The 60,948-nt window shown below is 39.3% G+C and overlaps 1 long non-coding RNA gene across 1 annotated transcript; it reads left to right on the forward strand.

Annotated features, from left to right (window-relative positions):
• The first annotated feature begins 20,163 nt into the window (after nucleotides 1-20,163).
• LOC136153256 (uncharacterized) lies at nucleotides 20,164-55,462 on the forward strand. Its single transcript, XR_010660378.1, has 6 exons — nucleotides 20,164-20,284; nucleotides 20,858-21,043; nucleotides 41,633-41,758; nucleotides 42,130-42,240; nucleotides 51,672-51,774; nucleotides 54,679-55,462. It is a non-coding gene; the product is annotated as an uncharacterized lncRNA (long non-coding RNA).
• The last annotated feature ends 5,486 nt before the right edge of the window (nucleotides 55,463-60,948 follow it).

Genomic DNA, 60,948 nt, shown 5'->3' on the forward strand with positions numbered 1-60,948 from the left:
ACACTTATTTGCATACAGTGTATAACCTTGCTCTTTCATTGCAAGATACTGTAAAGCTTTGTCCTTTGTAACTGAGCATTCCTCTAAGTCTATCTTTGCCGGGAAGGGTGGCAAAGAGGACCCTTCTGAAAGAGAGAAGGGAAAGATGGATAGAGATAGCCTAGATTGCAGTCACATATGAAGCCTGGGACTTCTTAACAGAGTTTCCGGTATTGCATTTAATCCACTCAGATGTTGCCTGTATGCATGACCTTATTTGAATACAGCATATATGCATAGACAGCAGTGATCACCCCACCTTATTCTTTTATTCCAAGGTACTGTAATGGTCTGTCCTTCGTGGCTGAGCATTCCTCTATGTCTATCTTTGCCCAGAAGGTTGGCACGAAAGCCACTTCCAAAGCAGAAAAGGATAGAGTGATAGAGATAGACCAGTTATTATTGCAAGGATATATAACTCTCTTGTGTCTTGTGACAGGGTTTCTTGTATTGCATTTCATCCAATCAGAAGTTACCTACATGCAAGTACTTATTTGCATATGTATATAAATGGAAAGCACTCACGCCACTGCCTTTATATTTTATTCCAAGATACTGCAAATGTGTGTCTTTTGTGGCTGAGCATTCTTCAAAATCTATCTTTGGCAATAAGGGCATCATGAAACCCACTCCCAAAACAGAGAAGGAAAGAATGAATTGAGATACCCTACTAACTATTACTCCATGTGTATCTACAAGGGTTCCTTGGTAGCTCAGATGGTAAAGAATCTGCCTGCAATGCAGGAGACCCAGGTTTGATCCCTGGGTCAGGAAGATCCCCTGGAGAAGGGAATGGCAACCCACTCCAGTATTCTTGCCTGGAGAATCCCATGGACAGAGGAGCCTGGCAGGCTACAAGTCCATGGGGTCACAGAGTTGGACACGAGTGAGCAACGTTCACTTCACTTCACTTCACTTCATATCTATAAGGATCTGAAGTTGGTTCATTTTAATATTTGTATTTATTTAAATGTCTTGCACAGCATCAATTATTTTCTTAACGATATCATTTCAAATGTGTCTGGCTATGCCTCCCTCATTGCCTGCTCAACCTAGTGTTCCTTCCTCACCTCCAGTGAGATCCTCACCTCCATGCACTTGCTGCTGAGCATGGTGGTTGAAAAGCTGGCCATTTCCAAGGCCAGCAAGGCAGTCATCAGGTACACATCTTATAAATGAGCTGCCTCAGGACCACCTGAGCATTGCAGGCTGAAGGCTCTTTTCAGAGCCAAGGCAGTTTTCTTTATAAGAACTGTATTCTGGCAAACTTTGACCTACTTTATTTTTACAGCATGGTATCCTGCTAATTTTACAACTTTTTTTTTTTTTTTTTTTTTTTTTTACAGAGAACTGAATATTGGACTTCCCATTTGGCCCACTGATAAGGAATCTGCCTGCAATGCGGGAAATGTGTGTTCAATCACTGGGTAGAGAAGATCCCCTGGAGAAGGAAATGGCTACCCACTCCAGTATTCTTGCCTAGGAAATCCCCTGGACAGTGAAGCCTGGAGGGCTACCGTCCATGGGGCTCCAAAACAGTTGGACACTTTTTGTTTAGAGACTAAACAACAACAAAATATTATCGATTTTATTTTAGCATATCTATGATTTAATTTGGTCAAAATGAAATAGTATGTTTTATTCAATAATGTTTCATTATACCACTTTCCTGAAGACTGAGTTCTTTTATTTTTATAGGTCAACCTTTCACAAGGTTTGTAAGATAATGTCATTTACCTTTTCCACTCTTATTTTCTCATGAATGTATGGCAAAATTTTCTAGAGATGCACTGTGTGTCTGTGTTAGTCACTCAGTCGTGTCCAACTCTTTGTGACCCCATGGACTGTAGCACACCAGGCATCCTTGTCCTTCACTATCTCCTGGGGCTTGCTCAAACTCATGTCCATTGAGTCCTTGATACCGTCCAGCCCACTCATCCTCTATCACCTTCTTCTCCTGCCCTCAGTCTTTCCCAGCATCAGGGTCTTTTCCAATGAGTTGGCTCTTCGCATCACGTGGTCAAAATATTGGAGCTTCAGCTTCAGCATCAGTCCTTCCAATGAATATTCAGAGTTGAAATGAACTATAATTCTGAAGGAACATAGATCACATTTATTTAAATTTTTAGCTGTAGTCACTGAACTTGACTTTATTTTTTGCCTTTTTAGATTATAAACCATATGGAGCTAATTATCATTCCCACATTAATTTCAATGTATCAAAGAGTTAGGCAAATGTGTTTTAAATATATATTGAATATTATTTTTATGCTCCTCAGTACTCTCACTGTTTATCATAATATCTTCCATATATACTGCTTCATGATGGATTATCAATATAAATAATTTATGTGTGGTTTAATATGCCTCACAGCTGGACAAAGTGAAATCCTTTGCATTCCACTCCCCAAAGGTAACCACTGCTACTGTTTGATTGGTACTTGGCATACAATTTTCTATGTATATTGAAATACACATACATAAATAGATACATTGGTCTGCTCATCAACTGATTTACTAATCTGTTAGATATGAAATTGGAATCACAGAATAACACTGATCTGCTACTCACATTCTTCACTTAACAAGATGTGTGCTTTTAAATTGTTTTCATTAAGGTATAATTTAGACAAAATAAAATTCACTTCTTTTAGTGTCCAGTTCTGTAAGCCTTGAAAGGTACATACAATTGTATAACCACTACACAATTAGGATATGCAAGAGTTCCATTATACCAAAAATATCTCCTGTGCCTTTTTGTAGTCAACCTGAAAATGACCTATGTGTTTTCTGACTCCCCAATTTTGATAGCTCTAGATTTTTACTTTTATTTTTGCTTTAATACTGTTCTATGTATTTTTCATTTCCCTTTAGACTTCCTCTTTGACCCATGAATTAAATATGTATTGTTCAGTTTCCCAGTTCTTGGACATTTTCATGTAATCTTTCTATTATTGATTTCTAGAGTTTTATTCCATTATTGTCAGATAACACAATCTGTTTGGTTTCAGTTTTTTTAATTTATTAAGGTTTGGTTCTTGACTCAGGATATAGTCTTATCTTGCTGAGTGTTCTGTGTGCATTTGAAAAGAATGTGCATTCTGCTATTTTTGGGTGGACCACTCTATAAATGTCAATTAAGTCTAGTTGGTTGATGGTGGTGTTCAGTTCATCTATAACTTTGCTGATTTTTTGCTTGCTAATTCTATCTATTAGTGAGAGAGGAATATTGAAGATCCCAATTATAATCATGGATTTGTCTATTTCCTTTTCAGTTTCTTCAGTTTTGCTTCATGTATTTTAAGACTGTTGTTAGGTATAATACATATTTATAACTATTGTATCTTCCTGGTGAATTGACTGCCCCTCTTTATCCCTGGTAACTATGTTTGCTTTCAAGTTGACATTGTCTGATATTCTCCTATAGATTCTGATCAGTGTTTCCATGGTGTGTTTTTATTCATCATTTTACTCTTAAGCTACCTATGTCATTATATTTGAAGTGAGTTTCTTGTAGACAACATATAGTTGGAGCATTATTTGTGCTTCACGTTGTTGTTTTATAAATCCATTCTGACAATCTAGTTCATTTAGTTATGTATTTAGGCCATTGACAATTAATTATTGGTGGTATGTTTTGATTTAGATCTACCACTTTATTTTTCATGTTTTGTTGGTCTTCTCTGTTTTTCATTACCCTGTTTCCCCTTTCTTGCTTTCCTCTGGGTTATCTGAATGCTTTTGAGTATCTCATTTTAATTTTTTTTACTCTGATTTTAAATATCTCTCTTCACATAACATTTTTGTGGTTTCTCTGTGGATTATAAATTACCTACTTAACTTTTCACAGTCTATTCAGAATCAGTATGTTACCACTTCAATTGATATGTAGAAACCTCACCTTAATATGTCCTGTTACCACTCCCTTTATGCTATATTTGCCTTATGTATTATATCTATATTGAAATGTACATAGATATCTACTATAGCTACTTTATTGAAGTACTGACTCCATCAGTCAATGTTATATTTCGCTGTGGTTTTCCACTTCATGGTCCAACTCTCACACATCCGTACATGACTAGTGAAAAAAGTATAGCTTCGACAATATGGACCTTTGCCGACAAAGTGATGTCTCTGCTCTTTAATATACTGTCTAGGTTTATCATAGCTTTTCTTCCAAGGAGCAAGCATCTCTAATATCATGGCTGCAGTCACCATCTGTAGTGATTTTGATAGCTTGTCACTGTTTCCATTGTTTCCCCGTCTATTTGCCATGAAGTAATGAGACTGGATGCCATGATCTTCGTTTTTTGAATGTTGAGTTTTAAACCAGCTTTTTCACTCTCCTCTTTCACCTTCATCAAGAGGCTCTTTAGTTCCTTATCACTTTCTGCCATTAGAGTGGTATCATCTGCATATCTGAGGCTGTTGATATTTCTCACAGCAATCTTCATCCCAGCTTGACCTTCATCCAGCCCTGGCATTTCACATAATGTATTCTGCATAGAAGTAAAATAAACAGGGTGACAACATAAAGTCTTTTTGTACTCCTTTCCCAATTTGGAAACAATCTGTTATTCCATGTCTGGTTCTATTGCTTCTTGTCCTGCACACAGGTTTCTCAGGAGATGGATAAGGGGTTCTGGTACTCCATCTCTAAGAATTTCCCACATTTTTTTGTGATCCACATAGTCAAAGGCTTTAGCATAGTCACTGAAGCAGATGTGGTTTTTTTTTGGGGGGGGTGTGTGAAATTCCCTCACTATTTTGATGATCCAATGGATATTGCCAATTTGATCTCTGGTTCATCTGCTTTTTCTAAATCCAGCTTGCACATCTGGAAGTTCTTGGTTCACATACTGTTGAAGCCTAGCTTGAGGTATTTTGAACATTACCTTGCTAGTATGTGAAATGAGTGAAATTGTACTGTAATTTGAACATTCTTTGGCATTGCCTTTCTTTGGAATTGGAATTAAAGTTGACATTTTCCAGTCCTGTGGCCACTGCTGAGTTTTCCAAATTTGCTGACATATTGGAATCTCTTTAAAAAACTAATAGAGTTGCCATATTATTCAGCAATTCCTCTCCTGGGCATATATCTGAAAAAAAAAACCCTCTAATTTGAAAAGATACATGCACCCCAATATTCATAGCACACTTTTTAAGTAGCCAAGACTTGGAAGCAACCTAAATGTCCATCAGCAGATGAATGGATAAAGAGGATGTATATAATGTTCCTATATATAGATAGGAATTTTACTTGGCCATAAAAAAGAATAAAATTAATGCCATTTGCAGCAGCATAGATGGACCTAGAGATTATCATACTAAGCACAGTAAGTCAGAAAAAGAAAGGTGAAGGAGTCTTTTGGGCCTAGAAAAGAGAACAACAGTCTCAAAGGCCCCTTGCTGAATCATCTAACTTCGGAGAAAACAAAACAGAATTTTAGTTCCACCCTGATGCTGCAGGCCGGTTGCATCTCTCTGGGACTTATTAACCCCTGTCCAGAAACCTTCCACCCCCTACACCTGCCCAGAAGACTTATCACCTCCTGCCCAACTACAAATGTCATCTCAACAAAAGAATACTCAAAATATCCTGCCTGATTAACGTGTCCCTTATCGCTTCCACAAACCTCCCTATAAGTATGAAGCCTGCCTGACCCCTCTCGGCACTCAGCCTGGTCGTTTGGCCTACTGTCTCTCCTCCTTGCCTGAATAAAGGTAACCTACTTCTGTTGAGGTTATCTTTCCTTTTCTGCCTCGCCCGAACTATACCCTACAAAAGAAAAATATCATATGATATCACTTATATGTGGAATCTAAAATATACAAGTGAACTTATTTATAAAACAGATACAGATTCACAGACATAGAAAACACTCTTACAGTTACCAATGGGGGAAAGGGGAGCAGGGAGGGATAAATTAGGAGTTGGGAATTAGCAGATACACACTAACATCTATACAACAAGGTCCTACTGTATAACACAGGGAACTATATTCAATATCTTATAGTAGATCATAATGAAAAAGAATATTTAAAAGGAAATATGTATATGTGTGTATAATGAATCACTTTGCTCTATACTAGAAACACATTGTAAATCAACTATACTTCAATTAAAAAGCAATATAGAAAACTATTAATAAATCAAGCAATAATTTGGGCAGCACTGAATGCCAGTGTTCGGCGAGATTAGAGCATTTAGAGACCTGGTAGCTTCAGGATATGATGGGAAAAGTTTTAGGGTTATTTCAAGTTTAAGTACTGTGCAGGCATTCAAAGCAGTTTCCCTGGTTTACTTCACCTCTCCTAACTTCTTACCCTTATCTGAAGTATAGGATTAAACAGGTAACTGAATAAGTGTTAAGTTTAAAGGAAATGCAATTTAGAGTACCACTTGTCTACATTAATTTTGTAAATATTAATTTTCTTTACCCTCCATATCATCTTTCATAGGCGAAACATCTGTTGCTAATTCACATAATCCCCATACTCAATTCTCTTGACCCTAGGGGTAGGATTTCATTGCTTTCATCATCATCAGTCATCATTACCATCATCATCACTGTCACCAACAAGAGCAGTTGTCCTATGGGGAATTTTAAATGACCTGTCCTTAACTCCTGGGGGCCTATCACCTACATAAGAGGTCGCTGTGTATATACAGTGTTTGTCAATCTCCTTTCATTGTCAGGAGCCTTTTCAGAATTTTTTTTTTTTTTTTTTTTTTTTTTGCCTAATCGCCTCTAACCCCACTCCCTAGCAGAATGTGAAATTTTTAATACTCCAGATATAGTTGATCTGTTTGTGTACTGTGGCTCTGGTCCTTCGGAGGTTCACAGACCATTGTGGGTTTTGTTTTGTTTTTTGGTCTGCAACACACAGTTTGTGGAATTTTAGTTCCCTCACCAGGGATGGAACCCAGGCACTCAGCAGTAAGAGGGCAGAGTCCTAACCACTGGACTTTCAAGGAATTCCTTCACAAACCATTGCAATATCTAGGAAATCTGACCCTCAAGAACCCATCTTTGATCCCTTGGGCATGGTGTCATCTGTTGAGAATGCATGGTATACTGTGATTAGGGCAAAAGCTGGAATCCCATTCCTCCTATATCCATCCCACAATCCACATTCAAAAAATGTCATGATCAGATGCCAGGCCTTGATGGACCATCCATGGAACCACTCCAAGCATAGATATGGGGCCATGCTCAAGTCCCTACACTTGGAGGGACCTGTAGACCTCCAACCTCATACCTCTCTGGGAGAAATCTCACTTCCTTCTCTATTACCTGAGATGTCGTTTCTCCCAACCAGGTAGCCTGCCAGGCTCCTCTATCGATGGGATTATCCCAGCAAGAATACTGGAGTGGGTTGCCATGGCCTCCTCCAGGGGATTTTCCTGACCCAGGGATCAAACCTGAATCTCCTGTGTCTCTTGCATTGCAGGTGGATTCATTACTGACTGAGCCACCAGGGAAGTCATTTCCAGTCATTTCCAAATGTGTTCACAAAGGACAAAAGAAACCTGGCTTCAGACAACTTCTGCTTCCAGCTGTTATAAATCTCCCATGCAGCAGGGGGCAGGAGCCCAAGGCCTGGCTTCCTGGTGCAGTGAGGGTAAGCACAGGGAGAACAAAGATTAACCACCTCGGAAGTACATGTCCTGATACCTTTGCTAAAGTTCTGCCACCAGCAACCAAAGGTGCCCAGGCTGCCAGGTCCCACTCCTGGCTCTGGCAATTGGCATGGGGAGCAACTTCTTGTCCATTTTTCTCTGTGCTCAGGAGCACATTCTTTGGAGTCACACACATCCACAAAGAGATGATAATGACACCTTATTAGTGGGGATGTTGTGATATGAAATCCAGCCACTAACATGAAGAACCTAGATCTGGGCCCCTCTAAACAATCTGCCTCATAAATAGTAGTAGCTCATTCCTTTGTTGATTAGAGAACTTATGTGGTCATGACCTGTCCCTTCAGTCAGGGCCCCTTACCCAGATTACAGGTCAGAATCACCTTGGGGATCTTTTTCTAAACCCGCATATTAATTTCTCTTGTTGGTGAAAATAGATCTTCTGTATCAAAAGCCATTCAACTTATTCAGGCATAATGACATGGGCCTTAAGAAATACATATGCCCATTTGGCACCAATAGTGTATGGCATTGTCCATTTCCCCTTCATTCTACCAGCATCAGTCATTAACAGCTTTTTTCTTTACTCCCATATAGGATCTCTTCATTCTCCCCAGACAAGTCCCAATGGAAGAGTCACCTCAGAAGGTGTGTCCGTAAACTTATAGATTCACAAGCTCCTTTGCTAGGGTTGCCAGATTTAGCAAATAAACACACAGGATGCCCAGTTGTACTTGAACTTCGGATGAACAAAGAAATATTTTGTGCAAAAAGCTACACTAAAAATATTTATTTTATTTTTTTTGTTGTTGTTTATTTTAAATTCAAATTTAAATGGTTTAAGTATAATCCAGTAACCCTACAAATGGAGTGATCAGGAAGAGAACCAAGATGCTCTTGTCAACAGCACCAGCTGAGTCCCCAAGCAGAAACCAGCACCAATGCTCATCCATGTGAATGAGCTTTCTTGGATGTACTAGTGAAAGGTTGCTGCTGAACGATAAGACGCCAGGGTTCTTGGCCTCTGGAGGAGACGAATTCAATCCGGGGCCAGAGATGAGGCTGGATTGCTCAGAGCTTTTGTGTAATAAAGTTTTATTAAAGTATAAAGGAGATAGACAAAGCTTCTGACACAGGCATCAGAAGGGGGCAGAAAGAGTAACCCCCTGCTAGTCTTTAGCTGTATGTTATATAGTCACTTGCAGTCTGTTAATGAAAAGAAAGGAATGTCTTAAAATTTAGAATGGCACCAGAGAATTCATCCCAGGCCATAAAACAATTGACTTGCATCTTGTAGAAGGGCAGATTACCACGCAAATAGTTTCATTTACATAGATTAGGGGAACAATATCTGAGTATAACATACTGGTTTGTCAAGTAGGTTGAGCCATTTGGGGGAACCAACTTGAAGACAGAGTCTGGAGTACATTAACATAGCTTAAGACAAACATTTCCATAAGAAAAAAATGTATTGGTTAACTCAAGGTTTTGAGAATGGTTAGCTTCAGGTGAAACCAGGTGTCATGGCAATGCAGCATTTTAAGTGAAACCTCCTTTTAAATTTTTATAGAGAAGGTAAAAAAAATATCTCTAATTTGTTTCTTCCTGCCGCTTAAGAGAGATAAAAATGTCTGGCACTTGTAGCGTATTTCTTCTGTTTGGAGACCCCTGGCCTTCCTGCCTGTTACCCTCTCATTCCCCCCTTTTCTTTCAGGAGAATTATGTTGCCTAGGGAAAAGGGGTGTCATTCTCGTTCCATAACTGCTTCAGAGCTGACAAGGGGCGTTGTCCCTAAATTGGTGAGGCAACATGTTCTCCTAATCCTCATACTGAGGATGTCTGATCCAGGGGCCCCAAATAATAGTTGGAAGAAACTGCAGCCATAGCAGGAGTTTGAGCAACCATTTGTAACTTTAAAGCTTTCTTGCGTCTAGGAACAAATCCAGTTACACAGTTACAGATGCAGGGCGCAAACATAAAAAACAAAACAATCAGAATTATTGTAATTAAGATAGTTTTCCACCATGGGGAACTAGTTAACATCTCCCAAAGTGAGGCAATTGAGGCTTCAGGAGTATCCATGGCCCCAATCATTTGGTTCATGTGTTTAGTAAAATGAGTAACATTAGTGCTCATATCAGGTATATATGTACAGTATTGAGTATGAATGATGGCACAAGTTCCTCCTTGTGCAGCTGTCAGAATATCTAAAGTCAATCTGTTTTGTAAAACCACCTTTCTAATTTGTGCTTGTTCAGCATTAAGAGCTGAAATAGCTTTTTGAGAATCTTGTAATGCCTGTTGAGTAAAATTAGTCAAAGCATCTGTTGCAGGAAGGGGGACCCCTTCCAGGGCCTGAAACTGGGCTCTTGTCTAACACTCGGAAATGAATTGTCCAAGGAGACACATGCTGACAAAGCAAGAGATTTTATTGGGAAAGGGCACCCGGGTGGAGAGCAGGAGGGTAAGGGAACCCAGGAGAACTGCTCTGCCGCGTGGCTCGCAGTCTTGGGTTTTATGGTGATGGGATTAGTTTCTGGGTGGTCTTTGGCCAATCATTCTAATTCAGAGTCTTTCCTGGTGGCGCACGCAGCGCTCAGCCAAGGTGGATGCTAGCAAGAGGGATTCTGGGAAGTGGACGGACAGGCAGAGTCTCCCCTCGACCTTTCCCGAACTCTTCTGGCTGGTGGTGGCTTATTAGTTCCGTATTCCTTATCAGGATCTCCTGTCATAAAACAACTCATGCAAATGGTTACAATGGGGCCTGGCCAGGGTGGGCAGTTTCAATCAGTGTGCTTCCCCTAACACATCCACTCATAGCATAACATCTGTAGTTCCCAAAGAGGGGACAAACACCAGTGAAATACAGACTTTGCCCACCGAGTTTTAAGGTGGGGTAAATTAGCAAGCTTCTCTGGAAGCTCTGAAAATATAAAGCCATGTGTAAAGGCTAGACCCAGGGTGCATCTCCCTATTCAGCCAGGGGGAAGCCAAGCCCATAGGTAAGAGCCACATATCCAATAAGTCCCGTTTGGAGCAAGCCAGCATGACTGAGATATCCAGTCCCAGTTAGTGCCTGGTCAGACAAAGGGAGGTCCTGAACTGGGGTTGGAAAACACGGGAATGATTACATTCTATATTTCCTGAGGCAAAAATCCCAATTGTTTCCAATCATAGTAATTAAGTTGTTGGCTAACTTTTGGGGATGGCTCTGTTTGTTCCCAGCATATAGGGGCAGTAGATATTAGACGTCCTTTTTCAGGAGTTAGCCATATAACCTCATCCCATATTTGATAAACGTCAGGTAAAAAACCATCAGATCTAGACCTATTTGTTTTATGTGCAGCAAAATAGTCATTAAACCGAAACAATGTATAATCAAAATTAAAAGTCACATTATGTCCAAAGTTAAAGTACAAAGTGTTGCACCAGTCCATTTTAGGGTTGTTAGATGTCATTAGATGAAGAAGAGGTATCACATATGATTGTTGTCAAAGGTATTTGCAGACTTGGAGAAAGTCTTTTCCTTGAAGTGGAGATGTCCACCACGGAAAGCCTTCCACTGATGAAGAGAGGAGTGCTCCACAGACCCAGCAGTTAGACCGATTGTGGAATGCAGTGAAGGAGTGAGCCCAGGACAGGAAGGCATTGTCTTGAGGATCAAATGGCAGACTCAGGATCTTTGGAGTCAGCAGAAGTAGACTCACATAGATTATCAGGCCCATCTGAAACATACAAAGTCACAGCATAGAAAATAAAGACGTAAAATGACATCACTTAGTTCTGGTCAGGGTGCCACCTCTTAACTCGAGTGTGATGTGCCCATGAATCAATTCCTGGGACTTTGACAGCTGTGGGAGAAGAAAGAATAACCTGGTAAGGGCCTTCCCAGAGGGGCTCGAGGGATGGGCCCCCAGATCCCAATGTTTTTATTAGGACCTTGGTTCCTGGCTCAAATAGAGGCTTGCTGGGTCAGGGGTCATCTCCCGGAGTTCTGTTAATGCCTGTTGAAAAGCTGAGAGCTGAGTTACATAATTAGTTAACTCCAAGGCTTCAGGGTCTATAACAATGTCTGTGCATAAGAAAGGCCTTCCATAAATACATTCAAAGGGGGACAGTCCCTACTTTTTTGGGGCAGTTCGAGCCCTCATTAAAGCCACAGGTAGGACTTTAATCCAGTTGTCCTGTGTTTCTTGAGTTAATTTGCAAAGATGTCTTTTGATGATATCATTAGCTTTTTCAACCTTTCCTGAGGATTGGGGTCTCCAGGAACAGTGTAAGTGATACTCTATTCCTAGAGCTTTGGACACCCCCTGAGTTACAGCAGCTTTAAAGGCGGAGCCACTGTCACTCTGAAGGCTCCCTGGCAGCTCAAACCTGGGGATAATTTCATGGATTACAATCTTTATAACCTCCTTAGCTTGTTCACTACAACAGGGGAAACTCTCAATCCATCCAGTAAAAGTATCCACCCAAACTTGTAAGCAAGAATATCCATTAGCTTTTGGCATATGAATAAAGTCAATTTCCCAGTCCTCTACAGGATACTTTCCACTTCGTTGTAATCCAGATATTGCTAGCTTTTCAGTCTTTGGGTTATTTTTCTGACAAGCCTCACACATTTTGATAATGTTCTTTAACGTTTTCATTACATTTTAACCTTCAAACAAATGAGATGCCATCTGGTAAGTACTTTCTGCACCCAAATGAAAACTCTGGTGTAAATCCTTAAGAATTTTCCACTGGGCATTTTCAAGAATTATTAATTGTCCATCCTCGGACTGTAACCATCCTTTATCGGTAATCTTTGCTCCTCTTTTCTCATATCTTTCTAATTCTTCCTCAGTATATTGTGGTTTTTCCTGTTCCACAGGACCTGTCCAGATCAAAGGCGTCTGTAGTGAGCGGGTTTTATAAAGTGCCGCTCTTTTGGCTTAAGAGTCAGCTAACAGGTTACCGGCGGCTACTTTACTCCCATTCCTGCTGTGCCATTTGCAATGCATAACCGCCACTTCTTTAGGACAATAGATAGCAGTTAAAAGTCTCTCGATCTCTCTGAAATGCTTAATAGGTTCTCCTGTTGCTGTTTTAAACTGTCTTTCTTTCCATATTGCAGCATAAACATGTAAAGTCAAATAAGCATACTTAGAATCAGTGTAAATATTCACCCGTTGCCCTTTGCTTAACTCTAGAGCTCGGGTCAGAGCCACAAGCTCCGCTAACTGGGCATTGGTTCCCTGGGGGAGAGATTTTGCTTCTAAAACCTGTTCAGCAGTCACCACTGCGTAACCTGCTTTATGTTTTCCATCCCGAACAAAAGAACTGCCATCTGTAAATATTTCCATGTCAGGATTGTCTAATGGGGTATCCATTAGATCCTCCCGAGCTGCATAGTTTAAAGTTAGGAATTGGGAACAATCGTGATCAGGTGTTTTATTTTCCTTCCCAGGAAGGAAAGTGGCAGGATTTAAATTGCCACAAACTTTAAGCTTAGTTACTGGTCCTTCTAACAACAGTGACTGATATTTGAGAAGCCTACTGTCTGTCATCCAAATATTAACCTTAGAATTTAAGATTCCACTCACATCATGAGAAGTCAGTACAGTAAGGTTTCATCCATTAATTATTTTTAAAGCTTCAGGTGCTAATAAAGCCATGGCTCCAATTACTCTTAGGCAGTGGGGCCACCCATGTGCAATTACATCGAATTGTTTGCTTAGATAAGCAATAGGTGGCTGGTGAGGCCCTTGGGGTTGTGTCAAAACTCCCAAGGCCATACCTTTTCTTTCAGTGACAAACAAGTTAAATTATGACCCTGTGGGCAAACTCACAGCGGGGGCTTGCAGGAGAGCAGTCTGTAGAACCTTAAAAGCTTTTTGAGTATCTGGAGACCAAACCAGTTTGTCGGTTTGGGCCTGCTGAGTTTCAGCTATAAGTTTATATAAAGACCAGGCAAGTTACCCATAGCCCGGAATCCAAATATGACAGTAGCCTGTGATTCCCAAAAATCCTCTCAATTGTCTTAAAGTCATAGGTAGGGGATGATTTAGTATAGGTTTAATTCTCTCGGGGCCTATGGCCCTAGTCCCTTCTGATATGATTAGGCCCAGATATCTAACAGATTGTTGACAAAGCTGAGCCTTTTCTCTTGATACCTTGAAACCGCAGCCTGCCAGAAAGTTTAAGAAATCTTCTGAAGCTCGTGAACAAGCTTCCTCTGTCTCAGCACAGAGCAAAATATCATCTACATATTGTAACACCACCGCTTCAGAGCTATTAAAGTTTGGTAGATCCCGTGACAAACTTTGCCCAAATAGATGTCACGAAATCCCTGGGGCAAAACTGTCCAGGTTAACTGACAAGCTGGCTGCATAGGGTCTTCAAAGGCAAATAGAAATTGACTCTCCTCCGCCAAAGGCACTGAATAGAAGGCATCTTTCAAATCAATTAGTGAAAAATATTTGGCTCGTTCAGGAATTTCAGACAATAGAGTATAAGGATTAGGCACCACAGGGTGTAAATTTATTATTCGTAAATCTTGAACTAGTCTCCACTTACCATTTGATTTCTTTATACCCCAAATAGGAGTGTTGCATAAACTGTTACAGGGAATTAATAGTCCCTGCTCCTTTAAATTTTCGATGATGGGTTTTAACCCTTCCTTAACCTCAGGTTTCAGTGGATCCTGCTTCTTGTGTGGAAATAAGTGCGGGTCTTTGAGCTTGACAACTACAGGAATAGCATTTTGTGCTCGACCCACAGATTTTCCATCAGCCCATACTCTAGGATTCACATTTTGTTCAACTAAAGGGAGAGAAAGGGAGGGCTCCATATTCATGAAAACAGAGGCATGGACCTTGCTCAGTATATCCATCCCCAAAAGGGGTGAGGGTGATTCTGGCACGATAAGAAATTCGTGTGAAAATAGCACAGAATCCCAGTTGCAAGATAGAGAATAACTGAAATAATACCTTTTGGTTCGTCCAGACAGTCCCATTACGGAAGTGGATCAGGAAGAAAGTGGGCCAGGGGCTTCAGTAAGCACGGAGTAAGTTGCCCCAGTATCTAAAAGGAAATTGACGGATTGGCCTCCCACCGTTATCAATACCCGGGGTTCCTCAGGTGTAATTAGGACGGGAGCTTGTGTGGGGACCCCCGGGCACCTTCAGTCCTGATTGTCTTGAGAGTCAGACCCCTGAAACCTACGCCTCTGGGGGCTGTCTCTCGTCCAGTGTGGTCCCTTGCAGACCGGACATGGAGCCGGGGGCGGCTTAGATGCCTGAGGGCAATCCCGCTTGATATGCCCCTCCTTTCCACAGTAATAGCAAGCCCATCCCTTTTCACCTGGGTCCCTCTGGGCATTTTTCTCAGGCTGTTTAAGAACGGTTTTCATAGCCATTGCGAAGGCTTCCGCCTTTTCCTTTGTCTTTCTCTGCCTTTCTTTCTTTTCCTCATATTCCCTACCATAATAGACTGTGAGCCAGTTGTAACAGATTATCTAAAGACTGATTTGGTCCATACGCCCGTTTTAATAACTTACGGCGAATATCTGGAGCCGACTGAGTGAGAAATCTCTTTTAAAATCACTTTTCCCTCTTCACTTTCGGGAACAATCGCTGAATCTTCGAAGGGCTTCTCTCAGTCTATCTAGGAATTTACCAGGAGCTTCCTTCTCCTCCTGTTTTACGTTTGCCAGTTTGCCATAGTTTAAAAGTTTAGAACACGCCTGCCTGAGTCCTTCAAGAATACATTTGACAAAATGACTCTGATCCCATCTTCCTTTAGCAGTGTTATAGTCCCAGTCTGGTTCTGTAGCTGGGACCGCCTGACTCCCAGTGGGTACTGTGGCCATGCAGTATCACATAGGAAGACCAGGTGTGTCTTCTTTAAGCCCTGGGGATCAAATCTATCCCAGTTTTTCAGGATACAGTTCAAAGGAGTGAGGCTGGAATTGTTAGCTCCCATCTGTAAGAGAGAAAAAAAGCGACCAGCGCCATTCTTTCTACCGGAGGCGTCCCTCCCTGCTCTAGATGGGGGTGTAGACAAACTTTACACCAAAAGCTTTTCCTTCCCAGTTGGACTTAGTCCGTAGGCATCACATTCATCCCTCCCGGTTCTACCACCGAGACAGGGTGGAGATGAACCAGGGGTAGACCTGATGGCATCTCTGACTGATGTCCAGCTCTTTACCTCACTTGCCTCTGATGCCACCTGGGGTGCAATCAGAGGAACCTTCCAGAATACCTCCCAAGCTAAGACCGCTGGGGGGAAACATTCATCACCTGAGTGCCTGTGCAGGACCCTGAGTATATTTCTGACTGCAATAAGACCTCCACGAACTTTAAACTGAGATGTTCCTTCCAAGCGTCACCACACCAGTATAAGAGCCTCCTCTGGTCCACTAAGAGCCAAAGTTACCAAAGGGAAAAAAACCAGTGCAGTTCCAATCCGAGTAACCTTTAACCTCAGAGATACTCTTGGAGTTAGAGCTCCATCTAGCTTCCAAACTTTCGAGTCCTAGCGAGTCTAGGCGCTTTCTGACTACCAATCCCAGTGAGACCTAGGCCACCTAGTACACAGTAGCAACATAGATTACAAGTCCCTGGAAAACCTATGATCCGATAAATTAGGTTAGTATTTCTAATTACCAAAGAGTTATGAAATGGTCAAAGAGACTGAAAAGTTTGACCGAGAAAGGAGAGTCCGGTCCACAAGATTTGTCCATTTCTGGTTGGTTCTCGAAGGAGACATTGGTTGCCTCTTGGCATTGGCAGGTTGGCATAAACCCCCGAGAGGTTTCTGCCATAAGCCTTATGAGGTCGCCGCGGAACTGCAGAGCAGGGCTCCTCACTTGCTTCCGTAGAGTTAGTAAAGTACAGCGGAAACATGTTCGCTAGGAGAACAAAGAACTAGAGCTCCAAGCATCCTTACCTTGTCCTGAAGGATCCTGGACGAGCCCCCAAGATGAAAGGTTGTTGCTGAATGATAAGACGCCAGGATTCTTGGCCTCTGGAGGAGACGAATTCAATCTGGGGCCAGAGACGAGGCTGGATTGCTCAGAGCTTTTGTGTAATAAAGTTTTATTAAAGTATAAAGGAGACAGACAAAGCTTCTGACACAGGCATCAGAAGGGGGCAGAAAGAGTAACCCCCTGCTAGTCTTTAGCTGTATGTTATATAGTCACTTGCAGTCTGTTAATGAAAAGAAAGGAATGTCTTAAAATTTAGAATGGCACCAGAGAATTCATCCCAGGCCATAAAACAATTGACTTGCATCTTGTAGAAGGGCAGATTACCACGCAAATAGTTTCATTTACATAGATTAGGGGAACAATATCTGAGTATAACATACTGGTTTGTCAAGTAGGTTGAGCCATTTGGGGGAACCAACTTGAAGACAGAGTCTGGAGTACATTAACATAGCTTAAGACAAATATTTCCATAAGAAAAAATGTATTGGTTAACTCAAGGTTTTGAGAATGGTTAGCTTCAGGTGAAACCAGGTGTCATGGCAACACAGCATTTTAAGTGAAACCTCCTTTTAAATTTTTATAGAGAAGGTAAAAAAATATCTCTAGTTTGTTTCTTCCTGCTGCTTAAGAGAGATAAAAATGTCTGGCACTTGTAGCGTATTTCTTCTGTTTGGAGACCCCTGGCCTTCCTGCCTGTTACCCTCTCACTAGCCTAGTGGAGCCTCCAGCTGACAACAACCACAGGTAAGACTCCACATGGAGCAGAAAACCAACCTAAGAGATTAAAATATGGCTATTGTTTTGGTGGTGTTTGTCAAACACAAATGGATATCTGAGCCATACGGTTTTGGTGATTTCTCTTTTTCTACAGTTTATAGCCATTGGATAAGACAGGGATTTGCTGACCTGTGGAGGTTTGGTAGGATTTCATAATTTTGGCTATAGTCTGTGTGTGGATTTATATGTGGGGATAGTTTTTGAACATTTCCTCAATTCCTTTTTGGATTCCCAGGATAAATTTTTATGATGTATGATTTTCATTATACTCTTGGAATTTCAGAATTTTTTCCCAATCCCCTTGCCCAGACAAGGCTTTGCTGCAGCCATGTTTGTGAAGGGAAGAAGAGGGTATTGCTACACACTGCTCCCTGAGATGCATAGAAGGCCGTATCCTCAGAAGATGGCTTTGTGAGTACACAGTCAGAACAAGCAGAGTTTACCCATTTTGAGAAGAGTTTCTCAAAGAAGGTGTCCTGAAACACTTTCTCCTGCTATAAGGATAGACTTGCAAGGAAGCCACTCTTCTTGAGTACACATAGGATGCCTTCACTAGAACACAGAGAGATATGCATTGCAGTCCTGGTCCTTTCAGACTGTCCTGGTACATCAGTGCAGGGTAGATAAATATGTGCAGTTCTGGGGTTCATAAATATGAAACCCACTTGCCTCATGTGAAATCTAAGGCACATTCTGCAATATCAGCTTTATAAGGAACAAAGTTGATATATTTTTCTTATTTTTCATATTTCCTAATTGGTTTAGAGTCAAGATGTGGAAGAGTGTATTTTCAGGGCCTCTTAAAAACTCAACCATTTTGGAGCAAAATCGTTGGAATATTTTGGGAGTCAGTGAGACAGAAAAGAGCAGAAGAGCTGTGGATCTGTTTGTAGACCCACTCCTGAGGGCAGAGCAAACATGTGCTCTATAAGGGCAGCTTGCTTCAAGAGTTTGATGGGAGAGGGCCTCCACTGTGCAACTTGTTTGTTCATCCAACCTCACTAATCAGGGAAGTGATTCTCTAGGTAGAGGAGTGTATAGAGAGGTCACATGGGTTTGGTTCAACCTGTTCCTCTATGGTGAAAGAAAATATCAGAAATGGAGGATAAAAATTCCCCAGGAAAAACCAATGTATGGTTTAAATGACTTAGTTTTCTGCCTATTAAATGTTCTAGGTTTGCCTCCATGAAATCACTCTGAGATTTCTTCATTAACATTTTTCTGTAAGGATCTACATCATTCAGTCACATGACCAGAGACAGTTTATTTCTTTGCAGATGGCTAACTGCTTAGCATGGATTGTGATAGTACACGTTCACCCTCAGACGGAGGCTAACTCATCTCCCAGATCCCCAGGGAACTGGGTCTCCATGTTCCGATAATATGTCCCTGGTGGTGGTTTAGTCACTAAGTCGTGTCCGACTCTTGCGACCCCATTGTCTGTAGCCTGCCTTTGTTCATGGATTTGTCCAAAGGCTCCTTTGTCCATGGATTTCCCATGCTAGAATACTGGAATAGATTTCCATCTCCAGGGGATCTTCCTGACCCAGGAATCGAGACCCTCCACCCCTCCCCTACATTGCAGGCAGATTCTTTTTACCTCTGAGCCAGCTGGGAAGCCCTGTACTGTCTTTTTAAGAAAGTGAAATCGAAGTCTCTCAGTCTGTTCCGATTCTTTGTGAGCCCATTGGACTGTAGCCTGCCAGGTTCCTCTGTCCATGGGATTTCCCAGGCAAGAATACTGGAGTGGGTTGCCATTTTCTTCTCCAGGGGATCTTCCCAACCTAGGGATCGAACCCAGGTCTCCCACAATGTGGGCCGACTCTTTACTGTCTGAGCCACCAGGGAATCCCCTACTGTCTCTTTAATGCAGTTCAGTTAAGTCACTCAGTCTTATCCGATGCTTCCGTACCCCATGGACCGCAGCACGCCAGGCCTCCCTGTCCAGCACCATCTCCCGGAACTTGCTCAAACTCATGTCTCTCGAGTCAGTGATGCCATCCAACCATCTCATCCTCTGTTGTCCCCTTCTCCTCCCGCCTTCAATCTTTCCCAGCATTAGGGTCTTTTCCAGTGAGTCAGTTCTTCCCATTAGGTTGCCAAAGAATTGGAGTTTCAGCTTCAGCATCAGTCCTTACAATGAATATTCAGGACTGATTTCCTTTAGGATTGACTGGTTGGATCTCCTCGCAGCTCAAAAGCATTGATTCTTCGACGCTCAGTTTTTTTTTTTTATAGTCCAACTCTCACATCCATACATGACTACTGAAAAAACCCAAACTAGACGGACAACCGCAACAGTCTCATTATTTTTTTATTTTTTAAACTTTTTAATTTTTTATTCCTTTTTTCCCCAGTTATTTTTATTAGTTGGGGGCTAATTACTTTACAATATTGTAGTGGTTTTTGCCATACATTGACATGAATCAGCCATGGATTTACATGTGTTCCCCATCCTGAACACCCCTCCCATCTCCCTCCCTATCCCAGTCTCTTTAAAGCAAACGCAATTTCTGACCACAAGCACATATTTTGTCCCACCAAACTGGACAGATTTTTGCTAGTTGCTGGGGTCCCGGTCTAGTGGCTCTAATGAGTATGTTTTCTCGGTTGCAGCCTGAAGAGCTGAGGTGTTTTACTTTAAGCTAAAGATAAGGGGGTGCAGGAGGGTGGGAGGGTATTGGTATTTAAGGTGGTGGAGGATCTGCCCGCGCCTGGCGGTAACCGTAGAAACGTGACGTCAGCAAGGCGACCTCGACGACTTTTTAATGGAGACAAAAGCGCCTGGAGAGGAGAGCACTTTTCGCCTTCAGTTGTTTGGAACTGAGGTTGGAGAGTGAGTACCTACGGTAGGCGCTTTACCGCCCTGGGGTGTGGGGAGACAAAGGGATCCACACGCAAGTCGCCGGTCTCCCGCTTTGGGTCTCGGTGCCCCGCTGTCTCGTAGGTAAAGCACAGGGGTCCCGCCCGGCCCCAGTGAGTGCGGTGTCCTGCGCCAGGGGTATCCTGGAGCCACTTTCTTCCTAAATGCAGGAGCGCGGGAGGTGAGACGGGGAGCGACTCTCTGAGCCTCACCTTTCCCCTCTGTAACATGGGGATGAGAATGTTTTCCCCACAGGATCGCTGAGAACGTTCAGTGATAACACATGAGTAAGCCGATGGCCCTCTGGTTATTGCGGGATCATGAACGTCTTTATGAATTCAGGTCACTTTTTATTCCGTTTCCGCTTTGTTGTTAAGGGATAGATGAGAAACGGAGAAGAAAACGTCCGTGGTGGGAAGCTCGTTGTAACATCTGGTTGTTATGATCACTACCCAATGGTTTCATTGTCATTGTCATAACCCAGTGCCTAGAACGATGCCGAGCACACAGTTACACCGGTAAACCATGGTGATTGCCGGATGTGTCTCTCCCTGTGCAGCCCTCATGCTGATGGCCTTGCTCATATCAGGTGTCTGAAGGAGACAGCTTCTGAAGATCAGTGTCCTGGTGACTGATGGAACGTCCACTGCAGGTCAAAGGCCAGCGGTCCTCCAGAGACCCCAACACTTCACATCTTCAGTTGGATATGACGCCTGACTCAAATGAGTTCATATGTATGGTAAAAGTATGTTGTGGGATATCTCTGTAAGGGTCACAAACTAGCCTAAAAGTAGCTACTTTGATCTACATGGGAAAGAGTTGGAAAGTGGGAATACATTTCATCAGCTGCTACATGCTTTTCAGTCACCCTTGAGGCCCATCTGAGAGAAGCCTTTTTTTTCTTTTTTGTGCTGAAAAGCAATTGTTTGTCCAACTGGGAAGGCAGTTGGTCTTTAACATTCATTTGTAGTAAATAGAGTTAAATAAGTAAATATATCTTAGAAATAATAATCAGTGATTCCCTTGTGTCTCTCATATGGGTATGAAATATACAGTAGTTAGGACTTTCTAATAATTTGACATTGTAATGTAGATTGTTCTCTGCTGCAAATAGGTTTCTTTTCCTTTTATAATAACATTTTTTTAAAAAAACAAACAATTTCCAAGTGCTAGTTTAAAATGTCAGCCATAGAATTTATTATTTAAAAACAAGCACTTTTACTTTAGAGTTTGTCCTGACATGATGATACTCAGCCACATTTCCTGAAATAACCAATTCCTATTAAATATCATTATGATTTCCCTAGGATGTAATATTTTTATTTCTGTACTTCAGAAGAAAATGAACATTTAGTTTACCCTAATACTTGGGTATATTTTATTGCACATGATTATTTTGGTTATATGGAGCATGACCAATTTGATAAGATATAATGTGGATCTGTTAATACTACAAGAGCATAATTGTAAGAATTTTTCACCTGATTAATTTAATTACATCAGAATTATGAATATATAAATATATTTCAAATATTTTATTGAGGTATGGTCAACATGCAATATACTGTGCATATTTAAAGTATATGGTCTAAGTTTTGATATATGTATGCACCTGTGAATCTAATACTACAGTCAAGATAATGAACATATATATCATCTCAAAAAGCTTCCTTGTGCTCTTAGGTAATCAGTCCACCAAGCTCTCCTTTGCTTCTCTCTCTACTTCAACCTATCTCATTCATAGGCTTCCACTGACTTTTGTCACTATAGATTAGCTTTCCTTTTCTATAATGTGGAACTATCCCATTATTTGGATATATAACAATTTGTTCTGTTCATTCACCTGTTAATGGATATTTGGATTGTTTCCAATTTGGGGCTCTTGGAAATAAACCTTCTATGAACATTTGTATATAATTCTTTCCTGGGACATATATTTTCTCTTTCTATGTAAATATTTATAAGAGCAATGGCTGGGTCATATGATAGTTGTAAAATTAACTACCTAAGAAACTGCTAAAATTTTTCCCTGAGTAGTCAGAGCATTTTCCATTGCCACCAGCAGTGCGTATGAGATATGAGAGTTCCAGCCTCCACAACCTTGCCAGTATTTGGTATGGTCATTCTTTTTAATTTTGGATTGGACCTTCACAGAGGGGTGTAGTGATTTCTCATAGTTTTCATTTCTATTTTCCTAATGACTAATGATGATGAGCATCTTTTCATGTGCTTGACATGTGTTTGACACATGTCATGTGTTTGACAAGTGTATATCTTAGGTGAAGTATCTGTTCAAATCTTTTGTCCACTTATTTATTGAAGTGTCTGTTTTCTACTGACCTCTGTGAGATTTTTAATTCTAAATAGCAGATCTGTGAATTACAAATACTTCTCTCATTCGCTCAATGGCTTGTCTTTTTATTCTCTCAACAGTGTTCTTAGAAGAACATAAGTTTTAGTTTTGTGGAAATTTAGTGCATCAATTCGTTCATGTATGGTTTTGAATTTGCTTTTGATGTCATTTATAAGAAATCTTTACGAAACCTAAGGTCACAAGAATTTTCTACTGTAATTTTTCTAGAGTTTTAAAATAGTTTTAGCTTTTATGTTTACATCAGTCATTCTTTTTGAGTTAACTTTTGTATGTAGTGCATTATATGGATCAAAGTTCACACTCAGATACTCAGTCATGTCCATCTCTTTGCGACCCCAATGGACTGTAGCCTTCCAGGCTCCTCTGTTCATGGGATTTTCCAGGCAAGAATATGGAGTGGGGTGGTATTTTCTCCTTCAGGGAATCTTCCCTATACAGGGATCTATCCCACGTCTCTTGTATCTCCTGCATTGGCACGTGGATTCTTCACCACTAGTGCCACCTGGAAAGCCCCATCTATCACAGTTTATGTGCATATGGCTATCTACTTGTCCCAGTACCATTTGTTGAAAAGACTCCTTTTTCTGCTGAATTGCCTTTGTAGCTTTGTTGAAAATCAGTTGCCCATATATATGTGGGTCTATTTCTAGAATTTTAATTTCGTTCCTTTGATATACATTCCTACCTTCATCCCAATACCACAGTGCCTTGATGACTATAGATTTGAGTTTTGAAATAAGATAGTGCTTATCCTCCAGCTTTTTTCTTTTCAAAGTTGCTTTTTGTAGACTAAGCCCTTTGCATTTCAATGACTTTTTAGAATAATCAATTTCTTAAAAAAAATGAACACGTTAATTTTTATTGGGATTGCAAGGAATCTATACATCAGTTTGGGAAGAATAGACATCTTCACAATACCGAGTCCTCTGACCCAAGAAGATGACATATCCCTTGCTTTATTTACGCCTGCTTTAATTTTCTCAGCAATGTTTTATAGTGTTCAGAGTTTAGAACTTGCACATTTGTGGACACAGATGTACAATATAGGTTATCTTTATGTAGTTCATACTTTTCGATGATATTGTCATGGGAATATTTTTTTATTATAATTTCCAGGTATTTTCACTGAACGTGTCAGTAGCTGACTATTGCTGGGAAATCTTTGTGGTTGAAAGCACAGGTTACACTAGGATGGAAAAGATACTTGATTTTTAATACCTATATTAGTCAGAGTTCTCAAAGAGAACCAATGGGATGTATATATAGAGAGATTTATTTTAAGGAAGTGACATTAGTTTGTGGAGTCTGATGGGGGAAGCCGACAGACTGGAAACTCAGGAAAGAGTTTTAGTTGGAGTCTGGAGGTAGTCCGCTGGTGAGTCATGAGGAGCTGATGTTGTAGATGAAGTCCAAAGGAGGGAATTTCCTGGAAGTCCAGGTTTAGGACTCTGCACTTTCACTGCTGAGGACCAGTTGGGGAATCTGTCTAAGCTTCTTCCTAGCTCCTGATGGCAATATTTGCATTTCTTGACTTGGCACTGTAGAACTCTAACCTCTGCTTGCATCATCACATGATGTTATCCCTGTTCTTCTGTCTTTATGTGGCACCAGTCACATTGTTTTAGGGACAACCCTACTCCAGTATGACCTCATCTTAACTAACTACATCTGCAGCAGCCATAGTTCCAAGTAAGGTTATGTTCAGGGGCACTGGGAATTAAGACTTCAACATATCTTTTTGGGGTGACATTTCAATCCATCACATTCACTGAAACTAGTTTCTGGGGATGCAACACAGTGAATAAGAAAGGGCAGTATCCCTAGAGCTTTTACTCTAGTTTGAGAAACTGGCAATAAGCAGGGAAACAAATCAATAAGCTGGGCTATTTTGTATGGGAATAAATGCTTGCAACAAAATAAAATTCATTAGTAGAAAATTACAGGGACAGGGATTGTTGTAGACACAGTTGTCAGTGAAGCTCTTTCTTAGGACATGATATTCGAGTTGAGTTCAAATGACAAGCTTTATTACAGACAAATGGAAACTTCGTAAAAATATCAAAACTTGCGTGTCCTTATGAAAATTCTACCATTTATTGAGCTGATATTGTGTGCCTCATGCCATTCTAAGTATTTGCATGTATCAATTAATTCTCAAAGCAACAACCCATGAGGTAAAGACAGTTCTTAAAGGAGAAAACTGAGGCCCAGAGAGGTTCTTTCATTCTCCCATATTACAGAGAGAGCCAGCTATCCCAAGCTTTTTGCAGTTGAATTTTTTTAAATTATGTTATTCCTCACCATTTGTAGAAACCAAAACACAAGGCAATATTTTTTACTTTGAACTTCTTTCTTCTATGATCACTTCTGCATAAATTGGTGTTTTGCAGATGAGGCACTTGAGTGACTATGAGGTGAAGTAAAAGTGTTCAAATTCATACCATTATTTTTTTTTTTCAAATTCATACCATTTTATAAGTGGTAGAATGGTGGTTTGGACCTGGTCTGTCTCTGGAGCCCACACTCCTCACCATTATACTTAGGAAGAAGAAAGAGACATTTGTTGAACTATGTCAGCCCCTGTTAGGTGTTGTCAGGTGAAAACTATGCTTTGGTAGGCATTTTTGCATATACAGAGTATTTATTTAACAAAAATGTGAAGATAATGATTGTAAAAATTAGAAGATAATATTCATCACAGTTTCTATGCATTAGACAATTTGGTATTTTCCATCTTTCTCCTTTTTGCTGTTCTTATAGATACGTGGTAGCAGCTCATTGTGGTTTTAAGCTTAATTTCCCTGAAATCTTGATCTCTTTTCATCCAAATGTCCTTTTTAAAGTCTCTATTTATTTACTTAACAGACTGGATCTTATTCCTGTGGAATCTGCATTCTGGATTATGCTGATTATGTCTCTATTGTGCTGTTGGTTCTACTGGCTCATCCTATTTCCTTTAAATTGGTAATTACTGTACATATAGAGGCTTGCTCAGATTCAGATTTGTGGAAAGAGTACCTGAGATGTGGTGGTGTACTTCCTATAGCCCTATATCAGGAGCCTCTTCATTTCTGTCCTTCTTCCTCTGTCCTTGAGACTGATCAGTGGGTCCAGGTGTTGTCTGATCCATCTATTATGACATTTCCCATCTGCCTTTTACTCATGTTTTCTTAGCCTCTTAAGATGAAGACCTCGATCTATATTTCATTAATGGTTGCAAATGGTAATATTTTAATTCTATAATTTCTTTTCCATGTATTAGCTGGAATTCTTCTATAAGACAAACTTCCTCTCATCAACTATGAGGTTACACTGATATCTGGTTGACACAGAAGAGAGGAATTAATGCTTAATTCTTTTGCAATATTTCTACTCTTTAAGATGGTGAGTTTTTTCTGTGGGATCCTCCAAAGGTGAAAATTGAGTTGGTTTTTTTTCTTTTAGAGTGTCATCATACGCTCTAGATGTTTATATACTTGATGTTTTAATCCATTGCAGGTATTAACATTTTTGATGTTCAAATTGTTCTATTTTTGAACTGTGGGAGCCTTTTGGTTGGCTTCTGAGTCTTTAGGGTGGCTGTTGTCTCCTTGACATGTGTTATAGAATGAGAGTTTGGTTCAGACTCATCTGCTGCAATTCCCACTTAGTCCTGGAATCAGCCTTTTCTCCAAAGAATGCTGGTTCCTTTTAGTGTGAAATGTGTCTAATTCAATCTGATCAAGTAGAGTTGCTCTTTGCTACTGGGTTGGTCATTGTTTCTTGTCCTTTTTAGTACCTGGAGTCAGTAATTATGTATTGTATTTTTAATGAGAATATATATCATCTTCCATCCTGAGCTGCTGCTCTGTCATCTTATAGGTAATCACTTTTATAAATTTGAGTTTTAACTTTCAATTTTAAAAAATATAATCAATTACAATATATATATTTATTTCTCCCCACATTGTAAGGTGGATTCTTAACCACTGGACCACCAGGGAAGTCCATAACTCAAATTTAATAAAGAGATGTGATGTAGATTCAAGAGTAAGCAGGAAATGAAAACTACCTATATGTCCTTTCATTCTCTTTATACACATATGATGGAGAAGGAAATGGCAGTCCACTCCAGTTTTCTTGCCTGGAGCATTCCATGAACAGAGGAGCCAGTGGACTACAGTCCATAGGGTTGCATAGAGTCAGACATGACTAAGCAACTATCACTCACACACTCACATACACACTACGAATTCTTTAAAGGGCATTGGGATCATACAACAGTTAATTTTTATAATCTTCTTTAAAGGAAACTTTTTGTTTCTATTTCTAAAAATTGTCTCTTCTTTGGAAAAAATAACCCATGGAAAATGAAGAGAGATGCCTCTAAGTAGATGTCTGTGACCATATAGTGGGTCATCTAGGAAATGGCATATTGATACCTACCTCACAGATCTGTTGTCAGGAATAATGAACAAACTGATAGAAGATATCAGTTTTTCAATATTGTAAAAGTTCAACAAATATATGTATAATTTCTCCTGTGTTCTCTCCCAAGAAAAGAGATGACTTAAATAAGAAGAGCTCATAGAAATCATTTGGATTTGAAGGAGCAGAAAGGAAATGTATATGTTATGAATGTTATGCCATGTATATTCTCTTTCAGAGCTTCTATAGCTTCTAAAATGGACACACCCATTTTCTCAATTTCTGTGCTGAAGGAGGCACTAAGGGAATCAGCAGATACTATTTTTAGTCACTTTTTATCTGCAATTGTTCAAAGTCTTAGAGTTGCCAGGTCTCAGCTAGCTCTAAATAGTGTCTCAGTACCTCCTGAATATGAAACTTCTCTTGTCTTTCATTCACACTGTTGCTCAGCTAGACCTCTACGTCCAGAACCTAGGTGAAAGATGACATGATCGCAGGTAGTCCTCCTGTGTTCAGACTAACCCTCAGATCCCTCAGTTGGCTTGAGCATGTATCCCATTTTGAATTTTTTTGAAGTGCTGGACTTTTGTATATTTTCCTTTGCCTTTCTTAGTTTTAGTTGCATAAAGAAGGTACTTTTTTCCTTTTCTTTCCTTTTCTTTATTTTTTCCTTTTTTCTAGTGATGAGGTTGCAATTTTATTTTTTAATATTTATTTGTTTATTTGGCTGTGTTGGGTCTGAGATGTGGCATGTGGGATCTTTACTGTGTCATGTGGGCTCTTCATTGCGGCTTCTCTCTAGTTGTGGCCTGCAAGCTTAGTTGCCCCCACGGCATGTGGGATCTTAGTTTCCTGACCACGGATCAAACCCACATCCTCTGCATTGGAAGGTGGATTCTTAACCAGTGGGTCATCGGGAAAGTCCCAGGAAGGTACTTTAAAGTTTATTTCATTCTCACATGTTGATTGTGCCTGGGAACTTTGTCTGATTGAAACTGTGACTAAACTTTCCCCTTGAATCCTTCTGTTTAAGCATTCTCCCCTCGGGTTGCTGTGGGACTGGGCAATATCATGCAAACCCTCATGTTTTCCTTTCCCTTGAAGCTCACTCCTTGGCTAACTGGTGGTTAAAACCATGGCTTGCTCTTAGCTCAAGGGGCTTTAATTGTGAGAGTACAGAAGGACGCATCTTGTGAGGCTGCTTTTATCTCACAACCTTTACTAAAATCCTGGGAAGTGTAGATGTCATTGGACTGCTGCATATAAGCTTTATTTGAGAGACATGATTGCCATTCCTTTAGGCATGTCTAATTCTCTTGACATTGCCCACTGGGAATGTCATGTGGTAGATTAAAAAATTAGTTCTGAGACCACTTGTTACCTAATTCCTTTTGCTTAGGGGTTCCCCATTTTGACACCGACCCACTTTCCTATGGGAAGGGCTAGGGATATTTATTCTTACTATATTTTGCACTTCCAAAACCAAGCACTTTGTTGTAGATAAAACTGGGTAGACAACGCACGAAGGGAAAAAAAGTCATTAAAATTCTTAAAGGTCTATTTCTTATGGATAAGAACTGTCTACATTTGACTACATTTTTTTTCAGAAATTGTACTATGCCAGTATAATTATGCATTTTTTAAGAATAGCAATGATGTAAAATCCTTATGATTTTATAAGCTACTTTTTTATGATAAACACCATAGGTCAGTTCAAGTCAATCAGTATAAGCTCACAGAATAATAAAAATGATCCTGTAATTTCTAATGATTCATTTAGGTATGATAATAATGGTAAGAATTGTACATATTTATTCCTGACCTCTTCACTACCTAACTGTTGTGCATGTTCAACCTACACTTAGTCTTTTCCTCCTCACCACAGCCTAGGAGGAGATACTGTTCCCCGACTTTGTTTTTTCTTTTTTTTGGCTGCACCATGGGGCATGAGGTATCCTTAGTTCCCAGACCAGGGATGAAACCTGCAAAATATGGAGTCTTCACCACTGAACCACTAGGGAAGCCCGTGTTGTTGGACTTTAACCATCAGGGAAGTGAGGCACAGTGAGGGTAGGGCTAGCCGGTCCCAAGACCAAGATGTGAACAGATTCTGTGTGGTCTCTGAGCCCCACATGTAACCAGTACACACAACTGCTTCTCAGCTGATAAGACCCTCAGCCTCACTGTTCATCAGGGCACAGCAAAACTAATCAAACTGAGGTACAACACTTTTCCCCCACTTAAATAGGTAGGAATTTAAAATATTGATAGTAAGTAGTATGATTTGGAATTTGGGGAATTGTGTCCTGTTATAGTGTGGAATGGGCTCCCCAACATCTTCTTATCCCTTCCTGTGCCTCGGGGATGGTCCTGTTCTAAATTTATGGTTCTCTTGTAGGCAGAGCAAAGATTGCTTGTGTTCCTCAGTGATTTTATTATTCTCTGTATTTACAAGAGTAACACAGGTTTATAGGTTAAAAAATGGAACATATAGACAGAAATAAAATAAAAATACCCTAAATATAGCACTCAAAGATAATCCTTGCTAATGTTTTCATCTGGGTTATATGGGTCCCAAAGCTTTCTTATATGGGAATATGTGTATTCATGCATGTACAGATGCATTCATATGCTCTGTACAAAAGGTAAGACCTCATTTTAGATTTCTAATCTGCTTATATCACTGTAGTGGGTTGAATTATATTCCACAACAAGATATGTCCAAGCCTTAACCCATACCTGTGATTGCAACCATATTTAGAAGTATGGTCTGAGCATATATAATTGAGATGAGTTCATACTGAATTTAGGGTGGTCCCTAAAACCAATGACTGGTGTACTTATAAGAGAAAGGAGAGAAAAAAAAAAAAAGAAAGGAGAGGGTGATTTCACACACAAGGAAGAAGGCCATGTAAAGAAAGATGGAGGCAAAGACTGGAGTCTGCTACTCTAGTATGGCCCTGTCAATACCCTACTTTTGGACTCTGGTCTCCAGAAGTGAGAGAGGGAAAAAGTTCTGTTGTTTTAAACCATGAATTTCATGTTTTCTTTTTTATTGCCAGTTCAGAAAAGTATAAAGTTAATGTGCAGGAGCCATGTCATCTCAGATTTAACCATTGACTTTCCCCATATTTTCCTCTTATTTCCAGTTCAGAGTTAGTGAGTAAGCGCTAATGGAATAGTATAGGTTTCAAGCTCAACATATATTACTGATTAGTGTATGAATGAGTGATACAAAGAAATGGTAGTATTAGGAAACTAATACACTCAGTAAAAACATCCCTTAAATGTCACTGAATATGAATAAAAATCAGTGTAAACCCTATTTTTCACAACTGCCAGGATAGTAGTATCAATAAAAATAGAGAAAACAAAATACAAAATTGGCTAAAATTGTATTTGTGCCAAGTCCTTTTTATGTATCATATGCCAAGTCCTATTCATATATCAGTTCTTCAGTGCTCACAGCACCTCTTTGAGGTAGATACAATTGCTTATACTCATTTTATAGATTAAAAAACTGTGGAACAGAAAAATAAGAATTTGGCCCAGGACTGCACAGTTAAGCAGCAGGTCATCTTGGGTTTGAACCCAGCACCTCCTGCTCCAGAGCCTGGGAAACTGTTGAAGATTTGATATTAAGCAATAGGAGCAATGTGTACAAACATGCATATTTTATATGGTTATTAAAAGAACTTTCAAGATGTTAACATATTTATACAAAATATCTGAACCTAGAGACAAAAAGGAGATTTGTGACCTTGGTGAGAGCACATTCATTGCAATTATGGGGACAAAAACTATAGTGCGGTAAGGTAAGGGGTCGGTAGGAAGAGAAACATATTAAAAACCAAATGCAAAGATGCTTTCTGGAACTTTGATGTTGAAGGGTGGGGGAGAAAGGGGAAAAGAGAGAGAAAGAGGCCTGTGATTGTATGGGGATGAGCAGTACAAACAGGGATTAAAAAAATATTTTTTCACTTCTTAAAAGTACAAAGTTAATTTGCTGGAGCCATGTCACCTCAGAGCAACCACTGACTTTTCTCATATTTTCCTCTTATTTCCTCTTTAGAGTTAATGTTTTGTTAGTTCAGTTCAGTCACTTAGTCCTGTCTGACTCTTTGTGACCCCATGGACTACAGCATGCCAGGCTTCCATGTTCATTACCAGCTCCCAGAACATGCTCAAACTCATGTCCTTCAAGTCAGTGATGCCATCCAGTCATCTCATCCTCTGTTGTCCCCTTCTCCTCCTGCCTTCAATCTTTCCGAGCATCAGGGTCTTTTCCAATGAGTCAGTTCTTTGCATCAGGTGGCCAAAGTATTGGAGTTTCAGCAACAGTCCTTCCAATGAATATTCAGGACTGATTTCCTGTAGGATTGACTGGTTTGATCTCCTTGCAGTCCAAGGGACTCTCTCAAGAGTTTTCTCCAACACCACAGATCAAAAGCATCAATTCTTTGGCACTCAGTTTTCTTCATAGTCCAACTCTCATATCCATATAAGACTACTGGGAAAACCATAGCTTTGACTACATGGACACTTGTCGGCAAAGTAATGTCTCTGTCTAGTTTGGTCATAGATTTTCTTCCAAGGAGCAGGTGTCTTTTGATTTCATGGCTGCAGTCACCATCTGCAGTGATTTTGGAGCCCAAGAAAATAGTCTGTCACTGTTTCCATTGTTTACCCATCTGTTTGCCATGAAGTGGTGGGACCAGATGCCATTATCTTCATTTTTTGAGTGTTGAGTTTTAAGCCAGCTTTTTCACTCTCCTCTTTCACTTTCATCAATAGGCTCTTCAGTTCCTCTTCACTTTCTGCCATAAGGGTGGTGTCATCTGAATCTCTGAGGTTATTGATATTTTTCCCTGCAATCTTGATTCCAGCTTGTGCTTCATCCAGCCAGGCATTTCGCATAATTTGCACTCTGTGTATATATTAAATAAGCAGGGTGACAGTATACAACCTTGATGTTCTCCTTTCCTGATTTGGAAACAGTCTGTTGTTCCATGTCCAGTTCTAACTGTTACTTCTTGACTTGCATACAGGTTTCTCAGGAGGCAGGTCAGGTGGTCTGGTATTCCCATCTCTTTAAGAATTTCCCACAGTTTGTTGTGATCCACACAGTCGAAGACTTTGGCGTAGTCAATAAAGCAGAAGTTGATGTTTTTCTGGAACTCTTGCTTTTTCTATGATCCAACGGATGTTAACAATTTGATCTCTGGTTCCTCTGCCTTTTCTAATTCCAGCTTGAACATCTGGAAGTTCACAGTTCATGTACTGTTGAAGGCTGGCTTGGAGAATTTTGAGCATTACTTTGCTAGCATGTGAGATAAGTGCAACTGTGTGGTAGTTTGAACATTCTTTGGCATTGCCTTTCTTTGGGATTGCAGTGAACTGACCCTTTCCAATCCTGTAGCCACTGCTATGTTTTCCCAATTTGCTGGCATATTGAGTGCAGCACTTTAACAGCATCATCTTTTAGGATATGAAATAGCTCAACTGAAATTCCATCACCTCCACTAGCTTTGTTTGTAGTGATGCTTCCTAAGGCCCACTCGACTTCACATTCCAGGATGTCTGGCTCTAGGTGAGTGATTACACCATCGTGATTATCTGGGTCATGAAGATCTTTTTTGTATAGTTCTTCTGCATATTCTTGCCACCTCTTCTTAATATCGTCTGCTTCTGTTAGGTCCATGCCATTTCTGTCCTTTATTGTGTCCATCTTTGCATGAAATGTTCCCTTTGTATCTCTAATTTTCTTGAAGATATCTCAAGTCTCTCACATTCTATTGTTTTCCTCTATTTCTTTGCATTGATCACTGAGGAAGGCTACCTTATCTCGTCTTGGTATTCTTTGGAACTTTGGAAGGCAGCGATGCTCACCACTATACCACCAACACTTCTTTGGAACTTTGCATTCAAATGGGAATATCTTTCCTTTTCTCCTTTGCTTTTCACTTCTCTTCTTTTCTCAGCTATTCGTAAGGCCTCCTCAGACAATGATTTTGCCTTTTTGCATTTCTTATTCTTGGGGATGGTCTTGATCACTGCCTCCTGTATAATGTCACGAACCTCCATCCATAGTTCTTCAGGCACTCTGTCTATCAGATCTAATCCCTTTAATCTATTTTTCACTTCCACTGCTTTTTTTGACTATGCCAAAGCCTTTGAGGGTGTGGATCACTACAAACTGGAAAATTCATAAAGAGATGAGAATACCAGACCACCTTACCTGCCTCCTGAGAAATCTGTATGCAGGTCAAAAAGCAATAGTTAGGACTAGAAATGGAACAACAGACTGTTTCCAAATCGGAAAAGGAGTATGTCAAGGCTGTATATTGTCACCCTTCTTATTTAACTTATGTGCAGAATACATCATGAGAAATGCTGGGCTGGGTGAAGCACAGGCTGGAATCAAGATTGCCAGGAGTTATATCAATAACCTCAGATATGCAGATAACACTACACTTATGGCAGAAAGAGAAGAACTAAAGAGCCTTTTGATGAAAGTGAAAGAGAGTGAAAAGGTTGGTTTAAAACTCAACTAAGATCATAGCATCTGGTCCCATCACTTCATGGCAAATAGATTGGGAAACAGTGGAAATAATGCCAGGTTTAATTTTGGGGGGCTCCAAAGTCACTGCAGATGGTGACTGCAGCCATGAAATTAAAAGATGCTTGCTCCTTGGAAGAAAAGTTATGAGCAACCTAGACAGCATGTTAAAAAGCAGAGATATTACTTTGCTGACAAAGGTCCATCTAGTCAAAAGCTATGGTTTTTCCAGTAGTCATGTATGGATGTAAGAGTTGGTCTACAAAGAAAGCTGAGTGCCAAAGAATTGATGCTTTTGAACTGTGGTGTTGGTGAAGACTCTTGAGAGTCCCTTGGACAGCAAGGAGATCCAACCAGTCCATCCTACAGGAAATCAGTCCTGAATATTCATTGGAAGGACCGAAGCTGAAGCTGAAACTCCAATACTTTAGCCACCTCATTTGAAAAGACCCTGATGCTGGGAAAGATTGAAGGCGGGAGGAGAAGGGGGCAACAGAGGATGAGATGGTTGGATGGCATCACTGACTCAATGGACATGAGTTTGAGTAAACTCCACGAGTTTTTGATGGACAGGGAGGCCTGGCGTGCTGCAGTCCATGGAGTCAAAGAGAGTCCAACACGACTGACTGACTAAATTGTATAATTGTAAGGGATTTGATTTAGGCCATACCTGAATGGTCTAGTGGTTTTCTCTGCTTCAGTTTAAGTCTGAATTTACCAAGGTGATAGAAAGTGTGTTAGAGGGTGTTCTAGTGGGGAGGGAGGTTGGAGGGGGTTCTGGATGGGGAACACATGTACATCCATGGCTGATTCATGTCAATGTATGGCAAAAACCACTACAATATTGTAAAGTAATTAACCTCCAACTAATAAAAAATAAAGGAAAAAAAATTTCAGACTAAAAAAAATAAAGTAGATTTCCTACATTAAAAAAAAAAAAGTGTTCTAGTTTAGGACCTTTTGAAATGGTGTTAGATAGTGTTCTAATTTCAGTCTTTTAAACATGGTTGACCAGTTCTCTCAGCACCGCTTGTTAAAGAGACTGTCTTTTCTCCATTGTATATTTGTGCTTCATTTGTTAAATATTAGGTATCCATAGGTGCATGGGTTTCTCTCTGAGCTTTGTATAGTGTTCTATTGATCTATATTTCTCTCTTTGTACCGGTACCATACTCTCTTGATGACTGTAGCTTTCTAGTATAGTCTGAAGTCAGGAAGGTTGATTACTCTAGTTCGATTCTTCTTTCTCAAGAATCCTTCGGCTATTCAAGTTTTGTTATGTTTCCATATGAATTGTGAAATTATTTGTTCTAGTTCTGTGAAGAATACCATTGGTAGCTTGATAGGGATTGCATTCAATCTATAGATTGCTTTGGGTAATATACTCATTTTAACTTTATTGATTTTTTAATGCATGAATATGGTATATTTTTACATCTATTTGTGTCATCTTTGATTTTTTTCATCAGTGTTTTCTATTTTTCTACATATAGCTCTTTTGTTTTTTTAGGTAAATTTATTCCAAAGTGTTTTATTTGTTTCATTGCAATGGTGAATGGAATTGTTTCCTTAATTTCTCTTTCTGTTTTTCATTGTTAGTGTATATAAATGCAAAGGATTTTTGTGTATTAATTTTATATCCTTCAAATTTACTATATTCATTGATTAGCTCTAGTAATTTTCCGGTGGTATCTTTAGGGTTTTCTATGTAGAAGATCATGTCATCTGCAAACAGTGAGAATTTTACTTCTTTTTCAATCTGTATTCCTTTTATTTCTTTTTCTTCTCTGACTGCTGTGGCTAGGACTTCCAAAACCATGTTGAACAGTAGTGGTGAGAGTTGGCACCTTTGTCTCTCCCCTGATTTTAGAGGAAATGCTTTCAATTTTTTGCCATTGAGAATAATATTTGCTGTGGGTTTGTCATATATGGCTTTTATTATGTTGAGGTATGTTCTTTCTGTGCCTGCTTTCTGGTGAGTATCTTTCAATTTATTAATATGGTATATCACATTGATTGATTTGTGAATAAGTAAGAATCTTTGCATCCCTGGGATAAAGCCCACTTGGTCATGATATATGATTTTTGTAATATGTTGTTGGATTCTGTTTGCTAGAATTTTGTCGAGGATTTTTGCATCTATATCCATCAGTGATATTACCCAGTAGTTTTTTTTTTTCTTTTTTTTTTTTTTTTGGTGGCACATTTGTCTGGTTGTGATATTACGGTGATGATGGCCTAATAGAAGTTTACCTTCCTCTGCAATTTTCTGGAAGAGTTTGAGTAGCATAGGTGTTAGCTCTTCTCTAAAATTTTGGTAGAATTCACCTGTGAAGCCATCTGGCCCTGGGCTTTTGTTTGTTGGAAGATTTTTTATTACAGTTTTGATTTCTGTGCTTGTGATGGGTCTGTTAAGGTTTTCTGTTTCTTCCTGGTTCAGTATTGAAAGGGTACACTTTTCTAAGAATTTGTCCATTTTTTCCAAGTTGTCCATTTTATTGGCATATAATTTACTCATAGTATTCTCTTAAGATCTTTTGTTTTTCTGGGTTTTCTGTTGTGATTTCTCCATTTTGATTTCTAATTTTCTTGATTTGCTTCTTCTCCCCTTTTTTTCTTGATGAGTCTGGTTTTATTTTATTTCATTTTATTTATCTTCTCAAAGAACCACCCTTTAGTTTTGCTGATCTTTGCGCTAGTCTCTTTCATTTCTTTTTCATTCATTTCTGCTCTCATATTTATGATTTCTTTCCTTCTACTAACCTTGGGGTTCTTCTGCTCTTCTTTTTCTCATTGCTTTAGGTGTAAATTTAGGTTGTTCATTTGATGTTTCTCTTGTTTCTTGAGGTAGGCTTGTATAGCTATGAACCTCCCTCTTAGCACTGCTTTTACTGAATCCCATAGGTTTTGTATTGTCGTGTTTTCCTTTTCACTTGTTTCAATGCTTATTTTGATTTACTTTTTGGTTTCTTTCATGATCTGTTGGTTATTCAGGAGGGTGTTATTTACCCTCCATATATTTGTGTTTTTTATAGTGTTTTTCCTGTAGTTGACATCTAATGTTACCTCATTGTTATCAGAAAAGATGCTTGAAATGATTTCAAGTTTTAAAAATTTGCCAAGGATTTGCCCCTGCTATCATTGTGTTACTGTTAATTTTCCCTTTCATACTTGTGAGCATTTGACTTACATATTAAGGTGCTCCTATGTTGGCTGCATATATATTTATAATTGTTATATCTTCTTCAATTGATCCTTTGGTCATTATGTAGTGTCCTTCTTTGTCTCTTATTACAGTCTTCATTTTAAAGTCTATTTTATCTGATATGAGTGTTGCTACTCCTGCTTTCTTTTGGTCTCTATTTGCATGAAATATGTTTTTCCAGCCCTTCACTTTCAGTCTGTATGTGTCCCTAGGTTTCAGGTGGGTCTCTTGTAGGCAGTATACATAGGGGTCTTATTTTTGTATCCATCTGGCCAGTCTTTGTCTTTTAATTGGAGCATTTAACCCAGTTACATTTAAGGTAATTATTGATAAGTATGATCCCATTACCATTTACTTTATTGTTTGAGTTCGTTTTTATAAACCTTTTCTGTGTTTCCTGTCTAGAGAACATCCTTTAGCATTTGTTGAAGAGCTGGTTTGGTGGTGCTGAATTCTCTAAGCTTTTGCTTGTCTGTAAAGTTTTTGATTTCTCCTTCATATTTGAATAGGATAGTTGCTGGGTAGAGGAATCTTGGTTGTAGGTTTTTCTCTTTCATCGCTTAAGTATGTCCTGCCATTTTCTTCTGGCCTGAAGAGTTACTGTTGAAAGATTAGCTGTTATCCTTATGGGGATCCCCTTGTGTGTTATTTGTTGCCTTTCCCTTACTGGTTTTAATATTTGCTGTTTGTGTTTGATCTTTGTTAGTTTGATTAATATGTGTCTTGGGGTGTTTCACCTTGGGTTTATCCTGTTTGGGACTCTCTGGGTTTCTCGGACTTGGGTAGCTATTTCCTTCCCCATTTTAGGGAAGTTTTCAACTATTATCTCCTCAAATATTTTCTCATGCCCTTTCATCTTCTTCTTATGGGATGCCTATGATTTGAATGTTGGGGCATTTAATGTTGTCCCAGAGGTCTCTGAGGTTGTCCTCATGTCTTTTAATTCTTTTTTTCTTTTTTCCTCTCTGCTTCATTTATTTCTACCATTCTGTCTTCCACCTCACTTATCCTCTCTTCTACCTCAGTTATTCTACTGTTGGTTTCCTCCAGAGTACTTTAAATCTCAGTTATTGCATTGTGTATTATTGATTGACTCTTCTTTTTTCCTTCTAGGTGTTTGTTAAACATTTCTTCTATCTTCTCAACCCTTGTCTCTAGTCTATTTTTCCGTAACTCCATTTTGTTTTCAAGATTTTAAATCATCTTTACTGTCATTCTGAATTCTTTTTCAGGTAGACTCCCTATCTCCTCCTCTTTGGTTTGGTTTGGTGGTTTTATTAATCATGTTCCTTCACCTGCTGAATATTTCTCTGCCTTTTCATTTTGTTTAAATTGCTGTGTTTGGGGTGCCCTTTCTGCAGGATGGAAGTTCATGGTCCTATTAATTGTGGAGACTGCTATCTGCGGGTGGGGTTGGACCAGTGGCTTGTCAAGGTTTCCTGGTTTCGGGAAGTTGTGTTCTGTGTTCTGGTGGGTAGAGCTGGATCTTTTCTCTCTGGAGTGCAATGAAGAGTCCAGGAGTGAGTTTTGGGGTTTCTATGGGCTAGGCATAGCTTTGGGCAGCCAATCTTTTAATGTTCAGTGTTATGTTCCTGTTTTGCTGGAGAATTAGCATGGTGCATCTTGCAGTGGAACTTGTTGACTCTTGAGTGGAACTTGGTTTCAGTGTAGATATGGAGACTTCTGGGTGAGCTCTTGTCTTAACTTTCACAACCAGATACATCCACAACTGTGCATTGTTTCCACTTTGTCTCATGCTCTTCTTTCCTTCTGGAACTATTTCTCTGCTCTTCTCCAGTAGTATATTGGACACCTGCCGACCTGGGGAGTTCATCTTTATTTTCTTAGGTCTTCGATCTACATTTCATGATTCGCGGCATGCTTTACTTTTATTTTTAATATATTTAAATATGTTTAAATATAAATTAATATTTAAGTATACTCCACTTTGAGTTGTTTTTTTCTGTTAGTTGTGAGGTATGTGTTAGAGTCCATTTTTTTAGTTATGCATGTCCAGTTGTTTTGTTTTTTTTTTTCTTTTGCAATATACGTTTCTTGAAATTTTCTTCATAGACAATAATGTCATCCACAAAGATGAAAGAAATTTTTTTACATTACAATTTGTATGTCTTTTATTTCTCTTCTTTTTACTTTGCCTTCTTGTACCAAATAAGATTTCCATTATGAAAATGGAACTTATGAAACTGGGGAGTTCATCTTTCAGTGTCATATCTTTTTACCTTTTCATAGTGTTCATGGGGTTCTCAAGGCAAGAATACTGAAGTGGTTTGCATTCCCTTCTCCAGTGGATCACGTTTTGTCAGAACTTTCCACCATGACCCATCTGTCTTAGATGGCCCTACACAGCATGGCTCATAGTTTCATTGAGTTAGACAAGACTGTGATCCATGTGATTAGTTTGGTTAGTTTTCTGTGACTGTGGTTTTCATTCTATCTGCCCTCTGATGGATGAGATAAGAGGCTTGCAGAAGCTTCCTGATGGGAGGACTGGCTGTGGGGAAAACTGGGTCTTGCTTTGGTGGGTGGGGCCATGTGCAGTAAATCCTTAATCCAACTTTCTGTTGATGGGCTGTGTTCCCTTCCTGTAGTTTGGCCTGAGGCCCAACTATGGTAGGGGTAATTGGGATAATGGTGATGTCCTTTCAAAAGGACTTATGCCAACACTCTGTGGCTCTCAGGACTGTTGTAGTCAGTCTGTTTATTAGGGCTTCTTTAATTTCTCTCAGCAAGGTTCTGCAGATTCAGATTACAGGTCATACACATCTATGGACATAGGTGTGCTACATAGATTATCTCTATATATTCATACTTTATGATGCTATTATTGATAGCATTTTTAAAAATTGGGATAATAGTGCTTTATAATGTGTTAGTTTCTGCTGTAGAAAGAAGTGTATCAGTTATCCATATATCTCCTTCTTAGATCTCCCCCACATACATCTGGGCCACCACAAATCACCAAGCTGAGCTCCATGTGCTATACAGCAGGTTCCTACTAGCTATCTGTTTTTCACATGGTAATGTGTATATGTCAGTCCCAATCTCACAATTCATCCCACCCCTGTTTCCCCCTCCCCATATCCACATTTTCATTCTCTATGCATGCCTGTTCATGCCCTGCAAATAGGTTCATCAGTACCACTTTTCTTGATTCTACATGTATACTTTAATGTACCATATTTGATTTTCTCTTTCTAAATTACTTGACTCTGTATGACAAACTGTAGTTCTATCTGCATCTCTACAAATGATTCAACTTTGTTACTTTACATGGCTGAGTAATATTCCATTGTATATATGTAGCACACTATCTTTATCCATTCATCCGTTGATGGATATTTATTTTTTTTTCTTTTTTTTTCATTGATGAATATTTAAATTGCTTCCATGAATGACACTGTTTATTTGATACAAATCCCAGATATATTTTCACTGAACTGTCAGTAACCAGATGTTGCTGGGAAATCTTTTGGGTAGAAAGCACCACAGAATAGAATAGAAAAGACTCTTGATTTAGGTTCCCAGAGAGACAAAAACAATAGGATGTATTTTGAGGAATTGACTAATGAGATTGAATTGGCTTGGTGAGTCCAAAGTCTAATGTAGGAGGCAAACAGACTGGAGGCTCAGGAGAGAGTTATAGTTGGAGTCTGAAGGCATCCTCTGGCAAGTCACAAAGAGCCTATGTTGTAGGTGAAGTTCAAAGGCAGTCTCCTGGCAGAATTCCTTCTTGTTTGTTCAGAGAAGGTCAGCCTTTTGGTCTATCCATGCCTTCAACTGATTGGATGATGCCCATCCACATTATGGAGGGCTAAGTGCTTTACCCAAATTGTACCTATTTAAATGTGATTCTCATTCAAAAACACTCTCACAGAAACATCTAGAATAATGTTTGATCAAATATCTGGGCATTGTGGTCCCAGCAAGTTGATACATAAAATTACCATCACAGTATTCATTTGCCTAGATGCTCATATCAGCTTTTAGATGTCATTGGCAATATACCAAAACAAAGGACAAAAATATCATACAGACATTTCTACAGGTTATCTCCAGAAAATCATTCACTGAAATGAAATAGTTTTATAGCTTTAACGTTTGTGTGGTTAGGATTGAATTGTGGAGTTATCTTCATTATCCTCAAACAAATCTACCTTGATGAATTCCTGGGTTCTTGGGTGGTAAGAAAAAGTGGGAGAGAGCATTATGAATGTGGGTATCCATGTATGTAGGTGGGGATGTGTGTGTGTGTGTTTGTGTGTATTGGTGAAGTTGTAAGGAATATTTGTGTCAGGAATATTTGAGGTTAATTCCTGTGTGTTATGTTAGTCCTGCTCAGTTTCTAGCACATATTAGGAAATGTATCAAGATCGTTGCTATTTGTTTTATCACAGATTTCCTTGGCCAGCATGGTTACCATGGTGACTCAGTGATTGCTGTGGGATTTATTACAGACTGAAATCCATTTGTGATTCTTATCTGAATCTGTTATGACTATTTTAGTTGTTAAGTGCTGCTTTTATAATTTTGTCATTTCTTCTAGATTTATTGATGTTAATTGACATTCAGATGTTGGGTTGAGCTTTCCCTTCTCCCCTATCATTTATTTATTTATTCATGTATTTCTTTTATTAGTAAGACTCATAGATTCTTATTTTTTCAAAGGTTTTCCATCTGACAGAATTATTTATTTTTATGATCAAACTGTCACAGAATTGGCCTGCCAGCTCTACAAAGTTGCCTCTCTGTCCATTTTGTGCCTTCCTAGGATTCTCTGAACATGTGCTTTGCTCTCTGAGCCTGAGTATATGCCAGTCTGTGGAAAGGAAGTGATGATGTCCATTTCAAGGCATTACTTTGAGCATATGAAGAGGAAATGAAGATAACCAACATGGTATGGTATCTAGTAACCTTTCAGCAATGTTAGTTCCCATTCCAACATTACCTCCTTGATTCTGTCAACGTGATGCCTCTGACATTTCCATAATAGCATGTCTACTGGAGAGAATACTTAGACTTATAATGTAAGCAGGGATAAGGGCACATGTCCATGATGTGAGAGCCTCAGTGTCACTGCTGTGTGTGGAGGGGGCTGTGTGATGGAGCTGGGGAAGAGGAAAAGCTTCATTGCACCGCTTCCAGGGAAATGAGAGGGGGCAGGCAAGCAGATCCTGAGGCCCTTCCCCTGCATTTCATGTGCTTTCCTTTCCTCTCATTTTCCTCTCTATTCCATGTGTTTATCTCCTTACTCTTCCTTCCTTACAGTGGAACATTAGAGAAGGTATGGACTCTGAGCCTCAGAAACAAGATCCAGTAGAGAAGAACCAAGTGTGATATTGAGTCTACTAGACATTTTCCTGGAGCAAAAGAAGAGAGGTGAATCACTCTTGCCTTTTCCTCCTGAGGGAGAAGCTGCAAGTTGAACTTGGCTAACTGTGTGATTAAACCAGTGAACCTGGTTTCAGTTCAGGGGGCTTTATTTGGAGGGGACAGAAAGAAGCATGTTGTGAAATTGGCTTTCATCTCTTGACTTCACTAAAATTCTGGGAATTGGCAAGATCGTCTGAATGCTGACTGGAAGGCTTATTTGAGAGACAGGCTTGCCCCTCCCCTAAGCCTCTGTCTTGTCCCTGAAGTTGCCCAGTTGGGACTGTCATGTGGTAGATTCATTCACCTTGGACCATGCTGTTACCTCATTCCCTTGGCTTAGGGATGTTCCTCATTTTGCTGCTGACCAGTTTCCTTTGGGAAGGGCTAAAAATACTATTTTTTTCACTACCAAAAAACCAAGACCCTTTTGTTATAAATAAAAAATGGGAAATATAGGAGAGGAAAAAAAGTTAGAGACTCTTACAGTGGATAAGCACTGTTATCATTTGAATACATTTTTCGAAATTTTATTATGCAAGTGGCAAGTGTTTTGTTTTTTAACTTAAGTACAGTTCATTTACAGTATGTGAAATAACTCAGAGAAAGACAAATATTAGATCATGCCGATTATATGTGGAGTTTTAAAAATAATATGGGAGAGAAGAGGGTAGGATGAATTGAGAAAGTAGCATTGACATATATATATATACTATCAGGTATAAGCCAAATAACTAGTGGGAAGCTCCTATATAACACAGAGAGCCCAGCCTGGTGCTCTGTGAGGACCTAGAAGGGTGAGATGGGTGGGAGGGAGGCTCAAGAAGGAGAGGCTATATGTATAATTATAGCTGATTCACATTGTTGTACAGCAGAAACCAGCACAACATTGTAAAACAATTATCCTTCAAGTAAAATATAAAATGAATACAAATGAAAACTATAAAATACTTTTACTATAAATATACTGTGAAGGTTAGTCTATGCCAATCAGTACAAATGCACATAATAATAAAAATGGCAGTGGTATCATTAATAGTCAATTTGTATATCATAATAGTGATAAGAATACTTAATATTATTGCTGATTTCCCCTCTGCCTATGCTACTGTAAGTGCTAAACCTGTACTTGCTCATTTAGTCCTCACCACAACCCACGAGGAAGAGTTACTGTTGCCCGAATTTAAACATCAAGGAAGTGAGACAGAGTGAGGGCAGGGCTCGCCAGTCACAAGACTAAGATGTGAACAGATTCTGGGTGGCTGCTGAGACCCACATCTAACCAGTGCACACTACTCCTCATCTGATAAGACCTGCAAAGCATAATCAACCAAACTGATGTACAGTTGTTTTTCCCACTTCAATACACAGGAATTTAAAATAGTGACAGTGGCCACTATAGCTTGGAATTGGGTGGAATGTGTCCTGTTATAATCTAGAAAGGTTCCCCGATATCTCATCTCCCTTCCTGTGCCTCAAGGGCATTCCCATTCCAAAGGCTTTCCTATGTTTGGGCTAAGAACCCTCTTGCTTCCCTCCCATTTTGTTTTGTTTTTATATAGGTACAAAAGCAATTGGTATTCATTTTAGGTAAAGATGGATGACATAGAAGAGAGGGGAAAAAAGCATTACCCCAAAACATACCACCCAATTAAACTGTATTTTCCTCTATATTATATTCCTCCAGAATTTTCTAATGCAGATGTTAATCTTTTTAACAACCTAACAATCGATAGTTATTTAATTTTAATAGTTTGCTATTTATTTGGCTGCACTGGGTCTTAGTTGCAATACATAGGATCTTTGATCTTCATTGCAGCATGTGGGACCTTTAGTTCTGGCATGGGAACTCTTAGTTGTGGCATGTACGATCTAGTTCCCTGACCAGGGGTGAAATCTGGGCACCCTGTATTGGCAGCATGGAGTCTTAGCCACTGGACAGCAGGGAATTCCCCATAGATATTTATATATTTGTGTGCTTAGAGTTAGTTGCTCAGTTGTGTCTGACTCTGAGATCCCATGGACAGTAGCCCACCAGGCTCCTCTGTCTATGGAATTCTCCAGGCAAGAATACTGGAGTGGGTTTCCATTCCCTTCTCCAGGGGATCTTCCTGACCCAGGGTTGAACCCAGGTCTCCTGCACTGCAGGCAGATTCTTTAGCAACTGAGTCACCAGGGGAGCCCCCATTTATGTGTGTATTTGTATATTTATCTACAATGGATAAGATCTCATCTACATGTACTTTGGGAACCTGCATACCTCATTGAAGTTGGTTAAGTGGGTCCCCCGAAAAGATGTGTCCAATCTTAACACCCTCATACAAGTTGATGTGACCTTAATAAGAAATAATCTTGAGAGATTTGATTCAGTTAAGGATTGAAAGTGAAAAGTGAAGTGGCTCAGTCATGTTCAACTCTTTGCGACCCTGTGGATTGTAGCCCACGGAACTTTCCAGGCAAGAGTACTGGAGTGGGTTGCCATTTCCTTCTCCAGGGGATCTTCCTGACCCAGGGATCAAACCCAGGTCTCCTGCATTGCAGGCAGAGGCTTTACCTCTGAGCCACCAGGGAAGCCCCAGTTAAGGATACTGAGGTGAAATCGACAAAGGCTAGTGTTCTTATAGGAGAAAGGAGGGGAGATTTCACACACACAGGGAAGAAAGTCATGTGAAGAGATATTGAGAGGCAGAGATGGCAGCTGTGCTGCCACAAACCAAGGGGCTCCAGAAGCCACTGGACACTAGCAGATGTAAGGATGGATGCTTCCCTAGAGCCTTTGGCAAGAATCTGGCCCTGCTGACACCTTGATCTCAGACTTCTGGTCTCTAGAACTATGAGAGCTTGTCTCTGAACTTTCTGACATTTTAAGCCACGAAGCTCAATAATTTGTTAAGGTGACCCAGTCGTGTCCGACTCTTGGCAACCCATGGACTGTATCCTCTGTCCATAAGGATTTTCCAGGCAAGAATACTGGAGTGGGTAACCATTCCCTTCTCCCAGGGGATTTTCCTGATCCAAGGATTGAATCTGAGTCTCCTGCATTGCAGGCAGATTCAGTTGAGCCATCAGGGAAGCCCCAAGGTGGTCCTAGGAGACTGTTATGAATGAACCATCAGCCTATATCCTATTTTTTATGCCTGTGGGGATAGTATTGCCAATAAAGGCATATAAGAAGGAAGAAATATGGCTAAAACTTACTAATGTGCTAGGTACTTTTTTATATATCATCTCCATCAGTCCTTGTAGCACCTTATGAGGTAGATACTATTGCTGTGCTCATCCCCATTTTATAGAAGAAACGCCGAGTGACAGGGACATAAAGACTTGGCCCAGCACTGCACAATTAGGGAGCAGGACAGCTTGGGTTTGTACCCAGCACCTCATGCTCCAGAGTGTGGGAAACTGCCAAAGATTTGATGTTAAGTGACAGGAGCAGTCTGCTCAAACATGTGTATTTTAGGCATCATTAAAAGCAATACTCACTATGATAATATATTTACTTACACAAAATATCGGGGCCTAGTGACAAAAACATTGCTTGTGTGAGCATGTTTATTGCAATCATGGGGACAGAAGCCACAGTGCAGAGATATGACTAGCCAGTGGGATCCAAAGAACCTTAACAGTGGATGTAGAAGACTTTCTGGAACATTGATTTTAAAGAGGGAGGGACAGACAAAGGACGAGAAAGTGGACAAGGAGGAGTTGAGGCAGGGCAGGATGGAGAAGGCTTGTGGCTGCATTGGAATGAGGGATCCAAGGAGGAATTTTTTTTCATTTTAGTTAAAAAAAATTTTTTTAATTTATTTTAATTGGATGGTAATTATAATACTGTGATAGATTTACCATACATTAGTATGAATCAGCCATAGACATACATGTGTCCCCTCCCTCCTGAGCCCCCCCCACCTCCCTCCCTACCACATCCCTCCAGGTTGTCATGCCGAGGACAGGCTTTGAGTGCCCTGCATCATACATCAAACTCCCACTGGCTATCTATTTTACATATGGGTAATGTATATGTTTCAATGCTATTCTCTCTTTGAAAAATTGCCAGTTAATATGAAGGAACCATCTCATCTCAAAAGTTTGTCTCATGGTATAACAGAGAGATACTTGCTTCCTTCATAAAGATTTATATATTGTCATAGGAGAAAAAAAAATGAGAAATGACTTTTCACAGTGCCTTCTTTAGGACAACGGCTCAGAGAGCCCCCCTACTTCTTTTTTTGTTTGTTTGTTTATTTTTTCCCATTTATTTTTATTAGTTGGAGGCTAATTACTTTACAATATTGTAGTGGTTTTTGTCATACATTGACATGAATCAGCCATGGATTTACATGTATTCCCCATCCCGATCACCCCTCACACCTCACTCTCTACCCGATCCCTCTGGGTCTTCCCAGTGCACCAGGCCCGAGCACTTGTCTCATGCATCCAGCCTGGGCTGGTGATCTGTTTCACCCAAGATAATATACATATTTCGATGCTATTCTCTCGAAACATCCCACCCTCACCTTCTCCCACAGAGTCCAAAATTCTGTTCTGTACATCTGTGTCTCTTTTTCTGTTTTGCATATAGGGTTATCATTACCATCTTTCTAAATTCCATATATATGCATTAGTATACTGTATTGGTCTTTGTATTTCTGGCTTACTTCACTCTGTATAATGGGCTCCAGTTTCATCCATCTCATTAGAAATGATTCAAATGAATTCTTTTTAATGACTGAGTAATATTCCATGGTGTATATGTACCACAGCTTCCTTATCCATTCATCTGCTGATGGGCATCTAGGTTGCTTCCATGTCCTGGCTATTATAAACAGTGCTGCGATGAACATTGGGGTGCACGTGTCTCTTTCAGATCTGGTTTCCTCAGTGTGTATGCCCAGAAGTGGGATTGCTGGGTCATATGGCACTTCTATTTCCAGGTTTATAAGAAATCTCCACACTGTTCCACATAACGGCTGTACTAGTTTGCATTCCCACCAGCAGTGTAAGAGGGTTCCCTTTTCTCCACACCCTCTCCAGCATTTATTGCTTGTAGACTTTTGGATAGCAGCCATTCTGACTGGCGTGTAATGGTACCTCATTGTGGTTTTGATTTGCATTTCTCTGATAATGAGTGATGTTGAGCATCTTTTCATGGGTTTGTTAGCCATCTGTATGTCTTCTTTGGAGAAATGTCTGTTTAGTTCTTTGAACCATTTTTTGATTGGGTCATTTATTTTTCTGGAATTGAGCTGCAGGTGTTGCTTGTATATTTTTGAGATTAATGCTTTGTCTCTTGCTTCATTTGCTATTATTTTCTCCCAATCTGAGGGCTGTCTTTTCACCTTGCTTATAGTTTCCTTGTTGTGCAAAAGCTTTTAAGTTTCATTAGGTCCCATTTGTTTATTTTTGCTTTTATTTCCAATATTCTGGGAGGTGGGTCATAGAGCATCCTGCTATGATTTATGTCAGAGAGTGTTTTGCCTATGTTCTCCTCTAGGAGTTTTATAGTTTCTGGTCTTAGATTTAGATCTTTAATCCATTTTGAGTTTATTTTTGTGTATGGTGTTAGAAAGTGTTCTAGTTTCATTCTTTTACAAGTGGTTGACCAGTTTTCCCAGCATCACTTGTTAAAGAGGTTGTCTTTTTTCCATTGTATATTCTTGCCTCCTTTGTCAAAGATAAGGTGTCCATAGGTATGTGGATTTCTATTCTGTACATTGATCTATATTTCTGCCTTTGTGCCAGTACCATACTGTCTTGATGACTGTGGCTTTGTAGTAGAGTCTGAAGTCAGGCAGGTTGATTCCTCCAGTTCCATTCTTCATTCTCAAGATTACTTTGGCTATTTGAGGTTTTTTTTTATTTCCATACAAATTGTGAAATTATTTGTTCTAGTTTTGTGAAAAATACAGTTGGTAGCTTGATAGGGATTGCACTGAATCTATACATTGCTTTGGGCAGTATAGCCATTTTGACAATATCGATTCTTCCAATCCATGAACACGGTATGTTTCTCCATCTGTTTGTGTCCTTTTGATTTCTTTCATCAGTGTTTTATAGTTTTCTATGTATAGGTCTTTTTTTACTTTAGGTAGATATACTCCTAAGTATTTTATTCTTTTTGTTGCAATGGTGAGTGGTATTGTTTCCTTAATTTCTCTTTCTGTTGTCTCATTGATAGTGTATAGGAATGCAAGAGATTTCTGTGTGTTAATTTTATATCCTGCAACTTTACTACATTCGTTGATTAGCTCTAGTAATTTTCTGGTAGAGTATTTAGGGTTTTGTATGTAGAGGATCATGTCATCTGCAAACAGCGAGAGTTTCACTTCTTCTTTTCCTATCTGGATTCCTTTTACTTCTTTTTCTGCTTTGATTGCTGTGGCCAACACTTCCAAAACTATGTTGAATAGTAGTGTTGAGAATGGGCACCTTTGTCTTGTTCCTGACTTTAGGGCAAATGCTTTCAATTTTTCACCATTGAGGATAATGTTTGCTGTGGGTTTGTCATATATAGCTTTTATTATGTTGAGGTATGTCCCTTCTATTCCTGCTTTCTGAAGAGTTTTTATCATAAATGGATGTTGAATTTTGTCAAAGACTTTTTCTGCATCTATTGAGATAATCATGTGATTTTTATCTTTCAATTTGTTAATGTGGTGTATTACATTGATTGGTTTGCGGATATTAAAGAATCCTTGCATTCCTGGGATAAAGCCCACTTGGTCATGATGTATGATTTTTTTTAATATGTTGTTGGATTCTGTTTGCTAGAATTTTCTTAAGGATTTTTGCATCTATGTTCATCAGTGATATTGGCCTGTAATTTTCTTTTTTGTGGTATCTTTGTCTGGTTTTGGAATTAGGGTGATGGTGGCCTCATAGAATGAGTTTGGAAGTTTACCTTCTTCTGCAATTTTCTGGAAGACTTTGAGTAAAATATGTGTTAGTTCTTCTCTAAATTTTTGGTAGAATTCAGCTGTGAAGCCATCTGGTCCTGGGCTTTTGTTTGCTGGAAGATTTCTGATTACAGTTTCGATTTCCTTGCTTGTGATGGGTCTGTTAAGATCTTCTATTTCTTTCTGGTTCAGTTTTGGAAAGTTATACTTTTCTAAGAACTTGTCCATTTCTTCCAAGTTGTCCATTTTATTGGCATAGAGCTGCTGGTAGTATTCTCTTATGATCCTTTGTATTTCAGTGTTGTCTGTCATGATCTCTCTATTTTCATTTCTAATTTTGTTAATTTGGTTCTTCTCTCTTTGTTTCTTAATGAGTCTTGCTAACAGTTTGTCAATTTTGTTTATTTTTTCAAACAACCAGCTTTTAGCTTTGTTGATTTTTGCTATGGTCTCTTTAGTTTCTTTTCCATTTATTTCTGCCCTAATTTTTAAGATTTCTTTCCTTCTATTAACCCTGGGATTCTTCATTTCTTCCTTCTCTATTTGGTTTGGTGTAGAGTGAGGTTATTTATTTAACTTTTTTCTTGTTTCTTGAAGTAAGCCTGTAATGCTATGAACCTTCCCCTTATCACTGCTTTTACAGTGTTCTATAGGTTCTGGGTTGTTGTGTTTTCATTTTCATTCATTTCTATGCATATTTTGATTTCTTTTTTGATTTCTTCTATGATGTGTTGGTTATTCAGAAGCGTGTTATTTAGCCTCCATATGTTTGAATTTTTAATAATTTTTTTCCTGTAATTGAGATCTAATCTTACTGCACTGTTTTCAGAAAAGACGACTGGAATGATTTCAATTTTTTTGAATTTACCAAGGCTAGATTTATGGCCAAGGATGTGATCTATTCTGGAGAAGGTTCCGTGTGCTCTTGAAGGTGAAGCTGATTGTTTTGGGGTGAAATGTCTTATAGATATCAATTAGGTCTAGCTGGTCTATTATGTCATTTAAAATTTGTGTTTCCTTGTTAATTTTCTGTTTAGTTGATCTATCCATAGTTGTGAGTGGGGTATTAAAGTCTCCCTCTATTATTGTGTTACTACTAATTTCCTCTTTCATATTCGTTAGTGTTTGCCTTACATATTGTGGTGCTCCTATATTGGGTGCATATATATTTATAATTGTTATATCTTCTTCTTGGATTGAACCTTTGATCATTATGTAGTATCTTTCTTTGTCTCTTTTCACAGCCTTTATTTTAATGTCTATTTTATCTGATATGAGTATTGCGACTCCTGCTTTCTTTTGGTCTCCGTTTGCGTGAAATATTTTTTCCAGCCCTTCACTTTCAGTCTGTATGTGTCCCTTGTTTTTAGGTGGGTCTCTTGTAGACAGCATATATAGGGGTCTTGTTTTTGTATCCCTTCAGCCAGTCTTTGTCTTTTGGTTGGAGCATTCAACCCATTTACATTTAAGGTAATTATTGATAGATATGGTCCCGTTGCCATTTACTTTGTTGTTTTGGGTTCGTGTTTATACAACCTTTCTGTGTTTCCTGTCTAGAGAAGATCCTTTAGCATGTGTTGGAGATCTGGTTTGGTGGTGCTGAATTCTCTCAGCTTTTGCTTGTCTATAAAGCTTTTGAATTCTCCTTCATAACTGAGTGAGATCATTGCTGGGTACAGTAATCTGGGTTGTAGGTTATTCTCTTTCATTAGTTGAAGTATGTCCTGCCATTCCCTTCTGGCCTGAAGGTTTCTATTGATAGATCAGCTGTTATCCTTATGGGAATCCCTTTGTGTGTTATTTGTTGTTTCTCCCTTGATGCTTTTAATATTTGTTCTTTGCGTTTAATCTTTGTTAATTTGATTAATATGTGTCTTGGGGTGTTTCGCCTTGGGTTTATCCTATTTGGGACTCTCTGGGTTTCTTGGACTTGGGTGGCTATTTCCTTCCCCATTTTAGGGAAGTTTTCAGCTATTATCTCCTCGAGTATTTTCTCATGGCCTTTCTTTTTGTCTTCTTCTTCTGGGACTCCTATGATTTGAATGTTGGGGCATTTCACATTGTCCCAGAGGTCCCTGAGGTTGTCCTCATTTCTTTTGATTCTTTTTTCTTTTTTTTTCTCTGCTTCATTTATTTCCACCATTTTATCTTCTACCTCACCTATCCTATCTTCTGTCTCCATTATTCTACTCTTGGTTCCCTCCAGAGCGTTTTTTATCTCATATTCATTCATTATTCATTTTTAATTGACTCTTTTTTATTTCTTCTAGGTCCTTATTAAACACTTCCTGCATCTTCTCAATCTTCGTCTCCAGGCTATTTCTCTGTAACTCCATTTTGGGAATCTTGCATGATACCACTACACCAGCGGCGCGGCTGACTGTAACTCCATTTTGTTTTCAAGATTTTGGATCATTTTTATTATCATTATTCTAAATTCTTTTTCAGGTAGATTCCCTATCTCCTCCTCTTTTTTTGACTTGGTGGAGCCCCTACTTCTTAAAGGGCCCTGAAGTCTGACCATGTGCTCTACCCTTTGGGCAGGTTTCCTCATTCACCCATCAAGAGAGCTTTGTGACAAAAGCACCATGAGGCCCAGTCGCAGATGCCCAAGATCACGGTGACAGAGCCTGGGTCACCTCTGCAAGTAAGTGTCAGGATGGGATGAGGTCCCATCCCTCACTCTCCCTGAGGACACAGAGCAGCCGCCCTTTTAGAAGATGGGCTTTCAGGGCTGGAGAAATGGTCACACGCCCCTGCTGTTGTCCCACAGTACTCACTCACCTACCCCATTGGGAGAGGATGAGGACAGAGGACATGAAATCCTGCCCCTTCTGCCAGCTGACCTTGGTGTCTGGGCCACATGCAATGACTTATCCCTGAAGAGAAGGGTGGGGCTCGGGCAGAAGCTCAGGTATTGCCCTTGAGACAGGTGATCTGGAGGGAGGGCAAGTGATATGTGCAGAAGTGTTTTAAGGAATTGTATTTTATATTTCATGTCCTTTAATCCTAGCAGCTATTCAAGTTACCCATTATTATGACCATTATTCAGAACAGAGGACTAACTTTGCATGCGTGTGTGCTAAGTTGCTTCAGTTGTGTCTGATTGTTTGCGACCCTATGAACTGTAGCCTGCCAGGCTCCTCTGTCCATGGGATTCTCCACGCAGGAATAGTAGAGTGGGTTGCCATTTCTCTCCTCCAGGGGAATCTTCCCAAGTCAGGGATGGAACCCACGTCTCCCGTGTCTCCTGCGTTGCAGGTGGATGCTTTACCACTAAGCCACCAGATAAACAAAAACAAGAATACTGGAGTGGGCTGCTATGCCTTCCTCCAGGACTGACTTTAGGGATTTCAGTTAATCAGGGGCACAGCTTTGTTTTCTTCCTGATCAGTAGCTAACTCTGGAATTTCATGTTTTTTTTTTTTTCATTTTGCCTTGAAGCCCATAGAGAAGTATAAATGGTTTTGATAGCCTTTACTCACATAGTTATGGACATTTGGACAGCTTCCTATATTTCCATTTTTCTTTCCTATTTCATGCAATGCTGCAGCAAATATCCTCTTACCAGCTTACTTTTATAGTTGTGTAAAAATTTCCCTGCCATCTTCCCTGGGACGTGATTTCAATAGTTTAAATTCTCCCGTAAGGTGTCAGAGCATTCTCATTTCTTACCCCTCTAAACTTTTGTTCATAATATTTACATTTATTTCTGACTGTGTTCTGTTTCCTTGACTTATGCTGAAGTTTAGCCTCTCCAACCTGTCCCACACACACACAAGCCAGTTTTCAAATGTTTGTGAATTTTTTGTTGATTTTTGTTTTTTGTATTTTTCATGTGTCAGATGATAGGTAATGAAAGGATATTTAGATGTTTTCATTAGCACTCCTTAAATTATTAGTGAGTTGGAACATATTTTTGTGATTATTGGCCATTTTAGTTTCTTCATCTGTAAGCAGTTTACACACTTTGTCCACTTTGGTATTTTGTTGTAGGAGCTCTCCATGCATTCACTGTCCACTTTGGTATTTTGTTGTAGGAGCTCTCCATGCATTCACTGATCCATGGACTTGTGATTTCAATGCATTTTTATTGGGTGAATATTATTTGCCAGACACTCCAGTGAAAATCCATGTCCTAGAAGATCTCTCTTCTGAGATCTAGATGCTTATATTTATTGAAAGTGTCCACCTGGAGAAAGAAAAGTATTAGTGCCCATCCATACATGCATGATTGTCAAGGAAAACATACTCAATTCAAAACACTTATCCCTAAGCCCTGCACCACCACAGAGTAAAAAGGATGCGGTGTTTTACATGAGGAGAGCACTGCCTCAGGATTAGCATTTCTGTGATCTTTACAGTTATGGTAGGATATTTTATATATATGTATATATATATATATAAACATATAATTCTTAGAAATTAAATATTTCTGAGTTTGCCTTTTCTAATTTATAAAATGTAAACAATTGTTTTGAGGAGCAAAAGAAAAAATATGTCGGGTGTCATACACAGCATATTGTACATAGGACACTCAATAGATGTTAGTTCCCCTCCTATTCCATCCCCATTCTTCCTTTATAGGAGGGTCCCTTGACATAATCCAAATAGCATTACTCTATGATGACGGCTGGAAAGATTAAGCAGAAAAGAAATGTATAAGTTTCCATTATACACTTCTATGTCCTATCTCTTCACTGGCGTAACTTGTCAGTTAGTTTAGGAAGAAAGAAACAATCACTGGACCAGCTCCATATGGTTTGAGAAAGAAACCACCAAAACCATCACCCCACATCACTTTATTGTGTATACTTTCCCATTCCACTTTTTATCTTCTGTGTTAATTTCTCCAGAGTAATATATGCAATGTTATCCAGAAAGAGGCGGTTTGCAAAGGAACACTGCAATAGGATACTGGCGCCAGGCACATCATCCACCTTTGGGTAAGTCTTTTCCCCTGTGCTGGTTGTTTTTCAGATAAAATCTGTGAGATAGATATAGAGGTAAATGAGATCCCATTTAGGAAAGAGCCTTTCCTTTTGAGACCTTAGTTGGGAAGGAACAAGCGGTGATTTCCAAATACTTTCCAATCTTCAGTGCTTATCACACTCTGTATCAGATGAAGTCAGTAGTCCTCATACTGTTTCTTAATTGAATGACCACTTATGCATGGTCATAGGATGTTTGGAACTTAAAACTTGCAAAAAGCAGTATTCTTAACCTTAGGAAACCATGAAGAACTCAGCTTTCCTGAATGTCTGCTACTTTTTTTTTTGCTACTTTTATCCTCATGTATTTTGCACAACACTCCGGGGAGGTAGAGCATGATTTCCACACCATTTTGTAGCTGGTGAAGTGGTGATGTACAGAGATTAGGTAACCTGGCTGGGGGTCATCCTGCTACTAAGAAAAGCAGAGACTAGTACCTTACATATCCACATACAGACTGCATGAGGCTCAGGCACACATCAGGCCAAAATCAAGTAAATTTTGCTTTCCTGCTGACATGTGTCACTTCTATAATCTGTATCTTCGTTTCTGATTCCAGGATGCCCGGTCTGCCTATATTTTTGCAAGATAATAAACCTGGTTTGACCTCAATTTCCTATTCTGTAAAACCTGGGGAGTGTGAAAAGAACACAAGCAAAATTTTGGAGTTGATGGATACATCAACTTTGGTTTGGTGATTATTATGGGTTTATGCATAGGTCCAAATTCAAGAATATGTATATGTTAAACATGTGTAATTTTTTGGCATATCAATTATACCTCGGTAAAGCTAAAGCAAAGAAACAAGGGACTCTGTTTAAACTTTTGAAAGCAGAGTCCCCAGACCACCTATATGTCATAAGGAATATGCACTCTCTAATAGAGGGACAATTCTCCTGTCGAGGATTAATACTTGAAGGAGCAGTCCCTGAATACATACAGCCAGGAAGTGCACAGACTCTTTAATGGACACTGACAAATCAACCTGGAAAGACGTACTGATTGAGGGCCCTACCAGCAGTATCAGAACGTGTAGGCTTCCCCTCATGCTCACCCACTGGAAATACTCCATAGTTTGTTGTTATACTTTCTGATGTGATGAATGGTAAGTCTATTGCCATCATTTTTAACTGCATATCAAAGTTATTTAAAATAAAAGCTTTCTTCCTAAACAAGACTCTTATCAGTCATAACTGTCATTTTTTTCACTGCAAATGGGTCTAGTTACATAGGAAGCCTAACAATGAGTGACAGTCACATAAGCCTACAGTTTCTCCTAATGCTACTGCCTGCTTGTAAGCTCCAGTTGTGTGTGTGTGTGTGTGTGTGTGTGTGTGTGTGTGTGTGTGTGTGTGTGGACTCCGGGGGCTCCCAATGACAGTGTGTATCCCTGGAAGGAGGTTGAGAATATCTCTCTGTGGTGTATGTTGAGTTCAGGATTAGAGAGGAGCTGGATTTGCTCATTCCCAAGGCTTTCTAAATGGCACACAGCTAGACCACAACGTGCTTCTGAGCAGACAGTAGTCTCTTTCCCCAGATGGAAGGCAAGCCTGTCTGCACTCACCTGCTCAGGTCAGGGATGGATCTCTCCATGACAAAAGGTGTGGCTGTCTGACTAAATCTGCTGCTGAGCTCTGAAATTGAGGGCTCCCATCTTGCAGCCTCAGTTGCAGAGTCCTGAGGAGCTATATCCTCTCAACCACCCACCACACAGGTTCAGTCATCTCCCTGAGGATTTCCACAGTCATGGATAAAAATCCTTAAATTCTTATCACATCTTTGACACACTGTGCGTCCATCTATTCTTCCATTCATATATTTGACAGGCATTAGGAAGAAACTCTACGTCACTCTTTGGCTAAGTCTTAGGCTTCTCCAGAACGGAAATAAGGAAGTAAGGCATGAGAAGCCTGGTGTGGTATCTTGAGATGTTACATCTAAGAAGAGATGGATCCTTCTCATTAAGATCTCAGCCTGCTCAAGTGTTCTATAAATGGTGATTTTTACAACTTCATTTACTGCTGTGAGCCTCTGTCCACGTCTCTGCTTAGTGTCCTCTTGATGTATATTCTTCCCTTCGCACCAAAATTTTACAAAGAATTCTTGATACTCAACTCACATCTCCTTGCACCTGCCCTCGGACTCAATCTTCATCCCTTATCTAATGGGCTATGTTCTCCCACACTTTTAAATTTACCATGACAGTGTCAATATTCACCTCTTTGTCACATTTATAGATCATGAGTCAAATGAAGACAACCAGATATTTCTCCAGGAGGTATGTATGTCTGGCCCCAGGACAGAATTCATTTGCTTGTATGTAGACAAAGATCATTTTGTCATGCTATCAGTTACCAAAAAGCTCAAATTGTAAAATACCTTCCATAGAATCAGTCAGACAGTGTGAAGGCTGTGCCTTAGACATCGCACTTTCAAATAAAGCATATGCTTTCCCTTTTACATCTCATATTCTTGCTTCATTGAAAGGGATTTTGCAAATAAATTTAAGGCATGTTAGCAATTATTTATGGTCATTTAAATAAACTCTGATGTACCTGTTTTCATTTCTTTGTTAAAGATTTCCAAGTATGCAATGAAATCATCTAAAATTATGTCTCACACTTTGCCACAGTTAAATGTGTCACCTAAAGTATTGTCTGTTAAGACACAATTAAGCAATATACTAGTTTTGAAATATCAGTGTAATGGTGGTGATTAGTCTTTGGCAGGTTCCTGGCTCTTAAGTCAAAATACTTGTACTGCATTACAGAAATCACATTTTTAAGATGTATCCATTCAGTAAAATAACACAAATCTTATAATAAAAATATATATAAATCCATTAAATAAATGAATTAATAAAAAGAGGAGATAATTTTTCTTAATTAAGCAATTCAAAATAATACAAATAGATACTTTCCCTCCATGAGACGAACCTTCCCCTTTGTATCCCAGAAGGCAGGGCTGACTTAGTGATTCAGTTATAAAGAATAGAGTAGGTGAATGGAAAACTGTTATCGTACACTGGAGAAACACAGCAAACAGCATCTTAACCCAGTGATGAAGGTCAACCTCTCCAACAGTGATGTCATGTGGGTACCATGTTCTCCCAGATATGATGTGATGAGAAGGGCACTTCAACTCTGTGGTATTTTTTCCCCTAAATCCACAACCACAGTCTAATCATGAGAAAAATAACAAAATATGCCTGTTCTCTTCAGGATTGTCAGAGTTATGAAAACAGTGTGACAGATCCTCAGACAGTGAAACAGAGAGTTCTTGCAACGGAGAAAAGACAGTCTCCTCAATAAATGGTGCATGGGAAAACTGGACAACTACAAATAAAAGAATAAAATTGGAGCATTCCCTAACATACAGAAAAATAAACTCAAAATAGACTAGAGACCTAAATGTAAGGCTGCATACTATATAACTCCTAGAGGAAATCATAGGCAGACCACACTTAGCTATAAATTGCAGCAATGTTTTTTTGTTTGTTTGTTTGTTTTTTGATCCATCTCCTAAAGTAAAGGAAATAAAAACAAAAATAAACAAATATGGCCTAACTAAACTTAAAAGACTTTGCACAGCAAAGCGAACGACTAACAAAATGAAAAGACAACCTACTGAATGGGACAAAATATCTGCCGATGATGTGATTGATAAGGGATTAATATTCTGCATACATAAACAGCTCATGCAAATCAACATTAAGAAAATAACCCCGCACCAATTAAAAAGTGAGCATAAAAACTGAGGAGACATTTTTCCAAAGAAGAAATGCAAATGGCCAATAGGTACATGAAAAGATGTTCAACATTGCTAATGATAAGAGAAATGCAAATCAAAACTACAGTGAGATATCACTTCACACATGCCAGATGGCTATCATTAACAAAAGCCCCACAAATAACAAATGTTGCCTAGGATGTGGAGATTTAGGAACCCTGGTACACTGTTGATGGGAGTGTAAACTGGTGAAGCCACTGTGGAAAACAGTATGGAGGTTTCTTAAAAACTGAAACAGAACTACTGTATGACCCAGCATTTCCACTTCTGGGTATATAACCAAAACAAAAACACTAACATGAAGAGATACATGTGCATTAATGTTCATGGCATTATTTATAATTGCCAAGATGTAGAAGCAACCTAAGTGTCCATCAACAGATGAATGGATAAAGAAGATGTGGTATATACATATATATATATATATATAGAGAGAGAGAGAGAGAGAGAGATGTGGTGTATATCTATCTATCTATCTATCTATATATACACATAGAGAGAGAGAGAGAGAATGGAATACTACTCGGCCATAAGAAAGAATGAAATAATGCCTGTAGCAATCAATGAACAGATTGACTTGGAGGGTATTATGCTAAGTGAAATGTCAGACAGAGACAGACAAATACTATATGATATCACATGTGTGGTCTAAAAAATAAACTAGGAAATATAACAGAAATAGGCTCACAGATATAGAGAACAAACTCATGGCTAGCAGTGGTGGGCGGGAAGGAACAAAAGAGCGATGGAGGAGTAGGAGTGGGAGGTGCAAACTACTGGATATAAGATAGACTCAAAGATGTACTGTACATCATGGGGAATATAGCCAATATTTCATAATAACTATAAATGGAAAGTAACCATTTCAAATTGAATAAGACATTTAAATATTAATATACGAATGGAAATCATTGTTAATAATAGCCCAAAGTGGAAATAACCTAAATATCCACCAATTTGTGAAAGAATAAATAAAACATGGTATGTTATTTGGCAATAAAAAGGAATGAAGTACTGATACACACTACAGCTTAGAGGAACCTTGAAAAATTTATGCCAAGTGAAAACCTGAATATGCAAAAGATCACGTATTATATGATTCCCTTTATACGAAATGGTCAGAAAGAGGCCATCAGTAGAGCCATACCCAAGCAATTCCCCCCTTTCCATCCAGACGTCTAGAAAGCTCTGTCTGGTGAGTTTGTCCCTCTGTCCCACTTTCCTGTTCCCAAATGTTTAAGCTGCAGTTCAGGCTTTTGTCACAAGGTGGAACCAACATAGCTCCATTACCAGACTTCCGTGTCAGTTCAATGGCTCAGTCCTGTCTTGACTCTTTGTGACCCCATGGATTGCAGCATGCCTGGCTTCCCTGTCCATCACCAACTCCTAGAGTTTGCTCAAACTCATGTCCCTCGAGTCGGTGATGCCATCCAACTGTCTCGTCCTCTTTTGTCCCCTTCTCCTCCTGCCTTCAATCTTTCCCAGCATCAGGGACTTTTCCAGTGAGTCAGTTCTTTGCATCAGGTGGCCAAAGTATTGGGGTTTCCGCTTCAGCATCAGTCCTTCCAATGAATATTCAGGACTGATTTCCTTTAGGATTGACTGGTTTGATCTCCTCGCAGTCCAAGTGACTCTCAGGAGTCTTCTCCAACGTCACAGTTCAAAATTATGGAGCTCCACATTATGCAGCTTATTCTAATAGTGTAAATATACTTCAATATGAGGACTTGGTGCAGCCAAATAAATAATAAATAAAAATAAAATTAAATAAGATACAGAGTGTCATATCACATTCTTCAAAATCTGGATACAATATCCAAGAACCAGATAAATCTCAAATTGAGAAAAGACAATCAACAGACACCAACACAGAAAGACAAGGATTTTGGAATTATCTGACCAGGAAATTAAAGTAGATCTTATGAAAATGTTTTGACAATTACTTACAAATATGCTTGAAACAAATGAAAAAAAAAATCAAGTCTCAGCAAAGAAACACAAGGTATAGAGAAAACCAATTAGAAATTTTAGAAGTGAAATGTAAATTAAAAGCTCAATGGATAGACTGAAGAGCAGAATAGAGAAAAGAAACAGTGAACTTGAAGAGACTATGTTAGAGATTATACAATCAGAACAGCAAAGAGAAAAGGTATTTTAAAAAAGAACAAAGCCTTAGGGACCCATTGATCTAACAAAGGATATACTATGCTTCTCATTTTTGTTCTGGAAGGAGATTAGAAAAAGTGCATGGGTGAAAATGGATTTGAAAAATAGTGGCTAGTGATCATGAAATCTGGCAAAAAATCTAAATTTACATTTTTAATTATAATTCTTTGCTCAATTTATTTAAGCTAAGAAAAAGTTCTCCATTTTCCTCACCCCCCACCCCTCACCTACTGCAACCACCAAACTATTCACTGTATCTATGAGCTTGATTGGGGGAGGGGGTTGTTTTAGATTCTGCATAAAAGAGATCGAATAGTATTTGTCTTTCTCTGCTTGAATTACTTAGTATGATGCCCTCAAGATCCATCCATGTTATCCCAAGCAAAAAGATTTCTATTCTTACTCATGGGTGAATAATAGTCCATTAAATACATGTACCACATTGTCTTTATCCATTCACACATTGCGGATACTTAGGTTGTTTCCATACCTTTGGTACTATAAATAATACTGCAATGAACATGAGGATGCATATACCTTTTCAAATTAGTGTCTTTATTTTCTTTGGATAAATACCCAGAAGTGGAACTGCCAGGTCATATGATAGTTCTTTTTTTTTTTTTTTTCAATTTTCTTTGGAAACTCCAGACTGTTTTCCATAGTGGTTGCACCTGTTTACAGTCCCACCAACAGTGCACAAAGTACTCCACATCCCTGCCAACACTTGTTATTTCTTCTCTCTTTTTTTTAATAACAGTCATTCTAACAAGTGTAAGGTGATATCTCATCTTGGTTTTGATTTGCCCTTCCCCAACAATTAATAATGTTTAACAAATTTTCATGTACCTGTTGGTCATCTCTATGTATTCTTTGG

The sequence above is a fragment of the Muntiacus reevesi genome, chromosome X (genome assembly GCF_963930625.1).
Source record: "Muntiacus reevesi chromosome X, mMunRee1.1, whole genome shotgun sequence".
Classification (NCBI taxonomy): Eukaryota; Metazoa; Chordata; class Mammalia; order Artiodactyla; family Cervidae; genus Muntiacus; species Muntiacus reevesi.